At 38.2% G+C, this 72,089-nt stretch overlaps 2 protein-coding genes and 3 long non-coding RNA genes across 5 annotated transcripts; 4 read left to right on the plus strand and 1 right to left on the minus strand.

Moving 5' to 3' along the window:
* Positions 1–641: 641 nt before the first annotated feature.
* LOC131544436 (histone H1-like) lies at positions 642–6,004 on the minus strand. The gene is made up of 3 exons (XM_058782623.1): positions 5,929–6,004; positions 5,056–5,317; positions 642–2,024 (listed from the first exon to the last, which is right to left on the minus strand). Exons 2-3 carry the CDS (start codon positions 5,306–5,308, stop codon positions 1,870–1,872), a joined length of 408 nt encoding a protein of 135 aa, XP_058638606.1. The 5' UTR covers positions 5,309–5,317; positions 5,929–6,004; the 3' UTR covers positions 642–1,869.
* An 804-nt stretch (positions 6,005–6,808) lies between these two features.
* On the plus strand, positions 6,809–8,214 carry LOC131544496 (uncharacterized). Its single transcript, XR_009272150.1, has 5 exons — positions 6,809–6,844; positions 6,939–7,036; positions 7,138–7,217; positions 7,450–7,545; positions 7,939–8,214. It is a non-coding gene; the product is annotated as an uncharacterized LOC131544496 (long non-coding RNA).
* A 5,120-nt stretch (positions 8,215–13,334) lies between these two features.
* On the plus strand, positions 13,335–14,780 carry LOC131544479 (uncharacterized). The gene is made up of 5 exons (XR_009272143.1): positions 13,335–13,362; positions 13,457–13,554; positions 13,656–13,735; positions 13,966–14,061; positions 14,452–14,780. It is a non-coding gene; the product is annotated as an uncharacterized LOC131544479 (long non-coding RNA).
* Positions 14,781–27,076: 12,296 nt separating this feature from the next.
* LOC131544975 (uncharacterized) lies at positions 27,077–28,286 on the plus strand. Its single transcript, XR_009272283.1, has 3 exons — positions 27,077–27,385; positions 27,481–27,591; positions 27,804–28,286. It is a non-coding gene; the product is annotated as an uncharacterized LOC131544975 (long non-coding RNA).
* Positions 28,287–39,794: 11,508 nt separating this feature from the next.
* Positions 39,795–57,408, plus strand: LOC131543388 (NACHT, LRR and PYD domains-containing protein 1 homolog). The gene is made up of 14 exons (XM_058780674.1): positions 39,795–40,389; positions 43,308–43,407; positions 45,551–45,705; positions 45,848–45,971; positions 47,620–47,684; positions 49,807–50,018; positions 51,136–51,389; positions 51,928–52,047; positions 52,135–52,261; positions 52,349–52,375; positions 52,543–52,563; positions 52,959–53,120; positions 56,435–56,494; positions 56,609–57,408. Exons 1-14 carry the CDS (start codon positions 40,349–40,351, stop codon positions 56,857–56,859), a joined length of 1,719 nt encoding a protein of 572 aa, XP_058636657.1. The 5' UTR covers positions 39,795–40,348; the 3' UTR covers positions 56,860–57,408.
* Positions 57,409–72,089: the final 14,681 nt, after the last annotated feature.

A 72,089-nucleotide genomic window follows, 5' to 3' on the forward strand; every position in this document is an offset into this window, starting at 1 on the left:
AATAAAATAACTAAATTGTGTGCATATTTACTTTTCAGTTGAAAACATTATTAACTAGCAAATATTTAGTAAAATCCTTCAACCAGATATTGTCGTGCAACCATTCGATGGCTGTATACCCCAATGTATATCCATGATGCATATATTAGGTTTTGCACTTACATGTTTTAGGTTTTGTATTTGTTTTTGTTTTTTTGTGTGTGTATGCATACATATATATAATTTATTTATCTATTTTTATTATAATTTTTTTTTTTTATTATGCGACAGGTGCAAAATCACGAAGGAAATTCTCCATTGACATATCATAGGACAATGTTCAGAGAGCAATACAAAATCACAAATCTGTCAATAAAATGTCAAGAAATCAATAAGTGAAAAGGGAAAAACATTTGAAACGCATTGATGTATTGCATTTGATACAGACGTAGTTTTGTATCGTTGTGCGGGGCTGGGAAACTTCGGTCCTGGAGGGCCACTGTCCTGCAGAGTTTAGCTCCAACCCTAATTAAACACACCTGCCTGTAGCTTTCGAGTGATCTTGAAATACATTAATTAGCTTGTTCTGATGTGTTTGATTAGGTTTGGAGCTAACTCTGCAGGACAGTGGCCCTCCAGGACCGAAGTTTCCCAGCCCTGATGTTGTACTTCATGTGTTAAACTTCAAGAAGCACTTCTTCTCTGCTGTGACACAGAGGTGCATGTTACACTTTTTGCACATCACTTTGGGTGTTCCTGTGTTTGGGTGTTCCCTTTTTGTCACACGTTATTTGCCCGCATGTATTGTCAGTGGGAAATCCTGCTTGGGGATGGGAGCTGTGGACCCCTGCTTCTTTACCCCTTACTGCATAACTTTGCTCTGAGGCAACGAAAAGATAAACTGAATTTCTGAACATGCAAAATAAAATAAAAATCATAAAACCTGGCAAAAGTCTTCTCTACACCTTCATACACACACACACACACACACATTATTATTATTTTTTTTTAATGTACAGTTTATGTAATCTTAAATAAGATTACTAGAGCAAATAATATATGTATATATTAATTATTAAATAATATATATATATATTAATATTACAATATATAACATATATATTTATTAGGGCTGGTAATTTTAACGCGTTAATTAGATTAATTAATTAATTATGGTGAAAATAACGCGTTAAAATTATTAACGCATTTAACGCACTTGCCTCGCCCCAGACCTATGTGGATCATCTGACATTTCATACAGTTGTTTGATGGCAGGGCAACAACTCACTGCGTGATGGAGCCAAGAGAACGTAAAATTCAAGATATGGGGCAAAAATGCCCGTTTGAGTTTTTGTCTCATATTTACATCATATAGTTAAGCTATATCACACCAGTGCTAATGTGATACTGATCTTATACAACAGTTCAGTAAGGAATACATTAATACTGTGTTATTTTAGACACAATGTTCTCTGTTTTGATCAATTTTGCCAACGAAAATATAAAGACAAAGCAGAACTGTTCGTCTCCGAGCAACACACAGCGGCATTTCATTTCTTAATGCACGTTTTTAACGAATTGGGTGAACCATTATTTGGAGCATTGAACTATTGAACATAGGCACGTTGGATTTGAAGCGTGCTGCACAGACCGATCGGTGTATGACATCAAAGTACCGCGAGAGCGATTCAAAAGCAGAAGGAGCTTCTCTACAGCTCTTACAGTACTTTGATGTCACACACCAATCCATCTGATGGTATTGATGCGCTTCAAGTCGAACAAGCCTATACTCTTCTGTAACTGTTATTTTGATACAACACCAATAGATTTGCACCACTTGATTTAGTAGGTGGCTAATAAAAGAGTCGTTGAGAAACAAACAGTGGCCTTTTAATTCTTCTTGGAAGCTGCCTTTTTAGGCTTGGCGGCTTTAGGTTTTGCCGCCTTGGGTTTGGCAGACGTGGCCTTTTTGGAGCTCTTGGCTGTGTTCTTGGGTGCTGCAGTGGCGGCTTTGGCTTTCTTCTTAGCGACGGGGTTCTTTGGAGCTAATAAATAAAACACAACATTTTGATGAAGGATATCAGTAAATTTCACATTTTAAAAGCAATATCTTTTCTCTCTCTCTCTCTCTCTCTCTCTCTCTCTCTCAATTTCAATTCAATTCAAATTAGCTTTATTGGCATGACTGTGTAGCATCACAATGTTGCCAAAGCAATACATATATTATACAGAGAAATAAAATCATGAGGAAACCCATATGTCCATATTATACATGTAGGTAAAAAAAAAAAAAAAAAAAAGAATAATTAAAAAATAAATAAATGATTAAATGAATACAGAGAGCAGTTCTAAATGGAAAGGGGGGATCAGCCTTTGTCCCTCATTTGATGGCAGGAGGACACATACTGCGCTGCCAGGTGGATACACTTTTCCTTTTCTCCCAGAATATAACAGAGTTTGTCTAAGTTGCTTTTATGGTTAAATTCAGGTGAAACTAGAGCTATTTGTTTGAAATAGGCATCTCTGATGTGTTTATATTTGCTGCACTCCGTGAGGAAGTGCAGCTCGTCCTCTACGAGTCCCTCAGTGCAGTCTCTCTCACACACACACTCACACACACACACACACACACTCTCTCAGTGCAGTGAGAACACAGTCACAGCTCTCTGGCTCTCCAGCTCTGCTTGTGTCGGCCCGTCTCCACACACACACACACACACACACGTCTCCACACACAGACTGTGTTCACTCAGACGATACTTCGTCAGCAGCTTTCTCTGACCATACTCTTTAATACTGCTCAGGTATGGCGCTAATTTATAATCAGATTTTATTCTGTGGAAGTAAGTTAATTTCTTTACTTGAGTTACTTTTTGCTGCCAATCATGAATGTATTCTTCCTGGGTTATTTTTCTGTTTCTTTAATTTTTGAATTCTTTAACTGAATTGTGGAATTGAGTTGATGTTTTTCCACTAAATAGTGAAAGTGGTCAGTCTCTGGGTGTTTCTGCCGATAAGTGAAAGCACTGTGGTGGCAGCTATCTGTCGGCGTCTGAAAGATGGATCCAGAACTTCGCTGCTCTCTTCTGGATCTCAGAGAGCAGAGGAATCTGCCCAGTTCTGCCCTGCAGCCGAGATTCAGGCGTTTCTGTGAATTCCCAGGATGCTTTTGCAGAATTCAAGGTGGAAAATTTCAACAGGGTTTTTGTCCCATGATTCATAGTTTAATTTAAATTTGGGGCCCCAGATTTCACATCCATAGAGGAGAATGGGTTTGATGATGCTATCGAAGATTTTCAGCCACAGTTTAATGGGTGGGTTGAATCTGAACAGGGTCGTCTTATACTGTAAAAGCCCTGCGTGCCTTATCCGTCAGATCTTTGATTGCAGTATTGAGCTGTCCAGAGGCTGAGATCGTCAGACCCAAATAATTATAACAGGTGACGTGATTAAGAATTGTTCCACCGATTGTGAACTCATATTTTTTGTCAGCAAGACGAGGCTTTTCTGAAAGATCATGATTTTTGACTTCTCCATGTTTATCGGTAAGGCCCAATCGTTACTGTACTTTTCCAGAATGGAGAGGGTTTGGTGCAGCCCCTCTTCATGAGGAGACAAGAGCAGAAGATCGTCTGCATACAGGAGGCATTTGATTTCTCTGCCCTCGAGGGTCAGACCAGGACCAGAGGACTTATCAAGTGCTGATGCCAGTTCATTAATATAGATATTAAATAGAGTCGGGCTGAGGCTGCAGCCTTGACGGACTCCTTTCGTCTGACTGAAATTATCGGTTCGTTTGTCGTTGATTTTGACACAGCATTTGTTCCCGTTGTATATGTCCTTTATGATGTCATATGTCCTTCCTCCTATTCCACTCTGGATAAGTTTTAGGAAAAGTCCATCGTGCCACACCGAATCGAAGGCTTTTGGAAATCAATGAAACAACCAAATATTTTTCCTTGTTTTGTCTGCTGAACGTATTTTTGTATGAGTGTGTGGAGTGTGTAAATGTGATCTGATCTTCTTTGTTTAAGCATGAATCCAATTTGACAGTTGTTTATAATTGTGTGTTCTTGAATGAACTGAACTAATCTGTCATTAATAATCGAGCAGAATAGTTTTCCGAGCTTACTGCTGACTGTGATGCCTCTATAATTGTTTGGGTCGTACTTCTCACCTTGTTTCAATATTGGAGTTATTAGATTTTCTTTCCAGATTTCGGGAAAGTGTCCTGATTTTAGTGCGAGATTGAATAATTTCAGAATAGCATCTTTCAATTTGGAGCTGCTGTGTTTCAGCATCTCGTTAGATATTCCATCCAAGCCACAGGATTTTTGATTTTTTAGGGATTTCATTTTGTCTATTAGTTAATTTAATGCTATGGGTTTGTCTAGATGGTTTAGCTGCTCTTTAATGGTGAATTCTAGGTCGTGTAGTTCAGAGGTCTCGGAGAAATGTTCAGTCCAGATGTTTGGGTCGTGGATGGGAATGTGTTTAGCTTCTCTGGATTTATCTAAATTATTCCATAATTCCCAAAAAGAATTTTGATCGACTGCCTCCTCGATCTTGTTGAGCTTTATCTTCATGTGATCAGCTTTTTTCTGTATTAGCAGTGACTTGTATATCTTAAGGGTTTGTTGATATGTGGCTCGTGTTTGTTGGTTTGCAGGGTCTCTGTGTTTTTTATTTGATAATGATCGTAATTCTTTTCTTAGTTTTTGGCATTCTTTATCAAACCAACCAGCTTTAGCGATTTCCTTTTACATCTGTAATGTTTTCTTTTCTCAGGGCTTTTCTGACTACGGTAGAGAAAATTGAAGTTAATTGTTCTGTTGCTAAATTGATAATTTTCTTCTCTTCACCAAATGAAGTCAGTAGAAATGAGTCCATCATGTTCTCCACGTGAGTGCTGTGGAGCTCGGCTTCGTACTGGGCAGGACTGTCTTTACACTCTCTCTCTCTCTCTATCTCTCTATCTATATATATATACACACACACATATATATATATATATATATATATATATATATATATATAAAATAATATATATAATATTTCTATAAATATTCAAGTTACCTAGCTTCTCTTGCAGCTTTTCGGCAAGATTCATCTTCCTCATCTTTTTCAAAATGACCAGTGTGCGCTTCCCAGCGCCATCAGGATGATAACGTTGAATCATACATTCCACAACAGCACACTTTGATTTCTTCTCCAATTGACTTTTGGGAATTGCGTTGCTTTTTATTTTGGTTAAATGCCATTTAAATGAATCCATTTCCTCAGAATCCAGGTCTTCCAAACACTGTAGGAGGAGTTCATGCACAGCCATGCTGGAGCACTGTTAATGTAAATATGAAAATTAAAAATATAAAAATATGTGCACACACACATGAGCCACGGAAACACTCAGTACGTTTACATGGACATCAATACATGATTAAGACAATACTCTGATTAAGAGTCTACCATGTAAACAGATATAAAGTCATAATCGAAGTAAACACAAATAGAATTAAGACATGTGGAGTATTCCTATTTTAGTCGCATTACTGAAGTGCAGTACAGACATGTAAAACTATTACCGCCGTGTAGGACTTTGCCGCATTTTGCGACAGGACACACACACGGCAGCGATCAACCGTTTGACGGCAAATAAAAGAGCATACACATATATATATATACACACACACACACACACACATATACATATATATATATATATATATATATATATATATATATATATATAATACCCCATGTCTAGGACTACTTTCATTTTGTTCGTGAAGCAGCTGCGTTTCCTGGTTATTTATTGACCACTGTAAACACACACACATCGTCTGAAGGATTACAACTTTATTTAGAGAGATTGTGTTATGCGATCACTCGGTGGGTAAAATCAAGTTTTAACAAAAATACATGTCTAGACCTGAGTTCTACGACACTTACCTTTGTGTATAATATAAAAAATGTGTGGGAAAGCTTACAAAAAAAAAACCCTCCGGGCTGTTCCTGTAAAGTGCAGCGAACCTTTATCAGAAATGAAAGTAAAAATTATTTCTCCACCCCTTACAGATACGTCATGTTTCCTTCTCTCTTTCTGTGTGAGATACTAAAGTCTCCATACTGATAAAAGGTAATGCTTTAGAATACTGTTTCTTACTTAAGTAACAAAATTACCGAAGGAGGAATAAGTAAAGCTGGCCTACATTAACACAAGTGTAGCGGTTGTTCCTCTGCGTTGTGTTATTTTGATGTTAATAATAAAAGATTTTCCACACAAATCTGGTTGTGGTTAGTCAAGGTGATTTAATTGCAGCGCCTTCTCTCTCCTCTCTGTACAGTAAAACACACAGACAAGCACTGTTATCTGCCAGACTTTCTCTTTTGCCTGTTAACCACAAAATACATGTTTAAATACACCAGGTAGTCAACCACAAACCACACACTGACGCAATGTCCATCATGTTAATAAAATAGAATATATGTCTTTAGTGTTTTTACAAAATATACACCGTTATATAGGTACAATTATACATACAAATCTATATAAATACACTGTAAAAAAGCCAACTTTCAAAAAGTCCTCCTAATAAACATAAAACAGTAAAATGAACTATGATATTTTCATTGGAAGTGTTCATGCATTATACTAAGTTGATTCAACAAATTCGTTGCTTAAATGTTAAAAACATGCAATATTTTGTTGATCTAACTAAGTTTAAGTTTTCATTGATTCTAACGTTTCTTGTTAGCGCGTGCGCAGTTTGAACCTTGAACGCATGCGCACTTTGATACTTCAGCTACTTGGCTGTATGACGCAGATTTCAAAAAGTTGATGCTGATGAGGGTGATATCGTGCCTGGTATGTAGTAATAATATTTTATAATCGATCAATTTTATTTGCCATGTATAATGAATGTGGTCTTCTCAAACTTACGGCCTAATCTATTTTGCAGCGTGTTTCTGTTTTCGCGCACTTTTGTGTGGTTGTCGATGCTAACGTGAAGGACGAGTGGCGTCGTGCTTGATCGATCCAGCTTTTCTATAAAATTAAGTAAGTACTTTTTTTTATTTTTCATAATCGACTGTATTTTATTTGCCATGTATAATTAATGTTTTGCTCTTCTCAAACTGACGGCCTAATCTATTTCGCAGCGTGTTTCTGATGTTGTGCACATTGAGTTCTTTTCAAAGCTGACGTGCCAGATAAATCCAGCTTTTCTATAAAATCACTGGTACGTAGTTATCATGTTTTATAATCGACTGTATTTTATTTATCATGTAAAAAATGCATTGACCGTGTAGACATCTTCCTATATTATATGGGTTTGGATTAACGTGGGTTAGAGTAAAAGATGACAGAATCATTTTTGGGTGTACTGTACCTTCACCTCCTAAAGCAGAAAGAACAAATGCAGATTTTATAAACAAAATATATGTTTGTTTGTTTTTTGTTTTGTTTTTAAGGTGAGTGACATTACCAAACATCGTAAAACAACGGCTCTTGAGGGATTGCTACTTTTCCTGCTTGAGAAGTCAGCAAATTTGCTCAAGATATGCCTGGTAAATTACCATTTTCATACCCTATTTCCAAATCCATTTGTAAACTATATATATTTTACATGTATTCAGTTTATTTACACAACAAACAATAATAATAATAATAATAGGGGTGTAACGGTACGTGTATTCGTACAGAACGGTTCACCGGGCAAATTCCCAATGGAAGGGCAGGCACGTGCCCTGCTCACCCAAAAGTCCCCACTCCAAGGACTCTACCTTTTGAAGGAGTAGGACATAGGGATTATCACTTCCATTTGAATTTGCCCAGTGAACCATTCTGTACTAATACACGCATCGTTGCACCTCTAAATAATAATAGTAATTATTATTATTATTATTATATGTAAATTTACACTTCCATTAATACCTACCTCCCATCCATTATTCTCCCAGGATACGAATTCTGTGAACTGCTGCACCAAAGGTGTAAAGATTGGAATTCTGACTGTGGAGGAAGATGATGTTGCCGGTGTTACATCGCAGCCCACTGTTATCAACATGGCCATAATCTTGGAGGAGGCCATTGTGCTTGAGGACATTAAAGATCTTCCATCTGCATTTGCATATTTGTTTGGCCTCTTATATGCATTTAACATGGAATATCTGAAAGAATTGAAGTACACTTTTGAAGTCATCATGGATCTAGGTGGTACCTGCTCAGCTAGAGTGCAGTCATTGAAATCAAACTTTGCTAAATGGATGAAGCCACTTAAATGACGTTCTTGCGTTGGCTTTTTTAAATACTTTTATACTTAATGACTACAAAAACACCTGTTTTCATTCAGTGTGCTAATTACTGCTAAGGTTTTTGTTTATTTGTTTGTTTGATTGTTTCAGCCTTTGCCTTAAAGGAAAATTCACCCAAAAATGAAAGTTCATTATTTACTCACTCTCATGTTGTTCCAGACCTGTGATTTTCTTTCTTTTCTTGAACACAGAAGAAGATATTGTGAAGAAAGCTGACAACTAAAGGGTTGACTGTCATAATATTTTAATCCTATGGCAGCCAGTCAGTGACTACCTTCAACTGATCGGTTATCAGCATTCTTCACAATATCATCTTCTGTGATCAAAAGAAGAAAGAAAGTCAGGTTTAGAAAAACTCCAGTTGTAAATTAGAGTAAATGATGAAAAACTTTCATTTTGGGTGAACGATCTCTTCAGGCTGGAGTTTCTCCTAGTGTTTTTTTTTTTTTTTCCTGGACAAAGTAATTGTATTTTATTTCTGTGTAGACACTCTACTTCCAAAGATCTGGGTCAAGATTCGATTACAGGCATATCAGTGTATGTTCTGACAAGAAAAAGTACAGTGTACTTATAGCTGCTGAGTAGGGTTTGTAGTGTACTCGGATGCTTTATTTTTCTTATATATATATAATGGCAAATTGTTTTTGAGGAACATTTAGGTTGATGTTAAAATATGCAGAATAGAAGTTTTCACATAATTGTTACTTTAAAATCTACCAAAATGTTAAGTACATTTGCAAATGTGCCTCATGTCACAGGACAGCTAACATTGTATGGTATAATTAACACCGGTTTTGTGGATTTCTTTAACATTCAATGCATTGAATTCAGTGTATAATGTTAAGAAGTTAAAAGGCAATATTTGATACTGTTATGTCATTGCTGTGCATTGGACACAGAATGTTTAAATAAAAAAATTATTTGACCTATGTTATGGTCTCTTCTTTAATTAGACTATTTAAATAATATATAATAAATCAGTCTAGGCCTATTTGTTCAGTAAACAAAAAATATTTAGTTCTGTAATTCATTAGGTAAACATGACAATTTATGTTGTGTCAACTTGTAACCTTAACGTAATCTTTTGAGTTGGGTGGACTTCAGTCCCTGTTTGTTGAGTTTACTCAAAAAAGCGCTTGCGATAGGTTGCCTTATTATTTTAAGTTTACTCAACTTTTTTTTTTTACAGTGTATATACACATTTAATCGAAATGTTAGCCGCTTAACCGCTAACACATCTCTCACTCGTGACGCACACACCAGGATGCCATTTCACGCAATATACTATTCACCCATTAACAGCACTCAAACAAACTTCATTTAACCGACTGAGAACTCAAAACTAAGTCAAATATAACATCACATGGAATACTTTTTCCCAGTTGATCATTTAAACATGAAATAAACACCTATAAAACAGTTTAAAATCAGATGAAATCGTACCTCTCCTCTCTAGTGGCATTGCAGGAAAGAGGACGAACTCTGATTGCGCTGTGATTTGAACCTCTCACCTACGTATGACGTCAGCCGACATACATACTGTGACTATTACCTTTAATAAAAGCGCACAACCTTCTTTCAAAATAAAATACCCCCTAACAAATAATGATTAAAAATAAAATTAAATAAAGTAAATAACTAAAATTTATAATCTGGTGTAACAACATAACCCTGCTGCATCCACCCCCACTGTTTTACACCAGATTATGAATCACATACAAAGTTTTAGCAAATCAACAATGTCACTTATTCTGAGATCACATTAGATCTGTTCAGTTCTCAAACTATCTCTTCCGAGATTAAGGTAATCCAGGTGTAGCTAATCCCCAAAATACCCATAGAAAACCATGCCTTTTACATAGTTCAATACATGACATTTACCATTGTACCCATAAATGTACATCATCCAAAAATGTAGTCAACAAAAAAAAATTAAATAAATGTTCCAACAATTAAATCAACACTTAATTTTCATTCAACACTTTAAATTTCAAGAATCGCATGTACTCTCTGGGTAGACATAGACTGTATAAGTCTGTTAACTGGCTTAATGAGTCTCCCAAATCTTGACCGAAAACCATCTTGAACATTTGATTCTCTTACACTCATTTGATCTTGCCCACCTGACACAGTTTCTGTAACAGTTGGATCATCATGCTCAACTTTGTAAGCACACTCATCATTCAAAACTGCTGATACAGAAGGATCATCAGACACCAATGAACATACTGACAGAACTTGACTGGGTACGTTGTTCAGTGTAACCAGGTGCAATCACTCTGATCAACACTGAAACACTCGACAGACTCTTTTCTCATCACATCTGAGCCAGCATTAAGATCGGCCACCCAACGAGAAGTTCAATCTTCACTCGGAGTTTGATTATCTTCCTCACAAGAAACACAGACAGAGGAAATTTCAACACTTTCATTACAATCACTGCCTTCATTCCAAGCGGGCACCGGCAGGAAGTTGACAGGCATCAACAGATTACGATGTACCGTCTTGATTTGACCAGTCCCAGAGTTTCTTATTTTATACGTGTTCAAAGTGTCACTTTTGCCCACAACAACATATACCACCCTCTCCCATCGGTCCGCTAACTTCCTTTTCCCACGTTCCCCCTTATTCGCAAGAAGTACTCTGTCATCCAACTCAAGAGAATGCCCTTTTCCTTTACGGTCATAATACTCAGCTTGTTTAGTCTGTTGGCGTTTGGCATGTTCTGGAGCAACCGGCATTGCTTCCCTCAAGTCTTTTTTAAGAGACTGAACATACTTGTGAACATCAACGGTCTCATTATCCAAGATAACACTTTCAAACAGGACATCCACCGGTAATCATGGTGTGCGCCCGAACATCAAGAAAAACGGTGGATACCCAGTGGTCTCATGTCTTGTACAATTGTACGCGAAAGAAAGAGTGTTCAACAACTGCGGCCACTTAACTTTGGATCTCGGAGGAAGCGAACGGATCATATCACCCATGGTACGGTTAAATCTTTCCGTTTGTCCATTCCCCATGGGATGATATGGAGTGGTGTGTGATTTTCTCACACCAGACAGACAATCTCAACAGCTCAACCATCAAAGAGCTCTCAAAGTTAGTACCTCTGTCGGAATGTATGCGACCCGGGAACCCATAAATGCAGAAAAACTTGTTCCACAAAGACACGCGCAACCGCTTCCGCAGTTTGGTTTGGACACACATAAGCGCAGGCAAACTTTGTGAAATGGTCAGTGACCACTAACACGTCGACCGACTTGTTAGAATCCTCCGCTGACCAAAAATCAAGGCATACCATTTCTAGCGGAGCACTTGTTTGAATTGACACGAGTGGAGCCCTTGCCTCAGGCTCAAAATGCACCTCTCACACTCATTAACATATTTCTTTATGTCATCCTCCATAGACTCCCAGAAGAACCGCTGTCTGGCCAACCAAAGGGTGCAATGCTGACCCTGATGACCAGCGTTATCATGCACACCCTTCAGGACAGTACTTCAAAGAGCTGTTGGCAAAACAAACTGGTAAGTCTTTTTCTTAGACACCGGATTTTTCGAGATTCTATAAAGAATACCCAACCTCAAGGTAAGTTTACCCCATTGCCGCAAAATTGTCAAAGTTCTTTTAGATTCATACACTTTTCTCTGCGAAGGGTCATCTTCCTCTCTCCACAAAGAATTTCACTCTGTCAATCACAGGATCTTGACTCTGCTTTTCTAGCAATTCATCGTGGGCAAGACTACCAAGTTGACTCTGCTCTACGTCCGCCAAGCTCTCTAAATGCTGCACATAAGCCACACTCCTGATGACTGCACCCTGCTCCCAGTCCTGGTGAGATTTAAAAACAGCTGACAAATCTGCCCCAGTCAAGTAAGTGGACCCAACATACAAATTCTCACCACCATCTGTATGCTCTGAGAAACCATCTACTTCTTCGCCATCTGCATATTCACATGAAAGATGGAACGTATCCTGCACCTGCTTGACAGCAACAGACTTGGCCTCATGCAGCAAAACATCGTAAGGCATCGTAATCTATGCAGAATTCTCGGTCGCAAACGGCTGCCTACTCAATGCATCTGCCACTACATTTTCGGCCCGGAATGTATTGAATGTCAAAATCATACGGCGACAGCTTCGCTACCCACCGCTGTTCACATGCATCCAGCTTGGGTTTTGTGAGGATGTACTTAAGTGGGTTATTATCGGTCCACACCGTAAACCTGTGTCCCCTGAGCCAATGACTGAACTTATCAGAAATGGCCCACTTCATCGCCAAAAACTCAAGTCTGTGTGCTGGGTACTTTGACTGCGCATGATTCAACGATTTTGATGCAAACACAATGGGCCTTGCCACAGCATTCCCCTCCTGAACCTGCGACAAAACAGCACCAAGCCCACTAGTAGAGGCATCCACAGACAACAAAAACGGCTTTGAAAAATCTGGGTGAGCGACTAAAACCTGACTAACCAAGGCGGTCTTCAGATTTGCCAGAGCTGCCCTGCAGTCATCAGTCCAATCTGATGAAGAAAGAGTACGACCTCCTTTTAGCCGCTTTACTCCTCTCCCCATCCTAGGTCTATTTTGTCCTGTCAGAAGCTGAAACAAGGGTTTAGCCATCGAAGAACAATTCTCTATGAAGTGCTGGTAGTACACTACCATACCTAAAAAGGACCTGGTTTTACCAGCCGACGGCGTAACACCATCATTCTCCATCAAATCTTTCTCAGATACACTCACAATGGCTTCAATTTTCGCTGGATCACTGGCGACCCCTTCTTCAGACACGATATGACCCAAAAACTTTACTGAACTCTTCAAAAATCTACATTTTGAAGGAGACAGTTTCAAATTGTGGTCTTTCAGACGTCGAAACACCATCTCGAGCCTTTCCAAACTCTCCTGTTCAGTTTTCCCGAAAACTAACAAATCATCCAGATGACACAAAAGACTCAAGAAATTCTGGTCACCAAACACAGTCAAAATCATCCTCATAAATGTTGCTGGACTGTTGCACAATCCTTGGGGCAACCGATTATGCTGATGAGGGGTGATATCGTGCCTGGTATGTAGTAATAATATTTTATAATCGATCAATTTTATTTGCCATGTATAATGAATGTGGTCTTCTCAAACTTACGGCCTAATCTATTTTGCAGCGTGTTTCTGTTTTCGCGCACTTTTGTGTGGTTGTCGATGCTAACGTGAAGGACGAGTGGCGTCGTGCTTGATCGATCCAGCTTTTCTATAAAATTAAGTAAGTACTTTTTTTTATTTTTCATAATCGACTGTATTTTATTTGCCATGTATAATTAATGTTTTGCTCTTCTCAAACTGACGGCCTAATCTATTTCGCAGCGTGTTTCTGATGTTGTGCACATTGAGTTCTTTTCAAAGCTGACGTGCCAGATAAATCCAGCTTTTCTATAAAATCACTGGTACGTAGTTATCATGTTTTATAATCGACTGTATTTTATTTATCATGTAAAAAATGCATTGACCGTGTAGACATCTTCCTATATTATATGGGTTTGGATTAACGTGGGTTAGAGTAAAAGATGACAGAATCATTTTTGGGTGTACTGTACCTTCACCTCCTAAAGCAGAAAGAACAAATGCAGATTTTATAAACAAAATATATGTTTGTTTGTTTTTGTTTGTTTTTAAGGTGAGTGACATTACCAAACATCGTAAAACAACGGCTCTTGAGGGATTGCTACTTTTCCTGCTTGAGAAGTCAGCAAATTTGCTCAAGATATGCCTGGTAAATTACCATTTTCATACCCTATTTCCAAATCCATTTGTAAACTATATATATTTTACATGTATTCAGTTTATTTACACAACAAACAATAATAATAATAATAATAGGGGTGTAGATGCGTGTATTCGTACAGAACGGTTCACCGGGCAAATTCCCAATGGAAGGGCAGGCACGTGCCCTGCTCACCCAAAAGTCCCCACTCCAAGGACTCTACCTTTTGAAGGGAGTAGGACATAGGGATTATCACTTCCATTTGGAATTTGCCCAGTGAACCATTCTGTACGAATACACGTACACCTCTAAATAATAATAGTAATTATTATTATTATTATTATTATATGTAAATTTACACTTCCATTAATACCTACCTCCCATCCATTATTCTCCCAGGATACGAATTCTGTGAACTGCTGCACCAAAGGTGTAAAGATTGGAATTCTGACTGTGGAGGAAGATGATGTTGCCGGTGTTACATCGCAGCCCACTGTTATCAACATGGCCATAATCTTGGAGGAGGCCATTGTGCTTGAGGACATTAAAGATCTTCCATCTGCATTTGCATATTTGTTTGGCCTCTTATATGCATTTAACATGGAATATCTGAAAGAATTGAAGTACACTTTTGAAGTCATCATGGATCTAGGTGGTACCTGCTCAGCTAGAGTGCAGTCATTGAAATCCAAACTTTGCTAAATGGATGAAGCCACTTAAATGACGTTCTTGCGTTGGCTTTTTAAATACTTTTATACTTAATGACTACAAAAACACCTGTTTTCATTCAGTGTGCTAATTACTGCTAAGGTTTTTGTTTATTTGTTTGTTTGATTGTTTCAGCCTTTGCCTTAAAGGAAAATTCACCCAAAAATGAAAGTTCACTATTTACTCACTCTCATGTTGTTCCAGACCTGTGATTTTCTTTCTTTTTCTTGAACACAGAAGAAGATATTGTGAAGAAAGCTGACAACTAAAGGGTTGACTGTCATAATATTTTAATCCTATGGCAGCCAGTCAGTGACTACCTTCAACTGATCGGTTATCAGCATTCTTCACAATATCATCTTCTGTGATCAAAAGAAGAAAGAAAGTCAGGTTTAGAAAAACTCCAGTTGTAAATTAGAGTAAATGATGAAAAAACTTTCATTTTTGGGTGAACGATCTCTTCAGGCTGGAGTTTCTCCTAGTGTTTTTTTTTTTTTTTTCCTGGACAAAGTAATTGTATTTTATTTCTGTGTAGACACTCTACTTCCAAAGATCTGGGTCAAGATTCGATTACAGGCATATCAGTGTATGTTCTGACAAGAAAAAAGTACAGTGTACTTATAGCTGCTGAGTAGGGTTTGTAGTGTACTCGGATGCTTTATTTTTTCTTATATATATATAATGGCAAATTGTTTTTGAGGAACATTTAGGTTGATGTTAAAATATGCAGAATAGAAGTTTTCACATAATTGTTACTTTAAAATCTACCAAAAATGTTAAGTACATTTGCAAATGTGCCTCATGTCACAGGACAGCTAACATTGTATGGTATAATTAACACCGGTTTTGTGGATTTCTTTAACATTCAATGCATTGAATTCAGTGTATAATGTTAAGAAGTTAAAAGGCAATATTTGATACTGTTATGTCATTGCTGTGCATTGGACACAGAATGTTTAAATAAAAAAAAATTATTTGACCTATGTTATGGTCTCTTCTTTAATTAGACTATTTAAATAATATATAATAAATCAGTCTAGGCCTATTTGTTCAGTAAACAAAAAATATTTAGTTCTGTAATTCATTAGGTAAACATGACAATTTATGTTGTGTCAACTTGTAACCTTAACGTAATCTTTTGAGTTGGGTGGACTTCAGTCCCTGTTTGTTGAGTTTACTCAAAAAGCGCTTGCGATAGGTTGCCTTATTATTTTAAGTTTACTCAACTTTTTTTACAGTGTATATACACATTTAATCGAAATGTTAGCCGCTTAACCGCTAACACATCTCTCACTCGTGACGCACACACCAGGATGCCATTTCACGCAATATACTATTCACCCATTAACAGCACTCAAACAAACTTCATTTAACCGACTGAGAACTCAAAACTAAGTCAAATATAACATCACATGGAATACTTTTTCCCAGTTGATCATTTAAACATGAAATAAACACCTATAAAACAGTTTAAAATCAGATGAAATCGTACCTCTCCTCTCTAGTGGCATTGCAGGAAAGAGGACGAACTCTGATTGCGCTGTGATTTGAACCTCTCACCTACGTATGACGTCAGCCGACGTACATACTGTGACTATTACCTTTAATAAAAGCGCACAACCTTCTTTCAAAATAAAATGCCCCCTAACAAATAATGATTAAAAATAAAATAAAATAAATAACTAAAATTTATAATCTGGTGTAACAACATAACCCTGCTACATCCACCCCCACTGTTTTACACCAGATTATGAATCACATACAAAGTTTTAGCAAATTAACAATGTCACTTATTCTGAGATCACATTAGATCTGTTCAGTTCTCAAACTATCTCTTCCGAGATTAAGGTAATCCAGGGGTAGCTAATCCCCAAAATACCCATAGAAAACCATGCCTTTTACATAGTTCAATACATGACATCTACCATTGTACCCATAAATGTACATCATCCAAAAATGTAGTCAACAAAAAAAAAAATTAAAATGTTCCAACAATTAATCAACACTTTAAATTTCAAGAATTGCATGTACTCTCTGTGTAGACATAGACTGTATAAGTCTGTTAACTGGCTTAATGAGTCTCCCAAATCTTGACCGAAAACCATCTTGAACATTTGATTCTCTTACACTCATTTGATCTTGCTCACCTGACACAGTTTCTGTAACAGTTGGATCATCATGCTCAACTTTGTAAGCACACTCATCATTCAAAACTGCTGATACAGAAGGATCATCAGACACCAATGAACATACTGACAGAACTTGACTGGGTACGTTGTTCAGTGTAACCAGGTGCAATCACTCTGATCAACACTGAAACACTCGACAGACTCTTTTCTCATCACATCTGAGCCAGCATTAAGATCGGCCACCCAACGAGAAGTTCAATCTTCACTCGGAGTTTGATTATCTTCCTCACAAGAAACACAGACAGAGGAAATTTCAACACTTTCATTACAATCACTGCCTTCATTCCAAGCGGGCACCGGCAGGAAGTTGACAGGCATCAACAGATTACGATGTACCGTCTTGATTTGACCAGTCCCAGAGTTTCTTATTTTATACGTGTTCAAAGTGTCACTTTTGCCCACAACAACATATACCACCCTCTCCCATCGGTCCGCTAACTTCCTTTTCCCACGTTCCCCCTTATTCGCAAGAAGTACTCTGTCATCCAACTCAAGAGAATGCCCTTTTCCTTTACGGTCATAATACTCAGCTTGTTTAGTCTGTTGGCGTTTGGCATGTTCTTGAGCAACTGACATTGCTTCCCTCAAGTCTTTCTGAAGTGACTGAACATACTTGTGAACATCAACGGTCTCTTTATCCAAGATGACACTTTCAAACAGGACATCCACTGGTAATCTTGGTGTGCGTCCGAACATCAAGAAAAACGGTGGATACCCAGTGGTCTCATGTCTTGTACAATTGTACGCGAAAGTAAGAGTGTTCAACAACTGCGGCCACTTAACTTTGGATCTCGGAGGGAGCGAACGGATCATATCACCCAGGGTACGGTTAAATCTTTCTGTTTGTCCATTCCCCATGGGATGATATGGAGTGGTGTGCGATTTCCTCACACCAGACAATCTCAACAGCTCAACCATCAAAGAGCTTTCAAAGTTAGTACCTCTGTCGGAATGTATGCGACCCGGAAACCCATAAATGCAGAAAAACTTGTTCCACAAGACACGCGCAACCGCTTCCGCAGTTTGGTTTGGACACACATAAGCGCAGGCAAACTTTGTGAAATGGTCAGTGACCACTAACACGTCGACCGACTTGTTAGAATCCTCCGCTGACCAAAAATCAAGGCATACCATTTCTAGCGGAGCACTTGTTTGAATTGACACGAGTGGAGCCCTTGCCTCAGGCTCAAAATGCACCTCTCACACTCATTAACATATTTCTTTATGTCATCCTCCATAGACTCCCAGAAGAACCGCTGTCTGGCCAACCAAAGGGTGCAATGCTGACCCTGATGACCAGCGTTATCATGCACACCCTTCAGGACAGTACTTCAAAGAGCTGTTGGCAAAACAAACTGGTAAGTCTTTTTCTTAGACACCGGATTTTTCGAGATTCTATAAAGAATACCCAACCTCAAGGTAAGTTTACCCCATTGCCGCAAAATTGTCAAAGTTCTTTTAGATTCATACACTTTTTCTCTGCGAAAGGGTCATCTTCCTCTCTCCACAAAGAATTTCACTCTGTCAATCACAGGATCTTGACTCTGCTTTTCTAGCAATTCATCGTGGGCAAGACTACCAAGTTGACTCTGCTCTACGTCCGCCAAGCTCTCTAAATGCTGCACATAAGCCACACTCCTGATGACTGCACCCTGCTCCCAGTCCTGGTGAGATTTAAAAACAGCTGACAAATCTGCCCCAGTCAAGTAAGTGGACCCAACATACAAATTCTCACCACCATCTGTATGCTCTGAGAAACCATCTACTTCTTCGCCATCTGCATATTCACATGAAAGATGGAACGTATCCTGCACCTGCTTGACAGCAACAGACTTGGCCTCATGCAGCAAAACATCGTAAGGCATCGTAATCTATGCAGAATTCTCGAAGTCGCAAACGGCTGCCTACTCAATGCATCTGCCACTACATTTTTCGGCCCGGGAATGTATTGAATGTCAAAATCATACGGCGACAGCTTCGCTACCCATCGCTGTTCACATGCATCCAGCTTGGGTTTTGTGAGGATGTACTTAAGTGGGTTATTATCGGTCCACACAGTAAACCTGTGTCCCCTGAGCCAATGACTGAACTTATCAGAAATGGCCCACTTCATCGCCAAAAACTCAAGTCTGTGTGCTGGGTACTTTGACTGCGCATGATTCAACGATTTTGATGCAAACACAATGGGCCTTGCCACAGCATTCCCCTCCTGAACCTGCGACAAAACAGCACCAAGCCCACTAGTAGAGGCATCCACAGACAACAAAACGGCTTTGAAAAATCTGGGTGAGCGACTAAAACCTGACTAACCAAGGCGGTCTTCAGATTTGCCAGAGCTGCCCTGCAGTCATCAGTCCAATCTGATGAAGAAAGAGTACGACCTCCTTTTAGCCGCTTTACTCCTCTCCCCATCCTAGGTCTATTTTGTCCTGTCAGAAGCTGAAACAAGGGTTTAGCCATCGAAGAACAATTCTCTATGAAGTGCTGGTAGTACACTACCATACCTAAAAAGGACCTGGTTTTACCAGCCGACGGCGTAACACCATCATTCTCCATCAAATCTTTCTCAGATACACTCACAATGGCTTCAATTTTCGCTGGATCACTGGCGACCCCTTCTTCAGACACGATATGACCCAAAAACTTTACTGAACTCTTCAAAAATCTACATTTTGAAGGAGACAGTTTCAAATTGTGGTCTTTCAGACGTCGAAACACCATCTCGAGCCTTTCCAAACTCTCCTGTTCAGTTTTCCCGAAAACTAACAAATCATCCAGATGACACAAAAGACTCAAGAAATTCTGGTCACCAAACACAGTCAAAATCATCCTCATAAATGTTGCTGGACTGTTGCACAATCCTTGGGGCAACCGATTATATTCATGGAGCCCCAAGGGAGAACAGAGCGCAGTGAATTTCTTATCTTCGTGTAACGGAATGTTGTAGTACCCGGAAGTCAGATCCATGGTACTAAAGTATGCGTTCCCCCCCAAAGCCACCAGCACATCAGCTTGGTGAGGAAGGGGGTGAGCATCCTTCACAGTGCATGCATTCAGCCATCGGAAATCAGTGCAGATCCTTAAATCACCATTTTTTCCACACTAAGACCAATGGCGATGCAAACTCACTGTTTGACTTTCTTATAATTTCCTTCTCCTCCATTTCGTCTAAAGTCTTCTTCAACTTCAGGTAATGTGCGGGAGATGAACGTCGATATGGAAGACGAAAGGGCCTGTCATCTGTAACTCTGATACGATGACAAAAGCCCTTCGCGTCACCACAGTCCAAACTGTGCCTAGAAAACACACACTCATATTTTTCTACGAGGTCAATGAGCTTGTTCTTCCAAAAGGGGGAAACTTCGCAATCCCTGACATTCAGATCGCTCAGCCCCAGGTCATGCAACCTGCTGTCACCTACCAAACTTGCTACAGATGTAGAGGCCCTTGTCATTAGGCTGCCACTCGACCTGTCAGAACATACCATGCTTGCATTTTGGCTAACCATCAAGTCAGTGCTTTGTGCAAGGTCCTCCAAAGCGACGCAAGGATACACATCAGCCACCTTTGTATTTTTCCTCAGCACAATTTCCGAATTGGTCGGGTTGATCATCTTCACTGGAAGCCAGCCATCGCCCCACAAAGGTGATACAACCCTCCCAATCAAGACGTTCCGATGCACACAACGCGAAGTACTTGGTTCGATGACTACCGTGCTCCCTACTGACAGTACTGATCCTGGAGGTAAACGACCCCAGACAAGGTGTTCACTCATAGGCTGCAGAGTCACAGATGACCTCAGTCTCAGCGTACCCACCTTGTCAGGAATTGAATCACCCCTCCACCTCTCTATACACGAAAGCATGCGTAAAAATTGACTATTGTCAGACTGTATAACTGAATCAGGTCTATTCACCACTTTCCAAAATTGGTCTGTCTGCTTCATCTGACTTATTAGGGGTTTCAAGACATTTGTTCCAAGAATGATTGGGTCCTTTTGACCACTCACAATCAAAACAGGGACACTGAAACTAACCCCGTAGACTTCAAGCTTCAGATTGATTACACCATCAGGACTAGTTTGTTTTCCACCGCAACCTACCAAGACAACATCTGAAGAACTCAGGATATCCTGGTCCAGCACCCCAGCGTCTCTGAGTTGCGGAACTACATCAGCGCTCAGAGTAGTCGCCATGGAGCCACTGTCCAACATCCCCTGAAGCTCAACTTTGTCCTGTAATAACACACTTGCATAAAACAAGCTGCTACTCTGATCAACTTGCATGGTGTTCTGAAAAATTACAGTTTTCGTTTTGCCAACACTTTCACAGAAGGAATAAACAGATTCAATATCAGTCTCACCAGAGGAATTACTACACAGCCCCACTTCGTCCTCTGCTCGAAGGGAGCTGTCTAGTTTCCCTGTGGCGTGACTTCATCTCGCCAACCGGAGCCCACCCTGGACGTAGTTTTGTCGCAGTTGTAGCTCACGTGTCCAGCTGCAAAACACTTGAAACACAAGTTATACATTCGACAATGAGCAGTGGTGCTGTGCTCACTGCTTTGACACACTCTGCATTCCCGAATCCTAGGCCCTGTTTGTTTAGGCCAGGGGCCTCGCATAGACCGAGTGTTGCACACTAAAGCTTTTTCCAGCAAAGTCAATACTTTGTCCAATGCATTTTCATCATTCACGCCGCACCCTGTTCAGACTTAGAAGGCAAGGGAGTCGCATCAACTTCCGGCTCTGAGACAACTGTGGTAAATTGCTTGACAGTTTGATTAGTCAACTTCCGTTCCTCAACAACTCATCAAGTTGCTCTTGCACCTCTGATGCAGTCCACGACTGTACAGGTTTACTCTTGAAAACAAAAGCCAACTCTCTGTCAGGACAGCTGTGAATGAACATAACTGCTAACTCTTTGCTCCTGTTATCCAGAGTTCTGCCTTCCCATCTCAAACTTTGCTCAGCAACATCTGCTGCCTTCTTTAGTCTTATCCAGTAATCCCACGCACCCTCTCTAGGATACGGTTTCACAGAATAGAAGTCAGCCAACGGGATACCTGAACTGCTTTGGTCCCCGAAGTGCTGCTTCAAAACAGAAAAGACAGAGTCAACGGTAGGAGTCGTTGTACCATTACGCAGTCATACTTTCATTACATTTACATTTAGTCATTTTGCAGACGCTTTTATCCAAAGCGACTTACAATTTGGGGAACACATGAAGCGATTCATCTTGAAGAGGCAATTCGACAAAGGAAGTGCCTGTAACACCAAGTCTCAGGCATTGTTTAAATAAGTACAAGCTAGCAAGGGAAGGAATAAGTAAGGAGAATTTTTTTTTTTTTTTTTTTTTTTTTAATGTGTAGGTTGAAGTCAAGTAGTGTCGAAAGAGATGAGTTTTCAGCTGTTGCTTGAAGATTGACAGGGATCCAGTACTCCGAATATGGGTGGGAAGATCATTCCACCAGCCAGGAATGGTGAACGAGAATGTTCTGGAGAGTGATTTTGAGCCTCTTTGTGATGGTACCACGAGGCGTCGCTCACTAGCAGATCTCAGATTTCTGGAGGGGATGTAGATTCTTAATAGTGAGTGCATGTAGGCGGGTGCTGAGCCTGTGGTTGTTCTATGAGCAAGCATCAGTGTCTTGAACTTGATGCGAGCTGCGATTGGTAGCCAATGCAATGAGATAAAGAGAGGTGTAACATGGGCTCTTTTGGGTTCCTTGAAGACCAGTCGTGCCGCCGCATTCTGAATCATTTGTAGAGGTTTGACTGTGTTTGATGGAAGTCCAGCCAGAAGAGCATTGCAGTAGTCCAGCCTAGAAATGACAAGGGCCTGGACAAGAAGTTGTGCAGCATGCTCCGTCAGAAAGGGCCTGATCTTTCTGATGTTGTGTAGTGCAAACCTGCAAGATCGAGCAGTCTTTGCAATGTGGTCTTTGAAGGTCAGCTGGTCATCAAAGATTACACCAAGATTTCTGACCGAAGTTGATGGGGTAATTGTTGATGAACCTAACTGGATCGTGATGTCATGCTGTAGAGTTGGAGCGGCAGGAAAGACAAGAAGCTCAGTCTTTGCCAGGTTGAGCTGGAGATGATGTTCTTTCATCCATGCCGAGATGTCTGCCAGGCAACCTGAGATCCTTGCAGCTACCGTTGGATCATCTGGTTGAAAAGAGAGATAGAGCTGTGTGTCATCAGCATAGCAGTGGTAGGAGAATCCATGTGCCTGTATGATGGGACCCAGTGATGTAGTGTATGTGGAGAAGAGGAGGGGTCCAAGAACCGATCCCTGAGGAACCCCAGTGACCAGTGTATGTGCTTTGGATACCTCCCCTCCCCAGTCCACCCTGAAAGACCTACCAGTGAGATAGGATTCAAACCAGCGAAGTGGAATTCCAGCGATGCCCAGTGATGAGAGAGTGGAGAGGAGTATCTGATGATTGACAGTGTCAAACGCGGCAGATAGATCCAGCAGAATGAGGTCTGATGATTTGGAATGGGCTTTTGCAATTCGCAGGGCTTCAGTGACCGAGAGAAGTGCAGTCTCAGTTGAATGGCCACTCCTGAAACCTGACTGTTTAGCGTCCAGTTTGTTGTTCTGTGAAAGAAACAATGAGACCTGATTGAAGACAACACGTTCGATATGTGTTTTCGCTATGAATGGAAGGAGAGAGACAGGTCTATAGTTTTCTATAAGAGAAGTGTTTAATGTAGGTTTTTTGAGCAGTGGGGTTACCCGAGCCTGCTTGAACGGAGTGGGGAAGATGCCTGTGAGGAGGGATGTGTTGATGATGTGTGTGAGTGTCGGTAAGAGCGTGGGAGAGATTGCTTGCAGAAGGTGCGAGGGGATTGGGTCAAGAGGACATGTTGTAGGATGGTTGGAGAGGAGAAGTTTGGATACTTCAGCCTCCGTCAGGGGACAGAAGGAGAAAATGGGAGGTTTAGCAGTGGAAGTGGTTGGTTGGGGGTCCTGTGTGCGTGGAGGTGAGAACTGATCACTGATCGATCTAGTTTTGTCTGTAAAAAAAGTAGCAAAGTCATCAGCTGTAATAGAAGTGGTGGGAGGTGGTGGAGGGGGACAGAGGAGAGAATTAAATGTTCTGAAGAGATTACGCATGTCTGGAGCGCTGTTGATCTTGTTGTGGAAATGTGAGGATTTGGCAGTGTGGACATCAGCAGAGAAAGATGAGAGCAGAGACTGATACCTACTCAGGTCCAACGGGTTGTTTGATTTGTGCCATTTTCTCTGCCGCTCTGAGTTTAGTCCGATGTTCACGAAGAACATCAGATAACCAGGGGTTAGAAGGGCAGTCCGTGCTGACCTAGAGGAGAGAGGACAAATGTCGTCTAGACAAGAAGTTAAGGTAGAGCATAAAGTTTCAGTAGCTGCGTTTACATCCAGAGATGAGAAATGGGTAGGTGAGGGAAGAGAGGAGGATACCACAGAGGAAAGATGGGAAGGAGAAAGGGAGCGCAGGTTTCGTCTAAAAGTAACCGGTAGGGGTTGGTGGCACACGGGTAGCAAAATGTAGTGTAAATGTAATGAAGAAATGGTCCGAGATATGTAGCGGTTGTACCAGAATGTTATCTGCAGTACAATTGCGTGTAAATTAAATCAAGTTGGTTGCCTGATTTGTGCGTGCTAGTAGTGGTAAGGCGATTGAGATCAAATGAAGCTAGTAGCGAGTGGAAGTCTGTAGCATAAGGCTTGTCTAGGTGAATGTTGAAATCACCAAAGACTAAGAGTGGAATGCCATCCTCCACAAAAGAGGACAACAACCCGTCCAGCTCCTCTAGGAAGGTGGCTAGAATTTGTCCAGGGGGACGGTAGATTACCACAATCTGGAGTTTTATCGGAGCTGATACAGTAATGGCATGACATTCAAATGAGTTGTAATTGCAAAGGGTAGAGCGGGTTGAGTATTTCCAATTGTGTGAAACGAGCAGGCCAGTACCCCCACCCCGACCAACTTGACGCGAAGTATGAGAGAAAGAGAAATTTCTCTCATTACATCTCTGGCCCGCCCCAGTACTCTGTTCATTATCTCGTCGATCATTTCAGAATCAGTTACATCCAGTTTGTTCAGATGTACCCTCATCATGTCTTCCCATTCCATGATTGAACATTTATCTGAGCCATCTCCTCTAAAGTGTGGCAGTGCTGCCACCTCAGCTTTCAGGATCAAGTTCATTTTCGATGCATCAATGACAGTAGCATTTGTTTGATCAATCACATGACCACTGACACCTTCTTGAGACATTTTAGCAGATGGATGATTTGGAAATTCAGTTCTCATCATACTTTCTCTGATTGACTGTCCAATCTCACTACCAATTTGTTTTATGAGATTACTCATTTGACCCGACATTTCTGACTCTTGAGAAGCGTACTCAAAATTACTGGCTCTAGGTAATGGACTCCCGCACATTTCACTACTGTCGTAGGCAGGAACGCCAACTGTTCTACCCCTGCCTGTACTACAGTATTGAGGATCCCCAAACAGCCTTGTTTCATCAGGGGTATTCGTCAGACTTCCCCGCCCCCTACCAACTGTAAATGTGTTGTCCCACCCCAACTCACTTCGTTTAGCAGCCATTCCCTCAGGTGTCAGATTACACTTTCAAAACACAAAAATTGTTCACAAAAAAAAAAAAAAAAATCAAATAAAGTGGCAATTAATCTGCGTTACAACTCTTCAAGAACTTTCAAGCGTCCATCAACCTCATAAGATTCAATTCACTATGATATTACAGTTCTTTGGTTGAAAAATCAGTCAGTCGATGAGAAATACCTTCATCCAGTTAATTGATGACACTCCTCAATGATCCAGCACAGTGCTCATCTGATCCAGCTGAACCACAGCTCACCAATCCCACAGTTTGTACATCAGTCACCGTCTTGCGTCTTCAACGTTGAATTCTCGGTCCAATAGCAGTCTCCTCCTGTGCACGACTCAAACTGCCTGACCTCCAAACACCACTGCAGAAACAGCAACAGAAGACCGAAGTCCCGTCTTGCCTCCAGTTCCTCCTCAGCGCCAGCAAAACTCCAGATCAGCAATCCCGGCGGTCGACAGCAATCAACCATTCGATGGGTCACGGCACCAGTTTTGTAGCAGTTGTTCCTCTGCGTTGTGTTATTTTGATGTTAATAATAAAAGATTTTCCACACAAATCTGGTTGTGCCAAAGGTGATTTAATTGCAGCGCCTTCCCAGATAGCAAGCACACTCGGGCCGATTCTGGCTGAAATGCGGCACTGTCGGCTCAATCACGACGTCGGTGAGAAGATATTGGGCCAGAGCCGCGCCGACTCTACAAAACACTTCTGGCTGACAGACGGCTTTTTCTCTCTGGGCCGATCTCGGCTGAGAGCTGTTGTAGGACTCAGTAGAGCAGGTCCACACTCGGTGTAGTTGCGTGAATTTACCTTCGGCCCGAGCTGGTTTTGTCTCCGGCGGCCGCTGCTAGAATGAAGGAACTCAGCCGCCTGAGAGAAAGATTTGGCGGTTAATCCTGAGGAGATTTCGGCGGGCACCGTTCTCAAGAGGAATACTTCAGCTGCAAAAAGGTAAGTTAAGTTATTTAATGATCAGTCTTGTGTTGTTTGATGTTTAAATGCCACGAAGAGTATAGTTTTTAGATGTTTTCTGTTAGGTTTGTGATGATAACATAGCGTTAGAAAAATCATTCGGTCCCGGATATATTGAGTGTTGATGAGTAACGTTAGGCCTAACTGTCAGGCGCGGTCTCTTTAGGAAAACAATATGTAATTTTTTAATATGAAAAACCGATGAGCTGTATCCAGTGCAAGATAATGTTAGGTGATTCAATTTTAATGAGTTAAATTCTATTTGGTTTGCTAGAATTAATTCGATTCATCTTTTTCAACGAGTGATTGCTATTGAATCAAAGGAGTCGGACTGCGCTGGTGGCGCCATAAACATACGAGTGACTCTGTCTGATTCGATTCACTTAACCATTCAAATGAGTCATTTGTTTGTGAATCAAACTGAGCACCCTGTTGTAGCATTACACCTGCTAAGACAATTCAATATGTGCAATCTGAATTTCATAATAATATTTATTTTGTGGTAACACTGTCGTGTGGGAAGCTCTGACAGAGAAAAACACTATAGATACGTAAGAGAAAGCCATAACGTAAATGCATCATCTTTTGTTCCTGAATGGAGGCCTAATCTGTCTGCTGCACTTGAGCAGGTTCAGTTTTTAGAGTGAATGAAAACTTTTGAAGCATATATATGCCGTATGATGTGATTTAAAATCATACTTATTTTACTCTGGTGGGGATTATTATGAGCAAACAAACTTAAAAATTTAATCTGAACACTATATACATGTAATCTGACTTTTTTTTTTTTTTTACAGAAATTCTGAGCTGCTGTATGAACATTCATCAAACATATAAGGTGCGAATTCTGGGTCTGGTCCTAATGGTTGTAAAAAGCTGTAATGCTTAAGATTAAATAATTACCTTACAATATATATTTGTACATATTTCAAGGCTGCAATTTGGAAAAAACTTTCAAGCTAATGCTGCTGCAATGGAGTTCAAGGGGACTGAAGAGGTGGCTCCAGCAGATCAGAAGGGAGGACTTCAGGAGGCAGACACACTGTGAGTTTAAAAGACCCATCTCTTTAGCCATCCATACACATGACACACTATCACATTTGTATAATTCAAATCTCTTAAAGGATTTTTATGCTGCACCAATTAGGGTAAGCAGCAACACTTCCTATAATATCTAATGTACTTGTTAATTTGTAAGAAGAATGACATCAATGCTTATATTAGTTGCTTATATACTGTCTCACCCTTATCCCTAGGTTACAGTAATCAGCTGATCCAGCCGTATCCAGACCAGAAGGTGGACCTGCACCCAGGAATGACCACAACACATCCCTGAATGTCAGCGGAGACCATGTCAGCTAGATGACAGATCCCTGTGAAGACCTCATTGATGGCCCCAGCACAGATCCTCAGCAAAGACTACGAGAACCAGACAAGCCCTCTACGCAGACCCTTTTTACCAGCTTCACCTGCTAGCGTGATGTTTCTTCATGCAGAAGAAGTTGGATGAAATATTTTGAATGATATCAATCCACAATCTGACTTGTGATGCAGCCTGGAATAATCACACCACGTTCATTCGTTTGGCCAGAAGAGACTGTTTCTGACTGAGCCGGGTCTTGTTTGGGTTCCTTGTCACTGTTGCCTTTTGTCTTGCTTCGTTGAAGACACCTAATATTCAGCAATATTATTGACTTGACTGCACTGACACCATTTGATAAGAACTGAACTGAATTATGACACACAATGTTTTATAAATGAAGAGTTTATTTGCAAAAACAGATAACTCCTTTTTTTAAATATTTTTAAAAATCATGTTTTTTGTTATGTTTTTGTGTTAGTTAGCTAGTATTTATTAGTTATTCTTTACCTAATCAAAATAACCTGAATGCAGTTTGATTGAGATTAATTGGAATGCACAATGAAAAAACATGATCTTTAAAAATTGTTAAATTGTTAAATTGTTAAAGTTATCTGTTTCTGCAAATGAACTCTTCATTCATTCATTCATTCATATATATATATACACACAGTAAATATAATTTACTTGTTACTTTGTGGTTTAAAAAGTGTGAATGTTTATACTGTAGTGCATTTGTTCATATATATTTATATTGAAGTATTTGGTAATTTTATAATTAAAGCCTTTTTAATGTTTTTAAATGGTTGTATTTGTGTTTCACTGCTGAATTACATTTAGCAGTTTCTGGGCCACATTCGGCCCGGGGACCAAGCCGAGTCTCAGCCAGATCTGGGCCACGTCAATAAATAAGAGTCATTTTATGGGGCGTGGGCTGCATCTGGGCCAGAGGAAATTGTTTGAGTCGGTTTTCAGTGTGTGTGCCAGTTTTGGGCCGGGGACCCAGCCGGAACTGGGCCAGAAGCTAAGCAAGGTTGTGGCCCAGAGGTGGGCCAGACAAATTTTGCTATCTGGGTTCTCTCTCCTCTCTGTACAGTAAAACACAGACAAGCACTGTTATCTGCCAGACTTTCTCTTTTGCCTGTTAACCACAAAATACATGTTTAAATACACCAGGTAGTCAACCACAAACCACACACTGACGCAATGTCCATCATGTTAATAAAATAGAATATATGTCTTTAGTGTTTTTACAAAATATACACCGTTATATAGGTACAATTATACATACAAATCTATATAAATATATACACATTTAATCGAAATGTTAGCCGCTTAACCGCTAACACATCTCTCACTCGTGACGCACACACCAGGATGCCATTTCACGCAATATACTATTCACCCATTAACAGCACTCAAACAAACTTAATTTAACCGACTGAGAACTCAAAACTAAGTCAAACATAACATCACATGGAATACTTTTTCCCAGTTGATCATTTAAACATGAAATAAACACCTATAAAACAGTTTAAAATCAGATGAAATTGTACCTCTCCTCTCTAGTGGCATTGCAGGAAAGAGGACGAACTCTGATTGCGCTGTGATTTGAACCTCTCACCTACGTATGACGTCAGCCGACGTACATACTGTGACTATTACCTTTAATAAAAGCGCACAACCTTCTTTCAAAATAAAATACCCCCTAACAAATAATGATTAAAAATAAAATTAAATAAAGTAAATAACTAAAATGTATAATCTGGTGTAACAACATAACCCTGCTACACAAGGAAAATGTGTAACTAAATATGTAGTATGTTATGTTTGTGTTGCAGCAGTCAGGAGCAGTTTTAATCAAGCAGGTGAGATTATCTTTATTCAGCACAAGTCTCACAAAATGAATAAAGATAAGCAAAGTCTCTTTTTGTTTTTGTTTTTTTTCCCCCAATAAATAGTGTACTGATAGGGAATGTTTAAAGAAAGCTGAATGGTTAAGCGTAGAAGTGTAATTGGTGTGACAAGTTTAAATGAGCATAAACTTCTGAAGGTTTGAGAGATGAAGTAGTACCATAATGGTCTGGTCACTAATATTGTGAAAGTAGTGTTCACTGTAACTATGGAGGAGATTTTACTCTAGGAAAATGGTTTCCATTTGCGTCAAATATATTTTATTGGTTAAAAAAAAAAAAATCTAGACATAGTTTTCCATTTAGGTCATCTATGGGTGTTGTTTTAATGACCCATGTATTCAGTGTCAAATGTGCCAGGTTTTGTGATTTTGTTTGTGTTTTTTTTTTTTTTTTTTACAGAATAGCTGACAAAATTAAGGATATCAGTAAATTTTACATTTTGAAAGCGATATCTTTATTATCTCTCTCTCTCTGTCTGTCTAATATATATATATATATATATATATTACTACAAATATACAATTTACCTATCTTCTCTCGCAGCTTGTAGGCAAGATTCATCTGCCTCATCTTTTCCAAAATGACCAGTGTGCGCTTCACAGCACCATGATAACGCTGAATCATACATTCCACAACAGCAAACTTTGATTTCTTCTCCAATTGACTTTTGGGAATTGCGTTGCGTTTGAAAATAAAAACTAATAATAATAAAAATATGTGCGCACACACAATGCCTGGTTTCAGCTGTAGGCTGCTACTTAGGGAACATGTGTATAGTCAAGGAGTGTAGGTCTATGTGTTGAATGATTACACTGAACGTAAATAGGTTCTGGTCTATGTAAAGACCCGCATCACTTTGTGATAAATAACTAGATAATCTTCAGATATATATTGTAGTTCTGACACACTCCATGTGAGGAGTGCAGGTAAAACAGTCCCAGGTGACACTGGCATGATTGAGTAAACTATTTTGGTCAAAGTAGGTACAAGTTATTATGTTCTGAACAGAGCAGAGGAATAACTGTGAAATGCATATTAAATTAATTTACAGTAATTCAAATGTATATTTCCTATAATATATTATTCACAAAACGAACAAGGATAAGCAAAGTCTCCTTTTGTTTTTTCCCAATAAATAGTGTAGTCTATAGTGTCAAACAAATCAAACACTGCATTTTGTCACTGTTACATGTCCAGATGGGGACGGTGTGTTGTGTTGTTTTGCTTTCGTTTCTCTCTCCTCTGTCATTTCTTAGGACTATGCTATTGGCTGAGGTGGTTGTCTGTCATCACGATTGTGAGGACGTAAGTTACAGGTGGAGGAAAAAAAGGCAGACGCCTACCGGAAGCAAAGGAAAGGGAAAAAAAGGAAAATGGATTTGGTCCATGTTTATTCTTTTGGCATGCTTTTAACTCTTTTATTGGTCCTTGTTTTCATTTTTTGTGTTAATGTTGTTCCTGTTTTGAACTAACTTTTCAGATTGTTTGTTTTGGTGTTACTTTGATACTTATGTCAGGGTTCCTCGAATCTTGCCCTGGAGGGCCACTTTCCTACAGAGTTTAGCTCCAGCCCTGATCAAACTCATCTACCTGTGATTTGTTTAACGACCCTGCAAACATTAGGCTTGTTTGAGATGAGCAAAATCTGCACAGAACCGATCATCGGTGATCACCGCGAGGTGCATGCCGGTTAGAAAAGTGTCCGAGTTACGTCCGCCTTGCTCTGATGTCATGCTGACATGTGCCAAAAAAACTCTTGCGACGATGAGGCGGCTGTGTCGGATTGAGCGGTCGCGCGCAGTTGCTCTTCACTGACTGCGCTGATCTAAAGCATGATGGGAAACGACTGACTGACGACACAGCTTAATGCTCATTGGTTCAGACAACCGTGATGCTGCATTCTCTTCTAAAATGTTTTATTTTTTTTAATCTGATTTCATGCGATTATGCGATTTGAGTGTCTTGTTCATCATTTTTATATTCATATAAAAGCAACAGAACTGAAATCATATGTTTATCAGCAGCACAGCATATGAGTGAGAATAACGCGATATCCGCCTTTGATCTCGTAGGTATCTGTTCTACTTCAAGAGCTCAGAACTGTCCGTCTTGACTGCGCTTATTTCACTCCTCCCCTCACTGCAGCCGCCTGCTCTCACCTACATTCCAGGCGAGGCGCATCTCAAACATGCCTAATGATAGACATGCTCAAACACGCTGTGTTTGATTATGGTTAGAGCTAAGCTCTGAAGGAAAGTGGGTATTGTGGGCCAGATTTGAGGACCCCTGCTTTAAGTATTTGTTTTGCTAAATTGTAAAAAAACGGTAATGTGCCAGCAGCGGAGTCACCAGCAATCTACTGTAATTGTACAGTATTTGTGCTATGAAATTATTTTACGGATTAAATACAGTATAATAGTTTTTTTTTTTTTTTTTTAATTTACAGTAAAATACTGGCAGCAGAGTCACCAGCAATCTACTGTAATTATACAATATTCATACTGTGAATTAGTTAACAGCTTTTTTTTGTTTCTGTATAAATTAAATGCAGTACATTTCTGTGATTATTTCAATTTACAACATCATTATGGTTACTTTAAATTCACTCTTTATTGTACAAAGGTATACAATGGATATAAATAGAAATTGGACTGAAGATTCATTACTTATTTAATTTGTTTCAAATCTTTTTTTTTTTAGATTTATTTTAAATCTAATGTTATGTTATGCCTTTGTAAAGAGTGAATTTAAAGTAATCAATGATGTTGTAATTAGATTTACAGTTGAACATTATCGTTCTGTGGGTTACACACATCTACTTAAAATACATTATATTGAAAGATCTAAACAAGCAAACACTTAAAGGATATACATCAAAATAAAGTTTTATTTAAAAGAGCAGTCAACATTTAACAAGGATTCAAAACTAAAAAATGGTAAAAAACCGGTGAAGACACGACCCTCAAGTGTGATCATCCAGCGCCCAAATATTGACTTGCCCTGTTCCATCTGAAACTAAGAAAGTAAGTAAAGACATCGTTAAAATAGTCAGCGTGACTACAGTGGTTCAACTTTAATGTTATGAAGTGAAAAGATCACTTTTTGTGCCCAAAAACAAAACAAAAATAATGACTTTATTCAACAATCTTTTCTCTTCCCTGTCAGTCTCCTATGCTGTTTTGTAAACATAATTAATGACTTCCAGGTTCTGCGTCAGAACGTTGGCTCATTATTGGCTTATTACTGCCTAAATCAAAAGTGATTTATAACTTCAACCCAAAAGTGACCCGTCTGCTGCCATATCAGCAAAACATTTTGGGTACTGCCTGATGATACTTCGAATCACAGAGAGACACTGTGAGCGAGTTGGTTTGGCCTCATACATCCTCATTTCATCAACAAGTTGCCATCCACAATTGCAGTTCTTATTTCCTGTGGCATTTTTTTCTCATGGAACCTGGAAGGTTTCTGGCCATGTTTTGAATGTGTGAGATGTGGAGGGGCTGTTGCTTGGATCACTGTTTCTTGTCTGTCTTGACAATATTTTGGTGGCTGGCAGATGTGATGAACTACAATGACTTGGATTTCCTGATGAAGACTCTGAAAATGATGAAATACTACTCAGTGGTGAAGAGGGTGGAATAACTTGCAGATCCAATGTGATGGTCTCTGTCTCTAAACAAAATAAAAAATAATACATACATATCAGTGTCAATGCAGTGACATTTACATGGCATGTCTGTAATAGAAAATTATTGTCTAATATCAAGTACTGACTTGACCCATAATAAACACAAACAAATGAGATCAACTATAGGAAGATGCATCTTATGAAAAATGTTTGTGATGAATCCACAAAATAAACTTGGTATGGTTTTGTTGTTACACGTCTTTTAGTATCAGAATGTTTATGGTTAAATTATATTAAAGTTATCTGTATTTTAGCATGTTATTCATTTATTACCCTGTTTAAACGCATCCATGAGTTTTCGGAGCTGAACGACGGGATAACAGATCAGCAATATCTTCCTTCTGTACATATCTTAGATCTTCTTTTGACTCCAAGCCAGAACACTGAGGTTGAGAAATGATCTGTAACTGAGTTTCTTCTGAGAGATTTGTCAAGGTCCTGTAGATGATCCCCTTGATTTCTTCACTAAAATCAGTCATTATTCTGGAGTAAAGGGAAAGAATGGTGAAGAATTATCACTGGTGTGCCATGGACAGAGTACTCAGGTATGGGGTAGTAATCTAGCAGATTCTCCTGATTAACACAACTGCAGCTTTTCTGCATCAGTGTAAAACTATAGACACCCATGTCAGGATAACGCATACAATGATATTTTTCAGCAATAAAATGTACTGCTGAACCTTGTGAATGAGAATCACTTTGATTTTTCCAATTACCAATCCCTTATCCTCAACATTGATCACAATGAACATGTTTTTCTTGTATTTAGTATCATTCACAGCCACCTCATGTGCTATTAGAGTGTTTAAGCCTCTCTACTCCCTTGTGCAACTGCCTCTCTGATGTCATCATTGTAATCTCCTGAGAAAAACGGTGCTAAAACAGCTGGAGGGAAGAACTTTCCAGCACTCAAAAAGACCTGGAGAAGTTGATGTCTCTCTGCAAGAGTAGAGCATGGATTCTTAAAGTTTCGCAATTTCCTCAAACATTGTTTCAAATATGTATGTTTGCTCTCAAATCTTAAAGTCCATAGATGAAATAAGTGGCCCAAACTGGACAATGAGCTCTGGGTAATGACTGACATAATGATGTTTATAGGTCGTTTGTGCAAGCCCTTATTACGACCTATATTTACGTTTTAAAGTTAAGCGCCCTCTAGCACGCGTAAAAATAATGACAGTCTCGTGTTGCGTCTGTCGTCATGAAATGACGTATGACTGTCATTACCAATCAAAATGCGTGTTTATTTAAATGCAATATGTGGACTTTTTACACCGATCTCACAGTATTCGTACATATTTTACTAGGTGGCCAATTCGTACGAATGACCACAACTAACCCTACCCCTAAACCTACCCCTTACAGGAATCGTGCAAAATCATGATTTTTAGTGCACATTTTATGAGCGTGTGCGTTCTCTGGGATCGAACCCATGACCGCATGATCACGTAATTACATATCGTCGTTTAACACAATGCTCTACCAACCGAGCTACACGAAACCCGATCTATGACGCAGATAAAAGAGTACAAAACATTAATATTAATCCTGTTGCCGATAGGGGCGCAATTGTAGCATACGCTCTGATGGGTCGTATTTCAGGGATTTGGACAAACGACCTATACGGGTGTATTGGTTGGAGGACAGGTTGGGACTGACCTCACAGGGTTAGTCATTAGCATCCTTACCAAGATACTTGAACTGATTTATTCGCAGATTAAACAAGAGATAGCTGAACTGTTTATCCACCTTAACAAAATGGCTATACAATGCCAGATCATAGGATACAATACCCTCAAAAAGATCATGGCCAAGGCAAGGATCTAACCCTGGCTGACATACATGGAAGTATGTGAGTGTATCAAATAAAGAGTGGAATTTAACACCTCCACTGGATGAAGACTGTCCATCACTGGTCTGAACATGATCACTGTATGACTGTTTTGTGTGTTCATTGCCTTGAAAAAGAGGATCTGCATTGAATTCATCTCTGGTGATCTCACAATATCTGCCGAAGTGTGAACTCTTGCTAAAATTCTCAACAAAGCCTCCTATATTATGTGAGTCTAGGTTGTCCCCTGCATTGGCACACAGAGTTCCCTTATAGATGTTTCCATCCGACAGGGTAACACCATTGAGGTCAAGATCTTTAAAGTATTTGACCAGGGAGCCCATAACCATGTCCTGACCAAAATACTTTAAGTCTTGTTCTCTACATAGAAGAGCAAGCTGCATGAGATCAGTGCTTGATCTATTATGTGGCATTAAGTCTGCAAGAGTGAGATACACTGCAAGTATCTTCTGTTTTTTTCTTCCCAGATCCCAGTGGATTGACCACTTCAAATGCATCCTGTTATAGTATTAAGCTCGATGATGAGCTCTCTGTCTGAAATAATACATTCTCTGCAGTATTTCTGCCATCCCACACATCCCGAAGAATATCCTTAGATCCAATACTGGAGTTTACTTGTTTATATTGTTCCCACACTGACTCACAATGAAAAAGAGATTGGAGTGTTTGTTTAATGGGAATATACTGAGCAAAACACTCTTTGCCTGCCTCATTCTGACCAAGTCAGATCTGAACTGGCTCAACATAATTGAGTGCTGTAGGCCCTAAAGAGATCCTCAGTTTTCAGGACATTGATCACATTGCTTCCGAAACCCCAAGTGTAACCAGCTTCTCTTTCAGTTTGAAAAGCAAATGTGATTATTATTTCCTGAATATCTTCGATAATTATTTGAATGATGGAGGATGGAATCAATAACCTTGCTAGCAATTTCAAATAAAACAGGGCTACATTTTTCAAGAATAGGGATTCAGCAGCACTTTCTGCAAATACATCTGATGGCTCATAATCTGCATCACTGTGAGGGTCAATCTGCATGTCAGACTGTTCTTGTTCGCTCTCATGGGACAAGCCAGGATTCACTACTGAATCAACCAGATGTTCATTAGCACCATCTTTACAGGTGCATCTCAATAAATTAGAATGTCGTGGAAAAGTTCATTTATTTCAGTAATTCAACTCAAATTGTGAAACTCGTGTATTAAATAAATCCAATGCACACAGACTGAAGTAGTTTAAGTCTTTGGTTCTTTTAATTGTGATGATTTTGGCTCACATTTAACAAAAACCCACCAATTCACGATCTCAACAAATTAGAATACTTCATAAGACCAATGGAAAAAAAAAAAACATATTTAGTGAATTGTTGGCCTTCTGGAAAATGTGTTCATTTACTGTATATGTACTCAATTCTTGGTAGGGGCTCCTTTTGCTTTAATTACTGCCTCAGTTCGGCGTGGCATGGAGGTGATCAGTTTGTGGCACTGCTGAGGTGGTATGGAAGCCCAGGTTTCTTTGACAGTGGCCTTCAGCTCATCTGCATGTTTTGGTCTCTTGTTTCTCATTTTCCTCTTGACAATACCCCATAGATTCTCTATGGGCTTCAGGTCTGTTCAGTTTGCTGGCCAGTCAAGCACACCAACACCATGGTCATTTAACCAACTTTTGGTGCTTTTGGCAGTGTGGGCAGGTGCCAAATCCTGCTGGAAAATGAAATCAGTATCTTCAAAAAGCTGGTCAGCAGAAGGAAGCATGAAGTGCAAAATTACTTGGTAAACGGGTGCAGTGAGTTTGGTTTTCAAAAAACACAATGGACCAACACCAGCAGATGACATTGCACCCCAAATCATCACAGACTAAGGCTGCTGTTCTCTCGGTTGGTTATGCATCTTTTTCTTCCAAACTTTTTCCTTCCACTCAACATTCTGTTAACATGCTTGGATACAGCACTCTGTGAGATGTGAACGTGGATAAAACATGAAAGCTCTTGTCACACTGTCTATAAGGGAAAGCAACTGTTTTCCACTCTCTGATGTTGTTACATGTGCATGTATTTTTGTTATTGTTTGTCTGCCCGCTAGTGGGGCTGGAAACTTGTTACCTATGTTTGTCTTTGAGCAGATTACCTACAGCGGTGGACCATCAGCGCGTGTTGAAAAGAAGCCACGCAGCTGCATTTGGGGGGCGGGACTTGAGTGCCCATCCAGACGTGGAGATGTGTTCTCCTTTCTACTTTTGCTCTCCTGACTAGTTCCTCCCATTCGTGGTTCCTATTTTTGTATTATTTTAAATAAATCTCCCTATGAATCGAGCCTTGTTGTGTTGTCCCTCATTATGTTATAGCCTTGGCCGTAACAGATGTGTATTTTCAAATGAGAATAAAAGAACTTCAAATTCTTACACTTTTCCCTGCAGACATCGACATGTCAATTGAACTTCATGACACAACCTAGGCTTAACCACAGATTTGCCATGGCTGTAAATGTGACACCTAAAAGCTGGAAACCTTAGAAAAGACCTACTGCAATCTAGCAAAACACACTTAAAAATAAAATTAGGTGTATTTTTATGAATTCTCATGTGCCTTATATAAGCCAATACTGTGGCACAGTTATGACCACAGGCCTGACAAGAGAAAATGTTTGCTGTCAATTTGTAGAAAAAAAATAAAGCAGCCTATACGATTGCCATACAATTGCTCAAGGCAGTCAATTCCATGTAATTAACATTTTGAATAAGTGTTCACACTAAACATCCTTTGACATTCGGCTAAAATACGTCAGAAAGAAGACAAGTATAATGGCTGATTTTGGTTACAACCCGTATCAATCTTTGCACCTAAATTTCTAATTGCAAATTAAGTTATCAAAATATATGTTTTTGCTGTAGATATTAAACACTAAATCTATTCTCCTTTTAAACATATGCCACCTTTAAACTAACATTAAATAATCAACAATTCATACATCGAGTTTGTTTAGTGATTTTTGTGGAATTTGAAGTCATTAACAATGGGCAACGGATTGTTAACTGGTCAGTTTTCAACAACGACTAACAGTCTTAGTTTAGAGATGATCCAAAACAAACTTGATAAAACCTGGTGACTGTAAAATGTGTGTATATGTTTGAATTAATCACACATTTTAGCGATGAAGAGACGTTTTACAATTGATAAAACCTGGTGACTGTAAATGTGTGTAAATATGTTTGAAATTTTGAAGGGGCATTTTAAAACTTTACACTCACTAGCTCGACAGCTTGCTGAGCATCGATGTCATAACATTACTTCTGGTAATACTACTTGAATAAAATACTAGTGAGGAATATAAGAAAAAACTTTTAATTACCGTGTAGGTGCAGATGCAGATGCAGGTCAATGCAGTTGAAGGACTTCGGATGGTGAATGGTGATGTAAAGCAGATGTCTTTCGAACTTGTTTCCTCTTCGGTAAAAAATTGGCATCAAAAGTACCTAACTGAAAATGATTATGGATGCTTGAAAATTTCAAATTAACCAAACTGACAAAACAGTAACACACTTTGACCAAACTTGTACTGCACTTGTACATCCAATTAAAAAAACAAACAAAAAAAATAAATAAAAATAAATATATATAAATACACATATACATATATATATATATATATACATATATACATATATACATATATATATATATATATATATATATATATATATATACTGCATTGTGCTGTATTTAACACAGCCCACAATGCATTGCAAACAGTAAAAAACGTATTACTTAAATACAGTAGAGTACTGTTAAAAATTGGCTGTAAATTAACAGCAATTTCTTAAACAGCAAAATATTGCCCAGAATGCTTTTTTTTTTTTACAGTACATTATTGTTTTAATGGGAAACAGTATGTTACTGTCAGATTTTGGCCATTTAAAAAAAAAAAAAAAAAAAAAATTACAGTGTACTTGCAGATTGTTTTTTTGTTTGTTTTTTGTTTCTTTGTTTTTTTTCCTCATTTTTGTAAAGTTTCCAGATTGGTTGAAAATGTTTTTACGTTACCCCTCACTGTAAATAATTTCCCTTTATCTTTATTGGAACTCTTTTGTCCTTGTAGTTCTTTTTGTATCAGCAAACTGAAAATGTCCATCAGGGTTAAAAGACCGGGGATTTATTTATTTTATGTTAAAACGTCTCTTACACCCTTAACTGCCTTGGAGATGTAACAGTCACACAGCTTTAATTTTGTCAGCACATTAAATTTACAGACATGTCTGTCTCCTGTTCATAGCAAAAATTCATTCATGAGTTTATTTCAGCCATGGTATTATCTTTCCTTTCACAGAACAAACATCTAGATAATAGCCAGTGGCTACTCAACTGAGATTGCCTTGTTGTCAGTCGCTGAACCTCTTCTGATTGTGAAAGCTGAATCTAAATCATCAGTTCTCATTCTGCTTGTTCTGTCTGCTGCCTTCGACACAGTTAACCATCAGATTCTTCTCTCCACCCTTTCATCACTGGGTATCACAGGGTCTCAACTATTTCAGGGTTGCCTGCAAGGAGAAGTATCCAAAGCACATCAACTGGTTACGGGGTTCCTCAGAGATCAGTGCTTGGACCCTTCCTCTTCTCCATATACACATTGCTGGGAGTTATTGGTATCAACCAGTTCTGGAAAAAGTGGTATCGGTGCATTGCTACTTTATATCATTTTTACGATTTTTAATGAAATACAAGTTTTTAATAATGGAACTTAGTTTGTATCTGCTTATTCTATTCAACTTTGTTTGAACCATTAACCGTATTTTCCATATTCCATTTCTGGGTTAAAAAGGAATGCAAAAGTACACAGACCGGTAGTTGCTCTTTTGTGCATTGTGCGTGTTATGTAAGGTGTTTACCTCTCCTGGAAGACGCATCAGGTATTAAATGCCAGACACCAGAGTGGGATCATAACTGTACCATCTTAGCAGACGGGTGTTAAGAAACACTGCAACTGTCATCATGTACAAGAATAAAACCACCGAGACCACCATTGAAAGCAGGTCAGTGGCAACCAGATACTTTCTCTGAAAGTTTTGTTGTGCTGTGGTCTTTTAACTGTGTAAATTGTATGCCTGGTTTCAGCTGTAGGCTGCTACTTAGGGAACATGTGTATAGTCAAGGAATGTAGGTCTATGTATTGAATGATTACACTGAACGTAAATAGGTTCTGGTCTATATATAGACCTGCATCACTTTGTGATAAATAACTAGTTAATCTTCAAAGATATATTTTAGTTCTGACACACTCCATGTGAGGAGTGCAGGTAAAACAGTCCCAGGTGACACTGGCATGATTGAGTAAACTATTTTGGTCAAAGTAGGTAGTTACTAGTTGTTATGTTCTGAACAGAGCAGAAGATTAACTGTGAAATGCATATTAAATGAATTTACAGTAATGCAAATTTATATTTCCTATAATTGGTTTATCATTGATTATTATTATTATTAGTAGTAGTATTATTACTTTACAGTAATCAACATTTTATTTTTCTAATTGTATATAGTACTCAAGTTACACATGTATCAGAACAGGCTACAGTCAAAATGCGTAGGGAATGTTTAAAGAAAGTTGAATGGTTAAGGGTAGAAGTGTAATTGGTGTGACAAGTTTAAATGAGCATAAACTTCTGATGGTTTGAGAGATGAGGAAGTACTCCTAATGGTCTGGTCACTAATATTGTGAAAGTAGTGAAGGGTTGTTCACTGTAACTATGGAGGAGATTTTAATCTAGGAAAATGGTTACCATTTGCGTCAAATTTATTTAATTGGTTAAAAAAAAAAAAAAAAAAAAATATATATATATATATATATATATATATATATATATATATATAAACATAGTTTTCCATTTAGGTCATCTTTGGGTGTTGTTTTAATGAACTATGCATTCAGTGTCAAATGTGCCAAGTTTTGTGATTTGTCTGTCTGTTTTGTTTTTGTCTTGCTTTTTACAGAAAAACATGACATACCTGTTTGTGTGCAGTGAGCTAAAAAGGACAAAACACTAGCAGCCTACCTTAGTAGTGCATTCAGCAAATTCTAGATAAATGCTGTTTGACAGTGCATAGACATGCCTAAACTTCATCAGAAGCCAATTACACACCACAAACAGGTCTAACAGGTTTTACTAATGTGCCAGTATATGCAAAAAGGATAAAAAAGGACATATGCAGGGGACGGTTGCATAAACTGCTTAGACTAGTCTTAAAAAGGTCTAATTTGCCATCTAATTTGTTTTCATCTAGACTGGTCATAACTGTGTAAAGTCAGTTATAAAAATCTGAAAAGTGAGACTGATTAGCTCTTGGCTAACTGTTAGTTGGTCAAACTAGTTCTTAAGATACAGTCTTAAATTGTGTCTATGTTTATGCAACTGGCCCCTGATCTAAATGCATCTGATATTTCACCAATTTAACAGGAGGGCCAAAAAAAACAAAAAAAAAACAAAGTTTGATCTGACTGTGTATTGATTTCAATTATTTATAATTATAATTTATACACACGGATGACTTATTGAACACTATTTTAACATTTATTCAAAAAAATAAATAATCCACATTTTTGTAGCCAATGTTTTATTCCATTTTGTGTATGAAATGGGTGCATCTGATGACAGTATGAACAAAGCATTGCATTAATGAGTTAAAAATAAATAACAATCTATTGTAATAAAATGAAATATAAAAAAAAAAAAAAAAAAACGATATTAAAGACTGATATTATTCAAAGATCATGCACTCCTCATCAATAGTGACATTTAAAACACATTTTAGCCTGAATATTAAGAAATGTGCACTGTGCACAAGTAGTACTCCTAATTAAAGTTTAAATTATAATTTTTATATCGGTAACGGTAAGTATAGAGTGATATGTAAGTAAAGAGACAATAAATAAAGCAAATAAAATGTTAACATATTTGAACTAGTATGAAATAAATGTATTTTAAATACAGTATATTACTATTTTACTAGGGTTTGTATTAATAATAATAATAATAAAAAGAAATGATAGCAAACACCATTAACTGAATTATGAATTAATGAATTGCATAACTACTTATTGTTAACAATAGTAATAATGATTCCTTCTTTGTATTCTCTCCCTTGTACATTGTTCAATGTGTGTGTGTGTGGGGGTTATATATACAGCATATATATATATATATAACCTTCTGGTTCTCACCCCTCAGTATATTAATATGCAGCATTGTTTATTATTATTATTGCTGTTGTTGCTGTTGTTGCTGCTGCTTTAATAGTTGTTTGTGATTAAATAAATAACAACAACATTAGCTACATAATCTCATGCTTTAAGTCTAGCTGTGTTTTACCACTCATTTTGATAGGTTTCATATGCAGATGCCTTTAGATCAGATGGCATATGTCCTTTTTTATCCTTTGCATGTATAGTGGCACATTAGTAAAAACCTGTTAGACCTGTTTGAAGTGTGTAATCCGTTTCTAATGAAGTTTAGTCATGTTCATACACTGCCAAACAGAATTTCTCTAGAATTTTCTGAATGCACTACTATGCTAGGCTGCTAATGTTAAACAGCATGTCTGCATTTTTCTTTTTTTTTTCTCAGTGTTGTTCAGCTAAGATATTTTTTTTAAATTATTATTTTTTTTTTTATTTTTTTTTTTTCCATGATTCTCCTATAACAGATCTGATGTGCCGTATGATGTGGACTGAAAGTGTTTCAAGCCCTGTATTAATTTTCAGAGCATCTCAGCATGTCACATAGTTGAAGTGAGGTGTTGTGTTCTGTCCAAGATGAGATTCAACATAACAAACCTACCTTATTTTCAGCAGTATTTTGGAAAAATGAAGACATAAACTTGTATATTTGGCTCACTGAAACTATATCAAACTGCTCCCTTAAAAACTAGTTTTATGTTTTTACATGTTTTACCTCAGACCACCTGTCAGTTATTTAGTGGCCTTGAATGATAAGTTGCAGATGAATGCAGACAAAGTGGAGAGGAACATCGTTGAGACACAACAGAATCTCAGCAGGGTAAGTACAGAACAACTGCTTCTGTGGATTACAAATCAAAGCCAGAGAGTTTATCACTCCTGCTGTCTTCCCACCATTAAACACGCCAAAGCCCCTTGAATATGTCAGTTTAGTGTTATTTGCGGTACAACTGCAGAAAGTATATGCCAGTGTTATTTTAGTATTATTTATAGACTGTACTAGTTTGAATTCTTCTTTATTTGTTACATTTTCACTTTTCATTTTAATTTTAATTTATCATTTTGTTATGTGATTTTGCCATTTTGTCATACTTAATTTTTGTTTTAATTTTATTTCAGTTAGTTGCCAAAGCAACATTTCTAGGGCTCTTAGGGCTAGCCTAAGGGCCCCCAGCGGGCTGCCAGAGCAGGGCCACTGAGACTTTGCTCATTGGCAAAACGTTGGCCCTTTAGTGCTGGCCCTGCACGGGCAGCCCTCACTAGGGCCCGCACTATTAATCTACAACAATAAATCTGTTTCACTATAAATACCTTTCAACTACTATAATTTAAGTCTTGGGAAAAACAGTTATTATACATCTGAAATGGATGCAGTCACCACATAACTATGTCTGTACTGCCAAAAAAGTACAGTAGTCAAAATATTTCAAATGAATGGATTTATTAAATACAAAATAGAAAACATTAAATTCAGGTTAATACAGCTAATTTAACACTCTGAAAGGGACAGCACATTATCTATACAAATATAAAAATATAATACAAATTAACATTAAAAAAAATATATATATTACTTTGACCTCTGCTCAAAATAAAAAGTGTCGGTGTGCTAAAGTATTGATTGGCAAAGCTCACTCTTCCCCCGAGGTCTCTCAGCTAGTCAGCAGACGGTGGTAGCGCTGCTTTCCTCCACCCGCTCTGTCTCTTCAGTTCCACAACCACACCTTTATCTCACTCACAACTTCAGAATCAGGAGGACTTGGCTGAAAGGAGCATTTTCAATCAGCCTCTGAAAAGCAAACCGGCCTATATCAGGGATCCTCAAATCTGGGTCATAAAATCCACTTTCCTGCAGTGATTAACTTTGGCTGCGTTCCAGACTATTTTTTATGCCCTTCACTCGAAAACTTCCCTCCGTCTCGTTTACTCAGTTGTATGTCATTGGTGGATCCCTTGGAATGAACTTAATTGGAATGTCCTAAGCACTTAAAATTAATGGTGTTGCATTGTGGTCTATGGAGCGGCCTGAAGTGTGCATATGAAGCAGAAATCGGTCAAAGTCGAGGGTCTGTCCATATAAACTTCCCATGTCCACATCACGAAGTGGAACGCACTTCAAAATGGCAACGGGATTCCCCCGAGGGGAAGTGCTCAGGGAACTTCACGAGTGCGTGTCTAAAAGTAGAGTGGAACGCAGTCCTAGATCAAACTCTAATGATCCTGCAGACACTGATTAGCATGCTCAGGTGTGTTTGATTAGGGTTAGAGCTCAACTCTACAGGAAAGTGGATCTCGTGAGCCAGATTTGAGGATCCCTGGCCTATATGAAACAACAGGTTCTGAAAAGGTCTCTTTTGGTTTGAGCCATTCCAGTTCAATTGAGTGGCTAAATAATGGCCAGTCAGGGTTGATAGTATTCTCCTAGTTGCATTACAAGGCTGCCTGCACAAAACCTGTATGGGCCCAAAGGACACAAAAGTTGCTCTGAGTAGTGATGGGAAACCGAGGCTTTCTGAACCGTTTGAGGCTTTCACCAAATTGTGCTGAAACACGTTTCATTACTCAAAGCTTTCAACACAGTGTGCATTAGTGACATCTGGTGGTCAGACTTGTTTCTCCACCATATCTAACAAAACATCGAGGAGCAGAGGATGGCTTGAAAACGTTTTAAATCTATGCCAACTTGTGTCATGCGTAGTCCGGTCAACGGATTCACATATTGATCAATAATATAAAAAAATATTTAAATATTAATAAAAATGTGTGATTAAATTCATTTACGTGAGTAGTATGATTAAATGCAATAGAGGTGTGACGTGCATTCAGTTTCTGTCTGGTGTTGAGGTTGCAGGGTGGGTTTTACACAGAAAGTCATACAGGTTTGGAATCACAAAGGGGTGAACTATTCCTTTAACAATTATTTCATAATTATACTTAATTGCATTGCTCGTTGATGTTTCTAGGATATCAAGAAGATTAATGAAGGGAGGCATCCCCTGTACGAGGAGCACATCAAAAAGACAATCCTGAACTCACTGGAGCTGCTGAATTCTCTGGATGAAGATGCAGCTGAAGCCTCTCGTTTGCAGCACCCTCAGTCTGAGATGATTGAGAAGGAGTGAGTACAAACCTCATAACTCTGATCTATGATATAGCCAAAACATCCTACTACATCTCATGCTTTAAGCCATGCAAGCAGAATCATATGCTGTGAATATGGTTTTGTGGAATTCCTCATGTTTTTCTCTTCAATGGAAAAGTATGAAACAGCTGCGAGAGCGTGTGATGAAGCTCCGTGAGGAACATGATGGCATTAGCGATTGCTACGCACAATCAGAGCAGGTTCCCACCATCAACCGGGAAAAGAACACTGATGAGAAGCTGGTGTGTATCTTAACATCCCTTACAAAACAAAAATATGTGTGAATATATTGGAAGATATAATGTGATATATGAAAAAAAAATATTTTGATATATGGGACTCTAGTTCTTATATTTTCCAATATTCTGCAATATATGCATGAACCATGTATAGCCATATATTGATATATATATATATATATATATATATATTTAGCAATAAGACAGAAACAATACAGTAACCTATATTGCATAGCTTTATTGAAACACTCATTCCTTTTAATTAACACATGGGTTTACATACAAAATTAAATGTCTCAAAAATACATTCCAAATATGCCTACAAAGGTCCCCAATTCTATACAGATTCAGGCAAATTAACGTCCATATTTAATCATTCAGCAGACACTTTTATCCAAAGCGACTTGAATGAGGACAATAGCAATCAAACTAACAAAAGAGCAATAATATGTAACTGCTGTGATAAGTCTCGGTTAGCCTAACGCAGTACATGTAGCAAGTAAGTATACATAATATATATATTTATATATTTATTAGTACAAATGTATTTTCACATACATTTAGTAGATATTAAAGGGGTAGTTCACCCTCATGTTGTTCCAAACTTGTAAGAGCTCCGTTCATCTTCGGAACATTCGGAATATTCCCAAACACTATGACAGTGTGATCTCTGTGTGAGATATGTGATTGTTGTCATATTTTCTATAAAAATCTAAAATACATGTTTGAATTAAAATAAAAATGGATGATAAATACGCCTTTCGTATGGAATTAAATAGCAAGCACTTTAAGTGTTTATTCATATTAAAGCAACAGAACTGAAATCATATCATGTTTATCTGCAGCACAGCATATGAGTGAGAATAACGCGATATCCGCCTTTGATCTCGTAGGTATCTGTTCTACTTCGAGAGCTCAGAACTGTCCGTCTTGACTGCGCTTATTTCAGTCCTCCCCTCACTGCAGCCGCCTGCTCTCGCCTACATTCCAGGCGAGGCGCATCTCAAACAAGCCTAGTCTCTCGCTGTCGGTGTTTGTAATGATTTTTGCTTCTTTCTCAGACAGTTTTAAATGCTTCCACACTGCCGTCTTGTTTGCTGCATTAGTGCGCTCCTCTATTTGTTTTATTTTATTTGTTTCAATTTATTTGGTCTTTTTGCTTATTTCGGCTGCCGAGCATTCGGTGCATCCCTAGTAAATACGTCATCAAGTCGCTAACATTATATATGTGTTATCTTATCAGTATTATTATTTTTTTTTAATAGAAACACTAAATGACAAACAATATCTTAAGCACCACCACCAGGCCTAAGTTCAGTCAACATGACAAATATATGATTCTGCCTTGCAACATTTGTGTGTGTTCAGATGAGCAGGAAAATAGTCCTTTCCTACAGAATTGTTTGCTAACATAGGTTGTCCAATTCAATGCATATTGTATGCACTTTTTTTTTTTTTTTTTTTTTTTAAATAAACAAAATCACTGTTAAATAAAACACACCTTAGCCTACTTCAGGATCGATACGCCCATCCCTATGAAAAATCAGAATATTTCTTGATTTTTTGACAGAGAACGTTTCAAAATTCTATTGAAAATAAGAATTTCTCTGTACTTCTTTACTCAATTAATTATTATTTTTCTCCCTCTCAGGATGATTCTGAATGGGAAGTTAAAAGACCTTCAGAGGTCACGACAGATGCAGATATCAAGTACAGGTACAGAGAGAAACCTTTATGACATATTACATACAACCCAAATTCTGGAAATGTTGGGTCATTTTTTAAAATTTGATTTCAAATCACATGAGCCAATATTTTATTCATAATAGAACACAGATACCATAACAAATGTTTAAACTGAGAAATTTTACAATTTTATGCACAAAATGAGCTCATTTCAGAATCAGAAAGAACTTTATTGCCAAGTATGCTTGTGCATACAAGGAATTTGTTTTAGTGTCACAAGCTTCCAGTACACAGAGGCAACAACACACAGACAATAAAAAAAAATAAAAAATATGATAATAATAAAAAATACACACATATGTAAATATAAATAGACAAAAATAGAAAAAAATAAAATAAATTGTATGTACAGTTGTGCTATAGATGATAGAATAGGGATATAATAGAGTGAGATCCAGGGATACATTAACATGTAGGTGGTAACAAATAAATAGGTTATTGCACATATCTTTATTGCACAATGGGGTGAATTTTTAACTATTCATAAGGTGGATTGCCTGGGGGAAGAAACTGTTCTTGTGCCTAGCTGTCCTGGTATTTGCGGCTCTGAAGCACGGACCAGATGGCAAAAGTTCAAAAAGGGTATGGCTTGGATGTGAGGCATCCAGGGTGATTTTCTGAGCCCTTTTCCTCACTCTGAATGTATACAGTTCTTGAAGGGTGGGCAAGGGAGCACCAATAATCCTTTCCGCAGTCCGAACCATTTTCTGTAGTTTTCTGATGTCTGATTTTGTATCTGAACCAAACCAGACAGTTATTGATGTGCACAGAACAGACTCGATGACGGCTGAGTAGAACTGTTTCAGCAGCTTAAACTTTTAAACAGTTAAACTTCCTCAGCTGGCGAAGGAAGTACAGCCTTTGTTGGGCCTTTTTTTTGCAATGAAGTCGATGTGAGTATCCCACTTCAGATCCTGAGAGATGGTGGTTCCCAGAAATTTGAATGACTCCAAGGTTATTACAGTGCTGTCCATGATGGTGAGTGGGGGGAGAACAGGGGGGTTTCTCCTAAAGTCCATGATCATCTCCACTGTTTTGAGCGTGTTGCGCTCCAGGTTGTTAAGAAATTTGATGCCTGCTACAGGTCTCAAAACAGTTGGGACGGGGGCATGTTTACCATGGTGTAGCATCTCCTCTTCTTTTCAAAACAGTTTGAAGATGTCTGGGCATCGAGGTTATGAGTTTCTAGAGTTTTGGTGTTGGAATTCGGTCCCATTCTTTTCCTATTTCCAGCTGCTGAAGAGTTTGTGGTGGCCTTTGATGTATTTTTTGTTTAATGATGCACCAAATGTTCTCTATAGGTGAAAGATCTAGACTGCAGGCAGGCCAATTCAGCACCTGTACTCTTCTACTACGAAGCCATGCTGTTGTAATAGCTGCAGTATGTGGTTTTTCATTGTCCTGCTGAAATACACAAGGCCTTCCCTGAAATAGACGTCGTCTGGAGGGGATCATATGTTGCTCTAAAACCTTTATACCTTTTAGCATTCATAGTGCCTTCCAAAACATGCAAGCTGCCCATACTGCCCATATGCACTTACGCACCCCCATACCATCAGAGATGCTGGCTTTTGAACTGAACGCTGACAACACGCTGGAAGGTTTCCCTCCTCTTTATTCCGCAATCTTTTTACGCACTCTTTCACAGATTGGAAAGCTTCTGCCCATCTTTACTTCTGAGAGACTCTGCCTCTCTAAGACATCCCTTTTATAGCTAATCATGTTACAGACTTGATGTCAATTAACTTAATTAGTTGCTAGATTTTCTCCTAGCTGAATCTTTTCAAAATTTCTTGCTTTTTCAGCCCTTTGTTGCCCCCATGCTAACTTTTTTGAGACCTGTAGCAGGCATCAAATTTGAAATGAGCTCATTTAGTGGATAAAAGTAAAAGTGTATCATTTCTTTTTTTTTATGTTCTATTGTGAATAAAATATTGTCTCATGTGATTTGAAAGTCTTTTAGTTTTCATTTTATTCAAATTTAAAAAAAACATCCCAACATTTCCAGAATTCGGGTTGTACTTGTAACATTGCATATATAATGTTGCATCTTCTGAAAGCATCTTCATCAGCGATATATTTGGGTTTTCAGTGTCAGCTCCTCTGAAGGGCAGCATGAATGTTCAGAGACTGGCCTCCGCTGGCGGTCTGACAGCGATGTCAGTTTGGAGTATCAGTTTGTTGACTGGAAATCAATCAGTAAAGATATTTTGAAGAACTACAAGCCCTGTGGACCTTTGATGGACATCACTGTAACCTCTGGCACCCTGGAGGAAATTCAGCTACCTCACTTCGTCTGTGTAGGTAAGTCACATCTCCAGGGCCGCTGCTGGCCAAATGGGTGCCCTAAGCAGAATTGTATTGTGCCTTCTCTCCCAAATATTGTAGAAAAAAAAAAAAAAAAAACACTACTATAGGGGTTTAAAATAGAACTTTAATAAAATATAAAAATAAATCAATAAATTGTATTATTTACAAATTACAATTGTAGCTCTAGACAGTTACCTATGGCTATTGTATTAATACAGTTGTCTGATTGACTTTATAGTCTAAAGCATCCAGAAATCACACAAAAGAAAATTAATCAGTTTTACTACAATAAAGCATGGTTCATTTTTGTAAGGGTTGTGATGTCCACTTTTTTTGTTGTAATTATAGAGGCTGTAGCATTATTGCAAAAATGTAAGATTACGTGGATATTTGAATTAGCCTAAATGTTTGGTCAATATTAAAAGACTTGATCTTGACTTGATAAGTGTAACAGCAGCAATTACCAGACATTTGACTCCCTTTAAAGGCATTTGTAATAGTGCTGTCAAACGATTAATCGCATCCAAAAAAAAAAAAGGTTTGTTTACCTAATGTGTGTATATACAAATACACAATATATATTTTGAAAATGTTTACATGTATATAATTATATTCATATACCTAAATATAAACATTTTTCTTAAATATGTACATGTATGCATATTTATATATACACATAAATATACAGAGTACACATTATGTAAACCAACTTTTATTTTGGATGGGATTAATCATTTGACAGCACTAATTTGTTATATATAGTGTACATTTTATTTTATTTTTTAACTACATTGTATTTTATCAGTGTTATTTAATGAAACCATATAATTATTAACCCATCATTATTGCCTCTGTCACAGTCGGTTATATATATATGCTAATTTTAAAATTATATAGAACAACAATTTTTTTGGAGCAACTGGGATGGTGCCCCGGAAGTTGCCCTACGCAAACTGCGTACTCTGCGTATAGAGAGCGGCGGTACTGCACATCTCACTCCAACTCCAGTCATTTCAACATGTTCTCTCCATACGTGTAAACCTTTCAAGCCAGAACTATGAGCTCTCGTTCTTGAAGAATGTGTTACTTAAACCAACATTACTGTCCACAGATTCTGAATCTTCCTTGGATGATGCAGTGAAAGCTCTTCATGTGAAGGACGGTGCTGTTTCAGTGGAAAGATGTGAATTAAATGGATTCCATGCCAAGCTTGTCAATCCCACCTTCTCATTCCTGGCAATTGTTGTAGAGGTGCAACAGTACCTCAAAATGAAATTTCACTGTGAAACTTTGATTTATCGCAACAGAACAACTCCCCTCAACCTTCATGTGTACCTGATTTTAAAGGATAAAAAACTTAAGAAGGTAAAATCTGATAAGTTGTATGCACCATATGACCGTGTACCATATAACCATGTATTTTGACATTTATTTACTTACAATTGCAGAACATAATCAGCCATTTATTTTTTATTCATTTATTTTTTTTCTCGAAAGTGACAATAACCAAACTCTTCTGAAAGGCTAATGAAAACGTTCCCATTATACTTTCCCTCAGGCCCCTCTTTTCTACACAACAAAAGCAAACAAGACAAAAATGATGCTATATGCCTAAGTCTTTTGAAGCCATTCATTAATTTTCAAAGCTAAATAAATAATTACATAAAAATCGGGAATGTGTATGATACATGCATGAACCTCTATGATTATGTTATAAATACCACTCAACGGGTTTCAGTATTTGAGATTTGAAAAATGATGTATGGCTTCAGAGGATTTGGAATATGAGAAATTGTATGGACAATATGAGTAGATTTATCTTTTTGCTTTTGCAGAAAGCATGTGTAACATACTTCTATAAGTGCATGTTTATTTGACAAATAATTATGTCTAACACTGTTAGGATGTGGAGGAGAAGGAGCAAAATAACATGGAGATATTAAAACCAACTCCAGATGAAGCCCTTAAAATGAATGACTGTTACATCCTGAAGACATCTTGTGACTCCAAAATCAAACCGCTGGTACTTCCCTATTTATTGTTTATTTTTTTGGCTAGAAAATAATCCAGACTTTTACTTTCTAAAATATTTCTATTCACTTCTTGCCAGAGTTTAAAATTGACACCCAACAAGACCAACTTCTTTGATTTACGCATTAAAGATGAAATGGAATCTCTTGAACTTTCTATAGAGACAAAAGAGGGCCAAAAAATATGGGATGTTAACATAGAATCAGGTGAACAACCCACATGAACTTGCAAAATTCTCTACAGATCAGATCTTTATCCTTCATATTTAAATGTTTTTGTCTGTGTTATTTCAGATGAATTCAACATGGACTGTTCAGTCTGTAAGTGGCAGTATACTTTCATGAATCATACAGATCTGCACATACTATAAACATGAATACACACATACATGCTATACATTCTTGCAATTGTTTTACTGTTGTTCTGCAGCAGTTAGAATAATATTTAATGCAGTTAAATAATTTAGGTATTTTTGACCTCATTTCAGCTGACTGGCGTCAGAAAAAAAGTAAGTGATGATGACAATTGAATTCAATGACCGCTAAATGTTCTGCAAAGTTTTATTTATTTATTTATTTTTTGTGTGTGTATTTAGCCACTATATGTAATTTAAATTTTACCTAATATTAAATGCACTGTCTGCCATATTGTTTAAAACATTGCTTTCCTGATGAAGGGTAAATTAAATGCTTTCCTAGAATTTGTCCAAAACTGCTGTATTTCTGAGTAATATATGCATACATATACATTTCAATATGCAGTTTATGAATGTGCAGCCTACACTTTCTTATGTAATTCCAAAAGCCTGGACAATAATTTTGTTATGTTATGAGTTGTTGTTGTTGTTGTTGTTGTATTTTGTTATTTGTATGTTCTTCCTATGCTCTTTGTGTGTCTTTTGAGTTAATAGATCGGCGCTGATTTGGCAATGGTGGCGCCACATGTTAGAGGCTATGGAACACTCAGCTCGCGCTCGTTTTGAAACACCTCTTCTGCAATCCGGAAGTGAGCTGATGGGACTTCGGCCCGGAAGCACTTTTCAGGGGCGCTTTTCTTCTCTGACAAGTGAGTGTTGGGTTATAGTCAGGGTTTTACATTATTGTTATACTTTATTCTCGAATTATTAATGTTAATAACATCAGCATTGCGTGACTATGGGTATAGTGTGTATTAACGTGTAGATTTCAAACTATGTACAGTCTAATCTAATTGTCATGCCATTCGAATTTCATATTAAGAAATTATTTTAACCCCAAAAGCAAACTATGCTCCCTTCGAAATGGTTTTCTTTAGAATACAAATCTTGTGTAATCCCAGGCTATCTGTAATCAGAAGCACGTTTAAAACTGGAATATAATTTAATTTCATTCACACGTGTTTCATAAACACATAATCCTTTCTTGATCACAATCCGCCATCAAAATTATACATTTAATTATTCTTGCTGCTGTGAGAAAAGGCTATAAATTGATCCTTCACCTGCAGGATCCTCACGTGCGATAGCCTAGTAGCCAGGAAAACTTCTTTATGTTTACAGACGTGATGTAATGACGTGCCATGCTCAAATTTCCCGCGAAAACCTACCCGTACCACTCAAATTAGAAAACATTATTATAAGCTAACCGCTGTGAATCGGGCTAAAGTAAGGGGATAGTTTTGAAAACTGGCTGGTTATGTACTTGCTCAAATATTGATTTCGGATCATTTTTAACCAAACAAAGTTACGGACTCACTGCAGCTTTAACATAATTTAAGGAAAAACGTTATTGTTTTAATAGTTTTCGACATTGCAGTTTAATAAATGTGAACCTGGACCACAAAACCAGTCATAAGGGTCAATAAAAAAATAAATAAATAAAAAAAATGATTTATTCATCTGAAAGATGAATAAATAAGATGTCCATTGATGTTTGTTAGGATAGGACAATATTTGGCCGAGATACAGCTATTTGAAAATCTGGAATCTGAGGGTGCAAAAAAATCTAAACATTGAGAATATTGACTTTAAAATTGTCCAAATGAAGTTCTTAGCAATGCATTTTACTAATCAAAAATTCAGTTTTGTAGATTTACGGTAGGAAATTTACAAAATATCTTTATGGAACATGATCTTTACTTAATATCCTAATGATGTTTGGCATAAAAGAAAAAATTATAATTTTTACCCATACAATGTAGTGTTGGCTATTGCTACTTATATACCTGTGCTACTTAAGACTAGTTTTGTGGTCCAGTGTCATAAATGACAGGGGTCCAGAGTAACGAAACTGCGCTACTCATTTGAGCTGCACAGTTTATCAGCTCGGAACAATACTTGAGCGCAGCACAAACAAACTGGTCTGAGCTCAACAGGTTTACTCTGAAACCAATCTTTACTAATGTTACTGCACAGTGCTGCAACATCCAGTAAGATGTGTTTGAATTCTGCACAGAATTCTCTATTATAGACAGATCAAACAGTGCTGAGGTATGTCAAAAAATAAAATAAAATAAAATAAAATAAATGTATAAAATAATAATAATAATAATAAACAGAAGTAGTAACACTAAATATAACCATGGTGCTGTGGTAGTCAAATGTTATTACATTATTCATTTCAGGGTTTGTACAACCTTTTGAGAGAGAAATTCAAGCACTTTTCAACTTTCAAACATTTCACACAATTATTTCCAGTACTTTAAAACTGTAAAAATGATCTGGTTTAAATGTTATTCTTATAGGGATAAACAAGATATACTTTGTGGTAAACACTCATGGAAAAAGAAAAAAAAAAAAAACTTCAAATTACCACTATAACCAGTAGATGGCATCATATGAGCACTTATTGGTTTATTAGTCATTTATCTCTATTTTTTGCTTTATATTTTGGAATTATAAAACCACTATTATAAAATATCAAATAATCAAGAAATCAAATTTTGCACTTTGTGTATGAAGTAAGAAAAGTCACAAAGTGCAAAAAAGTAGCTACTCATACACACAATGAAATCATGAGTCTTATGTCGAAAACCGACAAACAACAAATACAATTAGCAGCTCTATGCAATTTTTGTTTGCATGAACATTAAAACATTAATATTAAAAACGATGGCCAGTTTTTAAACAAACAAAAAATCTTGGTTAGGGTGGTTACTACATGCTCAAATAAAGTTTTATGAAATGATAAACCTTACATTTCACACTTTATCTCATTTTTAAGAAAATTATAAAAATCATAAAGTACTGTATAGGCATTTTATCTGCTCCAAGAATCAATTATATAAGCATTATTATCCACAATGTTGATATTTTTAGAATGCACATTAGCTTACAATATACTAATTAAGATTTACAACAAACATTCAATAGGATTTTTGCATTAGTCTGAACAAAAAGGCAGACAGACTGAAGGAAAATGTATGTAACTCTACTGTCTGACAGCAGGTGGCACTTATGAAATGCAGAAATAGAGCTGTTTCCACGGTAAACGCTGTTAAAAAAGAAGTGTTGCGCTTAGAAACACTGCTTTATGAGGCATTACACTGAGAGAAGATGAAAATGCCACTGAAACTTTTCTCAAGACAGTCGGTTCCCTCTGAATTAATTAATTCATACATTCTTTCATTTAATTCTTTCAGCATTCTTCCTTCCTCGTTTTCACACAAAATGAAAACTAAGCTGCATGTTTGCGCGGATACTCACCAAAACTGGCATTTTGACTTAATTTTGTGTGTGTTTGGCCATTTTAGCACGATAAGATGAAAAGTGAACAGTTCTGCAATGGTGCGATATCTGAAACACGGCTCTCTGTCTGCACTTTGGGTGTGCACAGAAACCAGTGCTCGAGTACCGAATGTAGCTCTGTTTCGCGATTTCTTGCGGTTGAACATTTAAACGCTAAAACTGTCAAAACTTAAAAACACATTCAAATGATGAACTTTCATGACGAGTCAAAAATAAAGCATTAAGCTGTTTATTAAAGTTGTTTCATACTTTTTATGTGGTCAATGTAGGAGAGACCTGCCCTTTTGTTTGCATCTGTTCTCTCTGTTTTTGTTAAGAGTAGTTAGGTAAGGATCTTTGTATTTTTATTTTATATTTTTTGTTTAATTACTTTTGATTTATTTTCTAGACTGATTTTATTTGTTGTTTTGGGCCTTGGGTCTCTCTGAAGCCCAGTACCACTCAGTGACTGTTTCTCCTTATCTCTTAAATACATTTACACCTTCAAATTTTCAAACTCTTCAAGTTTTTTTTTTTTTTGTTTTGTTTTTTCCTCTGGTCTGCCGGCTTGATGATAGTCTTTATTCTTTTCATTGCGTCTTACCCCTAGCAGATGTAATACTTTTAATTTATTATTATTATTTATTATTATTTTTATTTTTTCATCTTTACCAAGGTCATCCGTCTGCAGAGACTGACACAGCACAGAAACAAAAAAGATGCAAAAATGGTGAAGGTAAAAATAATTGAATTTATAATGAAAATAGATCAGGCTGTTTCTATGCAGATTCTTCATAAAGTACTGTTCAGTGGCCTTTCGTGAAGATGAGGCAACATTTTGTTCATCCAGGTGCTGAGTTTGTGGAGAAGCACAGGACAGAGTTGATCAGAAGAATCTCACTGGTGGAGCCCATTGCAGATGACATGAAACGTCTGATTGGAGAAGAAAAATACGCACTCATCTTAAAGTCAACAACAAAACAAGAAAAAATGAGAACACTTCTGGACTTCCTGACAACACCTAAACTGAAAGATAAACTTTACAAAAGTCTTGTAAAACATGAGCACTCTGTTGTTGAATATTTGGAGTATTCTGAGTAGATGCTCTTCCATGTGTCAGAAGAATGAATTCATTATGGTTTATTTTATTATTATTTTACAGCAGACAGGTCATTAATAATATAATGTGGCCTGGAGTATAATCAGATGTGGAATATACAGTTCTGATTGGTTTGCATACAGAGCTGTGGAAAGGTTTTTTTTTTTTCCTTGTTTATATTTTTTACACTCAATGTCATTAAGTGTTCAGATAAAATCCTTAGAATACATAACATTTGAACTTTGTAACTTCCTGAAATATTTTGCACCTTCCTTTTGGAGAGGAAGATTAGACATTATTCCATATGACATCCATTTTAATAATATATCTATGTTTGTGAAAACTAATTCCTTTTTGTGGTTGCCCTTGGGGATATATATATATATATATATATATATATATATATATATATATATATATTTATATGGGGCTAATGGCCAACCTTAAGAAAAAATGAGCTATTCACTGCGCCTAAAATGTATAATTGCAGAAAATATATATATACATTGTATCGAACATTAAAGGAGCAACAAATTTTGTGTGAAAATAAATCATTCAAGTTGTTTATTTTGTTTAAACATCTTATAAATGTATGAGGTGGCAAGGGGGACCTTTTACCACACCTGGTATTGATACAAATACTTCAGCTAAAATAATGTTAATACTTGTTATAAAAATAAAATATGTTAATATAAAAATATAGTTTCAAATACAGAAACAAAATCATTTTAATAAGTAAAGATTCTGAAAGTATTGAAGGAGATCCAATAATAATTGAATATATATTTGCAGTACAAACAACAAATTATATTTTATTATATGATATGATTAATATCATGTTTTTAAATATGCTGGTGTCATTCTAAACATGGCGATTATCTCTATTATGGAAACCCAACATAATATATGATATTTACCGTCTGAATCCAACCATGTCATGTCAAAAAAATGGAAAAGTCAGCTATCTATTAATTATCATGTTGATTACTGTATGCCTTTAGCCCCAACAGCAGAGGCGCTTTTTAAACCCGACCAAATTGTTCATCAAACATTTGCTCAAAGTGGCCCAATTCCACGGAAAAAAAGACTGTGGATTTGGCAACACTGCAGCATGCAAATACACCAAAACACAACTGGATGTACGGAAAGCGAAAGGGGACCAAAGTGTTGGTGTAACACTTCCCAGGGTGTGGTAATAAATTCACAGAGGGTGGTTGCACATTTAAGGTGGATTTATTCTGAAAAATATGAATTAATCTTTTTAGTAAGAGCACTCGTGGTTAACGCACATTTACTCTCGCTCTGGAACTCTCTCGAGATTCAGCGAGAGCACAGCTCTCTAACTCACCACAAATTGATTAGAACAATATCTCTGCTACATTCTCAATCAACAACAATTGTGTTATCCCATGAACCCATGTTAACACATGTAAACTTATAAATCAATGCACAACACGGTTAATACAACAGATACTTGCTTCACTTACTATTCAAACTAATTGGGAAATATACACACAAACATTAATACACTTAGGTCTCACACATTTTCCACCAGCTTACCTGAAAAATATGAATTAATCTTTTTAGTAACAGTACTCGTGGTTAACACACATTTACTCTCGCTCTGGAACTCTCTCGAGATTCAGCGAGAGCACAGCTCTCTAACTCACCACATGAATTTACTGCCACCTGCTGGTGTAACCTGAAACTGCGATTTCTTTTAAGCCCAAAATGTCTATTTAATATTTGAAACACCATTATGTAGCTTACTCTTTTTCTTTTTTTCCTCGATTTACATTTCTGGAATGCAATGTCTTTACCCATTGCGTTACACTCTCCCCTCCTGAATTTAAAAGGTTTACAGACCTTTGAGATTTGACTATAATTGATTATCCATACATTTCTCAGCAAACACATTATGATTGTACTGATGACTAAAACTTCATCAAAACTCTTGAAATACACTCTACAATAGGTCAAAATAACCATTGGTTGCATTGTCAATTGTCAAACAATGATATTACCTTTTCAGCAACAGTAAACACTTATCTTGCTCGTATACATTCTTTTGTAATAGACTCTCGATTTCGGCCAAACAATTCTTTAGTCCTCTACCCATTTCAGTTTACTTTGTAGAGAAAGTCAAAATTGTCCTAGTTGCTCATGTCTAGCAACTGTAGAATAAGTTTTTCTCATGTCGTTGTCCATGTATACATTTGTTTTCCCCCAAGTTGATAAACAGTGTCAGTTTAACCGGTTATCTCCAAAACTGTCCATGGTCGCCACATTCTTTGGACTGAAGTCTCTGTACTCACACTTAGTCTATCCATCACAACTTCCACCACAGATGGCTGACCCAACGAGTCATAAGTCAGAATTCTTGGACGACGGCGTTCTCTTCTTGGGTAAGAATTCACAGGTAAGGAGTCATCATTCTCACTCTCAACTGATGCTTGTTCTTCTGATATCTCTGACTGTACCGCAGGCATTCCAAGATCCGCCTCCCTTCGCTCCTCTAGCACCTCTTCTGCTATGTCCTCCTCAGTCCTCTTCGGCTCTCGTTCCCTGTGCTGTTCCACACTTGGTGTGAACGGTTCTGCTTCAGGGTTGAGACAAGCAGGATTCTGGCACTGACTCAAGGAAGTAGGAAACTGTAACACCAGCTCACCATTCTGAAAATCCTCATTCTCTGACACATCACTATGAACTTCTTCCAAGCATTTTCTGTCTTTTCTCCTTGTCTTTGTCTTGATCATTGTCTCTGGTTGCACTGTTGCTTCTGAATTCTCCTGTGGCAAACTATCACAAGGAAGAAGAAGGTTTCGGTGTAAAACTCTCATTTTCCCTCCCCCTTCAGGTATTACCTCATACACAGGACTCTCATCACTTCTCCTTTTGACGATTACATGCACTCTGCTTTCCCAATATGATCGGAGCTTCCCAGGTCCTCCTCTTTCAGATAGATTTCTAACCAGCACTCGTCCACCAGGCTGAAGAATTGCTCCATGTATTCTCCTATCATACCCCTGCTTACTCCTTGCGGTTTCCTTTTCAGCTGTTCTGGAGGCAATCTCATAAGCTTGCTGCATCCTCGCTCGCCAATTTTCCACATATTCAGTGTAATTCTCAAGTCAAGTCAAGTCAAGTCAAGTTGAGCTTTATTGTCATTCCGCTACATGCGGGGGCATACAGTGGAACGAAATGTCGTGCCTCACAGGACCACGGTGCTACATAAATACAGGCATACAACAATGGAGTAAGACAATATAAACCTATACACAACTATCCTACTGATAGATTTTGACTATAAATATAAATATACTATCTATAAAAAAGTACCTATACAAACTAAAAAATACAAACTATACAAACTATACGAATGCTTCAGATAAGTACTGTACATGTGCAAGGAGAAACATTGAGTTCAAGCAGCTGGCTGGGGAACAGTGCAGGATGATTTGTAGTGCATGAGCATGTAAACATACATATATTACGGAGTTCTTTTGTGGGATTTGTGTACACACAGCAGTGTGTGTGAAAAGTGACTAGTGCGCATAGAGGAGGAGAGTGTGCTACTACAGGTGGTTTGTACAGGCCCACTCACCTGTGTGTAGCACACTTGATTGCACGTTACATGTTACAGGAGGTAGGGGTTTGTATGGGGGTTCAGAGAGGCGGGGTGATTTGAGTTCAGGGCTCTCACAGCCTGGGGAAAAAGCTGTTGAGCAGTCTGGCAGAGCGGGCTCTGATGCTCGTACCGTCTTCCTGATGGTAGGAGCTGGAAGAGACTGTGGGAGGGTGTGTGGAGTCCTTCACGATACTATTGGCTTTGCTGGAGCATCGTGTGAGGAAAATATCCAGGATGGAGGGGAGAGGGGCACCGATGATCCTTGCAGCGGTGTTCACTGTCCACTGTTCACTCGTTCCCTTCTGTTGGCTGCAAGTTGAAAAGCAGATCGATCGGCAGGCGGGGAGAACGGCCATAAAGCAGGTAAAAAGGGGAAAACCCAGTGACCTCACTACGGGTACAGTTATAAGCATGAACCATTTTCTCCAGTGACTTTTTCCAGACTACTTTTTCTGTGTCTGTGAGTGTCCGCAACATGGACAGCAGTGTTCTGTTAAAGCGCTCCACCTGTCCATTTCCTTGTGGGTGATAGCAGGTAGTATGAGATGCTCTCACACCACAGCACTTTTGCAGCTGGTACATCAACTGGTTCTCGAATTCCTTACCCATATCATGGTGAATTTTTTCTGGGAATCCGAAACGTAGAGCAAAATCATTGAAGATCTTGTCCACCACTGTCTTGGCTGCTTTGTTTGTAGTGGCATAGGCTTGTGCGAAACGAGTATAATGATCAATGACGACCAATATGTACTCGTACCCTCCTTTACATGTTTCTAAGTGTAAAAAGTCTATGGACACTAGCTCAAATGGTCGTGTGGTGACAACTGAAACGAGAGGAGCTCTTGTGGCCTTGTGTGGTTTCTTTCGCATTAAACACTCACATTCATTTGCAATGAAATGCTCTGTGTCACCCTGCATACGGGCCCAGTAGAACCGATCACGAATCTAATTCACTGTCCTCTCTACTCCTAAGTGTCCCATTTCTTTATGAAGTTCATTGAAGACAGTCTGACGATATTCTTTTGGCAATACAAGTTGATCTCTCCCACCAGCTTTTCTGTATAGTATGCCATGATCATTTATGTACAATTTAGGCCACTATCTCAAAAGCATTTTTACATCTGTTGACTCCTTTTTGAGTCTCTGCCTCGTCGGTCTCTGGTTCGTAACTTTATACTGTAGCACTTGACTGATTACAGGATCGTTCTTCTGGCTTTCTAAGATCTGATTTGGCGTGAGCAGTTTGTCTGCCGCAGACACAGAAGAATCACTCACCATCTGGAGAGCTTGTACTGAAGTTACTGGAGTAACCCATGCAAGTGGAATGTCTTTGCCCACCAACACTCCCTGTATTGAGGCACTGATGACTTCTTGACTTACTCCTCCTGTGCACTGCTCCATGAATTGGTCAATGTTCACTGGCATCCGGGACAGACCATCAGCATCCGCATTGCTCTTGCCAGGACGGTATTTTATGGAGAAGTTGAAATCTGCCAGCTGAGCCACCCATCTGTGGCCTGTGGAGTTTAGCTTAGCTGTGGAGAGAACATACGTCAACGGATTATTATCAGTATACACTGTGAATTGTGGAGCATGATAAAGGTAGTCTCGAAAACGGTCACAAATTGACCATTTTAATGCTAAGAATTCTAACTTCCCTGAGTGAAGGTGGTAATTCTTCTCAGGTGTGGTTAGAGTTCTGGAGGCATAACCAATCACCACTAATTTACTGTTCTGCCTCTGGTACAACACAGCTCCCAGCCCCTCTTGTGATGCGTCACAGTGCAGAATGAACGGCTGGGTGAGATCGGGATAGCCCAATATCGGTGGGGTTGTCAGTTTGTCAATGAGAAAGTTCAATGTCTCTTGATGGCTTTGAGTCCACTGTATCGGTATGTTTGATGGAAGACCCCCTTTGTGTCGGCCACTGATACCTTTTCCTCTTTCTCTTTTCTCCACAGGTGATGCTTCCTCATGAGGTGAAGACAATAGCTGGTAAAGGGGTTTCGCCAGTCTGGAAAAATCAGGTATGTATGCTCGGTAGTACGAGATAAATCCAAGCAGCTTCCTTAAATCACCAACCGTAGCAGGAATTCGGTCTTTCAAGGCCTGCACAGGAGCCACTTCAGCAGGATCCATGGTATATCCATCTCCTGAAACTAAGCGTCCAAGGAATCTCACCTTCCTCTTAAAGATCCCACATTTACGAGGACTGAGCTTTACACCATGCTGCTGATATCTCTTTAACACAGCTCGTAGGTGATTTACATGGTCTTCAAAACTAGGGCTATGGACAAGGTTATCGTCAAGGTAGGGTTGACACACTACATCTCTAAGACCTACCAGACACTCCTCCATACTCCGCTGGAATTCGGCTGGTGCCGAACTAAGGCCGAAGGGTATCCTCACCCAATGGTATAAACCCCATGGGGTTACGAAGGCAGTCAAGGGTCTGCTTTCCTCATCCAGGAACCCCTGGTGATATGCTTTTCCCTGATCCAACACTGAAAACCAGGAACTGCCAATTAAAGAGTCCAACATGTCCTGAATTCTCGGAATTGGATGTCGATCTGGTACTGATTTTCTGTTCAGTTCTCTGTAATCACAACACAGTCTCAATGTCCCATCTTTCTTTCTTACACAGACCACCGGTGATGCGTAGGGTGACCGGGACTTTTCAATCCATCCACGATTCAGTAAGTCTTGTAAGTACTCTTTTACTTCTTGATGTAATGGTTTTGGAACTGACACGTATGTCTTTTTCACAGGTATAGTGTCGTGAAGTGTAATGTGCAGGTTCAGTGATGGAATACAGCCGATGTCATCTTCATCAAACGCGAAAGCGTGACACTCCTCCCTTAGCAGCTGTCTCACTATCTCCTTCTGTGTTCCACTCAGATGATCCAGGGAGACTGGAGGTTCCCAATGACTAGGTTTTTGTCCCTCTGAATCACTTTTACTCACAGTTTCCTTCCTTTTACTGTTGTCAATGTTGTCCTGATCTTTGCCGTCTGTGGGATTGTCCCTGTTTATATGTCCTGGAGCCATAGGTAAAACAGATTTTACTACTTGAAGATGACCTAGGACTATTCGACGATCTAGGGTAACCGCATAGTTGTTGGTGTTAGCGTTCGGCACTGGTACAACTGCGAACCTGTCAGCAGGAACAGTAACTAATCCTTCTTCGATAGCGACCCCTTCTGGCAGTGAAGGCTCTTTGCTTGGGACTAGAAGTAGACTTTGACCTTTAAACTGAGACCCCGTATTGACTTTAACCAATGCAGTCGTGACTTGATTAGCTGATAAATGAATTTGTCTCCTTCCTGTCTGCACGATACCTGCTTCATTTTCAGAATCTGTAGACTGAATTAACTTGATCACCAACTTTGCGGTCTTAAATGGCACAGAGAAAGCTCTACTCACTTTGCAGATGGTATCTCTCTCTGACTTGTGGCCCCTCTTTTGACTGAGAACTGCTTCAATTACGTTAAAACCAATGATAGGTTGTTCTGCTACATGTGGATCAGTGGAAACTAATATTGGAACCAGTAATTGTGGGGTAGCACTTGAGTCTTGGCCTAAACTGAACTCCACTTCGATCCAGCCTAGGAATGGTATAACAGTCTGGTTTACAGCTAACCCAACCAGGGTACCGGACTCCAGCAGTTCGTGAAGAGGTCTCACCGTTCGATGAGGTACGTACTCTTTTCTCCATTCCTCATTGATAACACTTGCCTGTGCTCCTGTATCCCACAAAACTTCCACAGGAACTCCCTCCAGCAAACAGTGAACCAGGCATTTTCTGCCAATGAGGTTTATCAGTTTCACATTTTGGTAAAGAGAAATGTCATTAACCGTCTTTTCCAAGTCATTCAGCTTCACAGTCTTCTTCGAGTAATCAAGGGGGGACTCTATTTCATGGGCTACTGAGGGTCCCACCGCAGCAGCCCTCTCCCATTTCCCTGCTGTTCTCTGGGTCGCTGACATCCTCTGGAAAGGTGTCCCTCCTGTCCACAACGAAAGCAATGTTCGCACTGCTCACCAACTCGAGCTTCCTGACATGCTCTGCATCCCCGCAGTCTGTTGGCATTTACAGGTGTTACTCTGTCTGTTCTTCCTCGCAGCTTAGCTGTCTCCATTGTCTCATTCACCATCTTTTTCATTTCTAGGACTTCTGCTCTGAGCTGTTCAATCAGTTGGCTGGTGTTTGAGTCTGCCTCATCTCGCTTGCCTTGACTCTTTTTGCTGATGGTGGTAGAGTCACCTTTACCTACAGATTCTCTGTCATCTCTTTTGGGCTCCATACCACCTTGAGAATGTAGCTGAGACTCAAACGGACATATGCTGGTTTGCATTTCACTTAGTCTTGGCGACTTGCTCATTACAGACTTTTTCAGCTTTTGTTGTCGCTCTTGTTCTAGGTTTGCAGCTTCATTCACCCGCTCTATCAGCTCTTCATCTTTGATTCTAGGGTTGCCCAGGTAAGGCTTAAGCTGCAGCTTCACAGCTTCACTTAGCAGCCCGGTCTCTATGGAGCGAAGGAATTTTCTTTGAATTAATTCTGGGCTGAACTGCTCAGCTTCATCTTCCTCACTCAATTTCCACAGTAACTTTTCTCTGAGCTCTATTCCTCTGAACAGAAAGTTCTGGGCTGATTCTTTTGGATCTTGTGAAATGTTCATCAATTTTTGTAACAGGTCAGATGGCGGATCAACTTTGAAATGCCCCCTCAGAATTGTCTTCAAGGTTGAAAGAGTGAGATCTCGTTTTATTTCAAGCATATCTCTTATATGGAGGCCTGGGCTCACCACGCGTGTCACAGCCTCAATGATCTCCGTCTCTGGATGACCCTTCCGCAGTCCGGACTCAATCTGGTTCATGAGGCTGGTGTAAGACAGTTTCTCTCGCTGTCCTGCTTCCCCAATTTGTCCACAGATCCGAAACTCTCTCCTTAGAGTCACCTCAGGCAGCGCAGGTGGTTTATCTGTGATAGCTCTAGTCTCCTCCCTCAGACGTTGTTCCATTGCGACAATCTCTTCCTCAAGTGTCTGACGGGCTTGAGCTTGTTCCATCTGCAGTCTGGTATACTTCTCTTTCAACATGTCCAACTCATTAGGCTCGTCTGGTGGAATGTTCGATGCAGTTTCGGTTGACTGTATCACAGAGTCTATTAGCGACCGCAGATTCTCCAGACACTGAAGAAACACCTCTTTATCCTCTGTTTCTTCAATACTATCCAGCGTTTTTTCCACCAGTCTGATGAGAGCACATCGTGTTTTGTTTTCCAAGCCTCCAACTGGCTCATCACATTTGAGATATTTACAGACTGGAACGAGGTCAGAATTGTTCAGCTTCAGTAGTGCTATGCTGATCTGATCACGCAGCTCATCCATGCTTGCCATCTTACACTGCTTTGTTGTCTAGATTCGTCTCTGGAGCTCACTCGTTGTAACTTGTAGCTCCTGGCTAATTGGCTCGCCAAAATATGTAACACTTCCCAGGGTGTGGTAATAAATTCACAGAGGGTGGTTGCACATTTAAGGTGGATTTATTCTGAAAAATATGAATTAATCTTTTTAGTAAGAGCACTCGTGGTTAACACACATTTACTCTCGCTCTGGAACTCTCTCGAGATTCAGCGAGAGCACAGCTCTCTAACTCACCACAAATTGATTAGAACAATATCTCTGCAACATTCTCTATCAACAACAATTGTGTTATCCCATGAACCCATGTTAACATATGTAAACTTATAAATCAATGCACAACACGGTTAATACAACAGATACTTGCTTCACTTACTATTCAAACTAATTGGGAAATATACACACAAACATTAATACACTTAGGTCTCACACATTTTCCACCAGCTTACCTGAAAAATATGAATTAATCTTTTTAGTAACAGCACTCGTGGTTAACACACATTTACTCTCGCTCTGGAACTCTCTCGAGATTCAGCGAGAGCACAGCTCTCTAACTCACCACATGAATTTACTGCCACCTGCTGGTGTAACCTGAAACTGCGATTTCTTTTAAGCCCAAAATGTCTATTTAATATTTGAAACACCATTATGTAGCTTACTCTTTTTCTTTTTTTCCTCGATTTACATTTCTGGAATGCAATGTCTTTACCCATTGCGTTACATTGGCACAACTTTCAAATGTCTTGCTACAATGCAGTATAATAAAATTATTTTCACGATAATGTTCTGTGTTTTTTATTATTCTTGCAATTGTTCCTTTGTTTTTGTCTAATGTCTGAGTTTATGCAGCTGAATTTTGCATATACAATTTAGCCTAAACTGTCGGTGCAGACATCTAAACTTGATGCCTCATATCTATATATAATACATTATAATATTTAATCTATAAGTCCTCTAAATTATAACTTAATGGCATATTTTGAATTTGAACACTTAACAAAATTGTCACAAGAAGGCCTCAATATAAGATGCAAGGGTAAATAGGCTACACAGCTGTTATAGTAAGCCTAATTTAATAGGACACTAATGAAATCAATTAAAGAAGTTAATCAAGAGCTATAAATTGGGGATATGACCATGCCACATTGTCACTTGAATTTCTATTCTTGCTGGCATTGTCATACAATCCAAACAATGGATCCAAAAATGTATGAGGAAATGTTCAATTATAAAACTCAAGGAATTTACCCATTTGACATAAAAAAAAGAGCAAAAATTATGTCATTCACAGACGTTCTTCCAACTTCCAAGTTGATGGTAAGCAAACTACTCTAAGTGATATCCATATACTGACAGAGAGATATAGATCTATACCAAAACTTGATACAAAGTTAATACTTGTCAATAAACTATACTAAATTGACTTTACAACAATTACAATGGTAAAAATGACCTGTTCTTTAATATCATTTTAAATGGGCCTATTTCTTGCATTAGGCCTTCAGAACATCTTTGATAGTTGTTTAATTATTATTATAGATGTTTCTAACAATAATGCTGTTTTAATAGATGGAAAACTTTACCACATTTCCTTAAAAAACAATGTGGAGTTGTTCCAACCAAATATGTTTAGAATTCCATGCCAGCACCTATGGAGCACACTGTGGAACAGAAAGGACAAAGCTTGCCATTTCAGCCCGATTTTACTGGCCTGGAATGGGGGTGGACATTGATAAATGGGTAAATATAAAATTATTCCTTGCAACATTTCCATGGGATACAAATGGATTATGTTTTCGATTGCATTTCTCATGTGCTTCTTTCTGAATATCAGGTTTTGCAGTGTGCCCAGTGCCAGTTTAGTAGGGCGTCCATCAAACAGGAGCCCAAGTACAACCCAATATGTGTATGTAAGCTTGTTCACAGGCATTCAAAGAGAATGTGTCACAGAATATGGTCACAAAATTTAAATGTATTTGTTGTGCTCTTTTAACTTTAAGGTGGACAAGCCACTGGAACTGCTAGGTATGGACCTAGTGGGTAAAGTCACCAGGACCAACAAAGGCAACGAGTACATTTGTGTCCTGGTTGACTATTACACAAAATGGACAGAGGCCTATGCGATTCCCAATAAATCTGCTGCAGTTGTCTCTCGCTGCATCATCAATTTATTTTACAGGTTTGGGACACCAAAGAGGATACTCGCTGACCAAGGCACTGAGTTTGTGAACCAGGTTTGTAGCTTGCTGAATGAACCAAATTTTGTATGCATGGAAAAATTGTGTACATAAAATATAAAAAGGGTGGAACGTCTGATGGGAGGATCTTTCAAATTTTGTAACAACACACCCTTATGGCACAACTTTAATTTTTTGTGTTGAGATCAGTCATTTGTCCAGCCCTCTTGGTCTACAACAGGCAGAAACACATGCGGTGACTTATATGATAACCAGGGACTCACTTCAAGAACTAAGTTTTGTTTACCAGCATCATCATATTTTGTCTTTTTTCAGTTACGTTCTGCTCTCAAGGCCTATGGAGTTCCCCGAGCATCCCTTATTTCCTCTCATCCTATGTGGGATTGGATCGCACCACCCTCTAGTCGGCCATCTGTTTCTTTAATATATAGTAAACTTAATGATCACACTGCAAAGTCTCTTTCTATTAAATCTATCTGGAATCGTGAATTAACAGATTTTGATTTATCGGTCGACTGGGAGAGGGTGTGGTCTAATCTAATCATAACTTCTGAAAACTTGGTTCATCGTTTTATCCATTTCAAAGTCATCCATAGAGCATAGTTGCTCCCCCCTCCTTTTTGTTTGTTTGAGTGGATGTTGTTTTGTTTATTTGGTGAAAATAAAAAAGTTGATCACAAAAAAAAAAGATCAGACAAATCTGCAAGTGCATCTTGAAAAGCGAAGGTTTTGGAAAGTGCTAAGCCATGTTTTTGTGCCATCTAGTGGTTTAGATGAAAATAATATCAAAGGCACCTTTTACCCCAGGGCGCCTTTAGCCCCGTCGTACCCTATATTTACACACCTTTTCCCATTATTTTTTCCCCCTCATGTATTATTTTTACTACAATTAATTGCCTCTGTCTGGATACATTTTTATAATTAACTGCTTTTTTATTCTTTATAGTAGCAAAAGTTAGCTTGGTGACAGAGGATGCAGTGCAGTAGTTTGGGCAGTATGTTTGTCTTTAAATGAGTTTGACATATCAATAAATACTGGAAAATACTTACAAAACTCTCTGTGTTCCAAATAAATAATAAAAAAAAAAAAAAAACATCTTTACATCACACAAATAATTGTCATTTTAAACTGTATTTTTATTTTATTTATTTTATTTTTTTTATTTAATAAGAGGAATCTATTGGTTAAGGGTAGATGGGATACAGCTGTGGCTACTGTGCATGCGCACATCAATATTGCAGAATTGTTGTCACATTGAACAACAATTACTGTTTTTGCATTATTTTAAGTGATAGGTTTAGGGTTGGGGTAGGTGTAGATGTTAATACAACACAATCTAATAGGTAGCAAATTTAATTTATTGTTAACTGAATCTACCCCCTCAGCCGAAAAATTGAAGAAATCTTTCATAAATGACCGTAAATGGACAATTAAGTGTGACACTGCTGTTCAGCTCGGATGTCATTGGCTGTGAATTTCCCTTGTCATCTGCAGGACTCGGATTATCTTTTAACCCATATTAAACAGCACATCATGTGACAAAAGTATGTTTTCCTGATATTATCACGCTAGTAATATATTAAGTTAACAACTAAGTGTTGCTATTTTGAGAAAAATTACTCCTTTACCGAGATCCTAACCCTAACCCTAAGCATGACTTCACTGAACTACAAATATTTTTGCCGTTCCATCAACAGAAGGACAGAGGCTCATGGGTAATGTAGTTTAAAACTTTTATTAACAACATTAAATAAATAATATATTTACTGGAAAAGTGGATAGCTAAATATGTTCATTGTGCAAACCTCTATGACATATTTGAGAGGCAGGCTGAAATTTGGTATTTTACGATGAGCTATATTTAAAATGTCTTTATGCCACTTTTCCATATATTTCAGACAATTGTGCCCGACATTATTTAATCAACATAGCATAAGTAGTAATCCTGCCGATTTTCTAAATAAATAAATTGTAATTAAATTATATTATTTACAAATTACAATTGTAGCTCTAGACAATTACCTATGGCTCTGATTTTATTAATACAGTCTGATTATATAGTCTCAAGCATTTGGAAATCATGCAAAAGAAAATCAAGCAGTTTTATTACGATAAAAACATTTTATTTTTTTAAGGGTTGTGATGTCCACATGTTTTTGTTGAAGAAATTATAGAGGCTATAGCATTTCTATCTCAAAAATGTGGCCAAAAATGTAAGATTAAGTGGACATTTGAATTAGCCTAAACGTTTGGTCAGTATTAAACAAGGATTTGATCGTCCTGTAAGTAACATCAGCAATTATCAGGCCATTGGCTCCCTTTACAGGCATTTGTAATAATATGTAATGTACACAAATTGTTTATTTTGTATTACATTATGTATTTTAACAGTGTTATTCAATGAAACCATATCATTATTAATTAACCAATCATTATTGCCTCATTGTTTTTATGTAATGCATTTTAAGTAATTTTAAAGGCTGTTGTTGGCTTAAATCTGTTTTTATAACCACAAAAATGTGATCCTAATACTTCTAAACTATTATTTGAAGTAAAGAAACAAACAAAAAAAAAACAACATGATTAATTTGTAGTTACCATAGCTACAAGAACCATGATTTTTGGTTTTATTTGAAGGAAACCATGGCTAATTTCCGTAAGGGAACATGGGAACTCAGAGAGAATATTAGATGCGTTTAAATTATTACCGACATTAAAACAGGTTATTAACGTCAACAACCAAAAACAATTCACAGGATTATAAACGTGTGTGTGTGTTTAAACAAAAGTCCACTTCTAGTGTGAACAAATAAGGGGAGCACAATATGATTTGTGATATTTATCTATATAAAGTATAGACTTTATATTCACAATCCTAGGCTGGACAGCATGTAGGCCTGTAAGCTTGTCTTATTAATGACAAATGTCTATATTGTCCAGGTTAGGATGAAAGTGACATGAGAATCAAAGACTTGAACCCACACAGCAAAATCTCCAGTGTTGAATTAAGGACTTTTAGAGTAAAGTGATAAAGTTGTGGTGTTGAACTTTAGGGGAGTAACACTAGCTAGTGTAGACAGCACCCTCTGGCCGGTGTAAATACGCAGAGAAACTCTTATAACACTCTGTTGAGTGTTATTATTCACATCCGGGACATTTGCTTGTGTGTGTGCTTGACCCATCTGGAATATTTTTCACAGACGCCATTTTCTCATATGAGCATATGAGGACGGAAAACAGCAAAATTAAGTGTTTAATCTTACTCACAATATGTGTTTTGTAATATCATATTGTTTTATAGCAATATTTATGAGGTGTGTGCGCCTAAATGTTTTTTTAAAGACATTTCTTCCACTCGCGAGGCGGACCAGACGAGGACGTTTCTTTTTAAAAAGGGACACACCGGAAGTTAAGTGTTTTATCTCATTTATATGTATTACACAACATCATATTGATTTATAGCGATATTTGTGTGATGTGCACTCCTAAACTTTTCCTCAGAGAGATATTTTCCTTCACTCATGATGCGGAGAAGATAAGGAAATTGGTTTTATCATGGAAAACACCGAAAGTAAGTGTTTTACCTCATTTAAAATTTGTATTTTATTACATCACATATTGATCAATAGCAATATTTATGTTGTGCGCTCCTAAACCTTTCTCAGAGAGACATTTTCTTTCACTGGAGATGCGGAGCAGACGGGGAAGTTGGTCTTCTCAAGGAAAACACTGAGTGAGTTAAACTGTTCGTCATTCAAAGTGATTTTGTATCCAAAGGGGCTTGACAAGAGAGGTAAACCGAAAACGTAAGCAATAGTCCAGGCAGGGGAAAACACAATCCGAAACAGGCAAGGCAAGGCAAGGCAAGGCAAGGCAAGGCAAGGCAAGGCAAGGCAAGGCAAGGCAAGGGAAACTACGAAAGGCTCTGTAAGGTAGCTAAAGCTAGGACAGCGATAAATGCATACAATACTCGGCAGTG

Source organism: Onychostoma macrolepis, chromosome 07 (assembly GCF_012432095.1).
Source record: "Onychostoma macrolepis isolate SWU-2019 chromosome 07, ASM1243209v1, whole genome shotgun sequence".
In the NCBI taxonomy this organism is placed as follows: Eukaryota; Metazoa; Chordata; class Actinopteri; order Cypriniformes; family Cyprinidae; genus Onychostoma; species Onychostoma macrolepis.

Coding starts and splice junctions, on each gene's coding strand:
- LOC131544436 (XM_058782623.1), bottom strand. CDS start 5,308: ATGGCTGTGCATGAACTCCTCCTACAGTGTTTGGAAGACCTGGATTCT. Junction 2,025..5,055: donor AAAGCTGCAAGAGAAGCTAG/GTAACTTGAATA, acceptor TTTATTTATTAG/CTCCAAAGAACCCCGTCGCT.
- LOC131543388 (XM_058780674.1), top strand. CDS start 40,349: ATGTACAAGAATAAAACCACCGAGACCACCATTGAAAGCAG. Junction 53,121..56,434: donor GCGCTTTTCTTCTCTGACAA/GTGAGTGTTGGG, acceptor ATCTTTACCAAG/GTCATCCGTCTGCAGAGACT. Junction 56,495..56,608: donor AAGATGCAAAAATGGTGAAG/GTAAAAATAATT, acceptor TTGTTCATCCAG/GTGCTGAGTTTGTGGAGAAG.